Source organism: Cannabis sativa, chromosome 3 (genome assembly GCF_029168945.1).
Source record: "Cannabis sativa cultivar Pink pepper isolate KNU-18-1 chromosome 3, ASM2916894v1, whole genome shotgun sequence".
NCBI classification, from domain to species: domain Eukaryota; kingdom Viridiplantae; phylum Streptophyta; class Magnoliopsida; order Rosales; family Cannabaceae; genus Cannabis; species Cannabis sativa.
Window position 1 is genome coordinate 7,092,559 of NC_083603.1, and position 72,089 is coordinate 7,164,647.

Here is a 72,089-nt window from a genome sequence, read left to right on the forward strand (position 1 = left end):
GTTACATTTTTTTGTATATTAGAAATTGTCTTAAAGTTTATATTAAAAAAATAAAACTATTGAAAATTGAGTCAAGATCTTGTTTTTATCATTTTAAAAAATATAAGGTCTAAAATAATATTTACACTAAAATAAAATCTCTAATTTCAGTGTTTATAGTAATCCATGTAAATAATTTTATTGAAATCGTACCTTTTGTGGTTGATTAGAATTGAAAAAATGAGTCAAGGGAATCCAATCACCCATCATAACTCCCATGTAAGGTTTTCTATTAGCTTTCTCCAAACCCAACTCGACAACATTTTTCATCCACCATACTTTCATCTCATTTCTCCTATCGTGTAATGCCTTTCTCATAAGTGCTTCGATTTCATCCATAACAATAGGATTATCACGTGGATAAATAAATTTGGTCTACAAAATAATATTTATAATGCATCATTTAAAAGATAATTTAATTTTAAGTAATTCAAATTCAATAAATTACTTACCTCTAATCTATCGAGAATGGATGTAATATCAGTTTGAGGAACATCTTTCCAAAGAAGAATGGATGGAGATATAGTAATTCCAACAGACACATAAAGTGTGTAATAAAACATCTTCTTATGTATCCTTACATATTGAGGAGTAGTCTTATCAAAGGTTATAGTTAACCTTTGTACCTTAAATTTTTTTAATTCAGCTTTAATTGCCTTTTCAATGAAGTCTTCTCTAACTGTCCATGTCCCCTGAAAATCGCTACCACTATCTGAATCACTTGATGAACTCGAAGTAGACATACTACACTCATAAAATACCCAAGTTGGTTAATAAATAAACTTCATTAAGGAATAATAACACATTTATCATCACTATTTGTTACAGTGTGTTAGCTCCTAACACATTCAAAAAGTAAAAATAAAAATAGAAAATGTAGAAAGATAGTAACCAGTTACCCTTAACGAGTTACCTTACCATATTTTTCTTATACTTTTTAAACTTTTTTTTGTTTTAAATACCCCATAAATTCACTTTTCACTTTCAGTATACGTTGCTCTGTTAAAGTTTTTTATCTTCAGAAGTTTATCTTCATTAACATAAGGCAAATGTCCAAACAAAACTTATAGAAATCAATACATACATTTTCCAATAGAGAAATGCTAAAAGGAAACTAGTAGTTGTTAGTTGGCATTTTATTTAATGTGTAATATTATCATGGTGCAACTGACATTTTAGAACACAATCTATCATAATTTCAAAAAAAAAAAAAAATGATATAACCAAATAATATTAATGAACTAAAATTTCCACAACAAAAGATATAATATTGTCTCTATTGTTGCAAATCTAAAAAATGAGTCGAAATGACAAACCCTAAAACTATCACAAATGAACAAAAAAACAAAAAACTCACTTACGTTATTGAAAAGGTGGTACGGAGGAGCTGCGGTGGCGATCGTCGGGGGAGTGGCGGCCGGAGTGAAAAGAGAGATAAGAGATTGAAGGAGATGAGTGTCTCTAGTGAGAGAAAGAGAGGAAATTTCGATGAACAATGAAGGAGGGAAAGGGGAAGAGAGAAGGAGGGCCGCCTGCTCTTTATATATCGTGAAACCTTTAACGGCGACCGGCGGAAATGCGCCGGCAAAAGTTATTAAAAACCCTAATCAAAACGACGTCATTTCAATAAAATAAATTAGTTACTTTTTTTTAAGAAAAATAATTTTGATATGGCTATTTGTTACACCTAGCTACTGATTTGATTAATTTGTCTTATCCCAATAAGCTAAACTTTGTGTTTTAAGATTTTTGACAGGTTCAGTTTATTCCATTGTTTTATTAGTTTTCTTCAAGTGATTTTTTTTTTTTTTTTTCTAGACCATCACAGTAATTGGAATGTCCCAAATCTAAAGCCTATCTTTGTTTTTTGGTTGGCTTCACTGGTTTGATTCCATTAATCAAAAGCTTAAAAAATGTATTGTTTTACTTTACTAAAGGTTAATTACTCTGTTAAAGACATTTCGGTCAAATTTAAATATGGTGTCAAAATAATATCAAAGAGTATAATTTTATCATTGAATTTTTTTTCTTTTCCAACCACAACAATAAAATTTACACTAAAAAATATTTTTTAATTATTAATTTATTAAACTATCTCCCATTATAGTATTTATATAAATATAAAAATTTAATCATAAACATATTATTTTAATATTAAAAATTATAAAAAAAAATTTAGTATAATCTACAGAGTCCCAATATTTTTAGTGTGACACTATAAACTCTCACGTGTATAGGATGAGATTTAGAGTTCCATTGGAGTAGTTTTGTGTTTAAACTTCACTATTTTTAAGATTATAGTGTTCCATTATTGGAGAAATCCTTAGAACATTCCATTTACTACTTTTAACTTTCAATTTTCTACATATTTGTAATTGTAAATTAGAAGACCTCAATAATTAGATTGTTATCACAATTTGATTTTTTGAATTAATGGTGTAAAGTTTTTTTTGGCAAGTTAGGTGACAAAATAATTTTTCCTTTTTATGGTAAGATTGCTTTGCATTAATTTTCGAAATCTTACCTCTTTTATTCGGTTATAAGTTGCCATTTTCCTTGTTTGGAAAGTTGCACTTTCAGCTGAACTTTCCTTTGTTGAAATCTTCTCAAAAGAGAAGAAATTCTCTTTTGGAAAGTTGTCATTTTAAGGGAAACTTTGATTATTGCCTTTTCCTTATTAATTTCGATTGTATCTTGATACAATCAGAATATCTAATCTGTTTTTGGCAGGAATCAAGCTTTGAAAGAAGATCGGACCCGATTTTAGTAAGTTTCCGTTTCAGGCGTATCCGTTCGTCAGCAACCGAATCTGATGTAGCAGATCGTGTTTGTTTTTGGAAAGTTTTTGTACAGCTGCTAATTCGAACTTGTGGTTGCCTCTTTGGTTTCTATGATCTATAAATAGAGCCTAGAGAGCAACCATTCGAATTACCTCTTCCAATATTCATTTTTTGCATTTATCTTTTGTGAGAAGAGAGTGTTTCTTTGTTTTGTGAGAGCCTAGTTGTTCACCTAGGTTCTAGTTGTTCTATTTCTGTTCTTACTCTATCCTAGAGGTTGTGAAGAACTACTTGACTGAACAAGAGATTGGTCTTCGGGAGAAGACTTGATAAAGCCTTACTTCGGGAGGAAGTAAGCACTTGGTCTTCGGGAGAAGACTTGCTAAAGCCTTACTTCGGGAGGAAGTAAGCACTCACACTTCAAAGACGAAGGGAGTTCGGGCTTGAAGGTGTTTCAAGAAGTCAGATTCATAAAGTGGATTACAAAGGATTGCGACAATACTTTAGAGGGAGTCTAAACTTGTTTAAGTCAATTGTCTTTGTAATTTTGATACTTTATTAATTGATTTCATTCTCTGGGCGTGGCCCCGTGGACTAGGAGTGTTCGTGAGAACACTGATACCACGTATAAATCTCTTGTGTCAAGTTATTTATTTTTAACGCAAATATTTTATATTCTCGCCCGTTCGGTTTGCAGTAGCGTAATCACTTTCGCCGCCGCAAACGCTTACGCTTTTATATTTTCTTATACATAACTGACATTTGCAAAAACACGGTTTTTCAATTGGTATCAGAGCGGGACACTAAACTCTTAGTGTGGTCCTATAACGTTTTTGTTAGAATGTCATTTTTTGCAGAAGGAAGTTCTATTTCTAGACCACCATTGCTTAATGACTCTAACTATCCTTACTGGAAAGTTAGAATGAGAGCCTTCATCAAATCTCAAGATGAGAAGGCGTGGAGAATGGTTCTATCAGGTTGGTCTCCTCCAGTTGAGACATTCTTCAGGTAATACTATTATAAAATCTGAACTGGAATGGTCTATTGAAGATGATAAACTATCTGCCTACAATAGCAAAGCCTTGCATGCTATCTTTAATGGTGTAGGTGAGGGTTACATTAAACTTATATCATCTTGTGTTTCTGCTAAGGAAGCTTGGGAGATTCTTCAAACTCAGTTTGAAGGAACTTCTGATGTGAAAAGATCTAGATTTATCATGCTTCAAACTAAATTTGATGAACTTAGAATGTCTGATAATGAAACTTTAACTGAATTCTATGAAAAATTATCTGACATTGCTAATGAATATTTTGCTCTTGGAGAAAAGCTTGATGACTCTGTTCTTGTGAGGAAAATTGTTAGAGTTCTTCCTGAAAGGTTTGATACGAAACTTTTGGCAATGGAGGAAGCTAAAGATTTTAGCACTATGAAAGTGGAAGAATTGATGGGTTCCTTACGTACTTTTGAATTAAATCAACAGATTAAACAAAAGGACAAACCCAAATCCATTGTTGATAAAGGTAAAAGTATTGCTTTGAAAGTTGCTGATAATGAAAATTCTGATAGTGAATGTGATGATGAGATTGCTTTGTTAACTAAGAATTTTCAGAAATATATGAAAAAGATGGGAAATAAAAAGAATGTTTCGAAAGGTTCAAAAGGTAATACTTTCATTAAACCTTCTGTCTCTAACAAAAAGGGAATTCAGTGCAGGGAATGTGAAGGTTTTGGGCATATTCAATCTGAGTGTGCAAACACTTTGAAAAAGAATAAGAAAAGTTTCAATGTCACTTGGAGTGATGATGAAACCGAAAGTGATGAAGATATTACTGAAAATGTTGCCCTAACCTCTGTTATGTCTAATGTGTTGTGTGATTCACAGGTGAAAGATAGATTGGTATGTCTGAATAATACCACCAAACAAGAGGAATCAGATTCAGATGAGTCTGAAATCTGTGAAGAATCTCTTGCTGAATCATACAAAGTCATGTATGAAAAATGGATTCGAGTTGCTTCTGAAAATAGAGAGTTGAATAAATTGAATAAAAAATTGTCTCATCAGATTGAAATGTGTGAGTTGAAAATAAAAGAATATGAGACAAGTGTTTGTGATAAAGATGAAAAAATCTCTCTATTGAAGAAGGAACTTGAAAACTTTAAGAAAAATGTTCAAATGCTTAATCCTGGATCTTCTATTTTTGAAAAAGCTCGTAATGCAGTCGAGAGATTTTGCGAGGCCTTGGTTCTAATGGAATGGAAAGTTCTCGAGTCACGAAGTTTGTAAAATCTAGTGTTCCAACGAATCACCATGAGGCTACAAACTCGCCGTAACGGTTTCGGCACTGTGGCGGCAAGAACAAATTTTCTGATGCTGCAAAATCTCCAGGATTTTCGAAAAGGGTAAGATCTCAGGTAAAAAGATTTATTCCCATTTGTCATTTTTGTGGTAGAAAAGGACATATCAGACCTAAATGTTTCACATTGAACAACCTGTTTAAAACAAATTATTTTGATAATTTGAAAAAATCTCAAAAGAAACATAAAGGTTTGAAACAAATATGGGTGAAAAAGAAGTGTCTAGCTGGTTTTTCTGATAAAACTGCTGCATCTCAAATGTGGTATTTTGACGATTGGTTGCTCTAGACATATGACGGGTGACAAGGATTTCTTGACTAACATACGGCCTATGCAATGTGGAGAAGTCACTTTTGGTAATGGCTTATCGGGAAAAGTTGTTGGTATGGGAACTCTAAATTTTGAAGGGTTACCGAGACTGAAAAATGTGAGGTTAGTTGAAGGACCGAGGGCTAATTTACTTAGCATCGGTCAAATGCGTGATCAAGGGTTTCTTGTTTCTTTTGATAGTGATCATTGTTATGTTATGAATGATGACAATGAATGTATCTTGCAAGGATTTCGATCCAATGATAAGCTGTTACACTCTAACCCCCGTGTTTACTTGTCACTCGGCTATCAACAACACCACAGATCTGTGGCATGCCAAGCTTGGGCATATTAATTTTAAAAACCTGAAAAAATTGTCAAATGCAGGTATTGTTCGAGGTCTTCCCAAGCTTGGTAAGGAAAGTGAAGGTAAGTGTGAACCGTGTCAACTTGGGAAGCAATTAAAAATCACTCACAAGCTCGTATTCGATATCAATACCTCAAAGGTATTGGAATTGCTTCACATGGATCTTATGGGTCCAATCCAAGTTGAAAGTTTGAATGGTAAACGATATATCTTTGTGTGTGTTGATGATTTCTCTCGTTTTACTTGGGTAGATTTCTTAAGAGAAAAATCTGACACTTTTGATGCCTTTAAAACTCTTTGTCTGAGATTAAGAGTTGAGAAAGGTTGTAATATTGGGAAAATTGTTCGAATTCGAAGTGATCATGGTAAGGAGTTTGAAAATTCGTGTATGATGATTTTTGCAAGTCTACAGTATAACTCATGAATTTTCGGCTCCCAAAACTCCTCAACAAAATGGAGTTGTTGAGAGGAAGAATCGAACTTTGCAGAAATGGCAAGAGTGATGTTAAATAGCAAGAAATTGACAAAGCGCTTATGGGCTGAAGCTATTATCACTGCTTGCTACATAATAAACGAGTGTTTATTCGTCCGAGTACCTCAAAAACATCTTATGAAATGCTGGAAAGGTAAGCGCCCCAATGTAAGTCATTTTCATGTTTTTGGTTGTGTGTGTTATGTCTATAGAGATCGTGAGCATATTGGTAAATTTGATGCTAAAAGTGATGTTGGTGTGTTTATTGGATATTCCTTAAACAGTAGAGCTTATCGTGTTTATAACATGAGAACTCAAACTGTTTTGGAATCAACTAATGTGGTTGTTGATGATTTTAGAGATTTTTCGAATTTTCCACGAAGCCAAGATAGATAATCTCATGGATACTCCTCCAAAAGTTGTAACAAAGAGATCCCGATGCAAAGAACCCATTGCCGATGCCGCAAATGACGAATCTGTCGCCGCAACCGAAACCGGAGAACCGTAACCGCCTATCTTGACTCATCCAAACATCATCACCGACTCTATTCGAAAGAACCAAGCACCGCAGTCAAACTGAATCATCCAAAAGATCTCATCCTTGGAAATCCTGAAGAAAGCATGGTAACTCGCAGAAGGTATATTAATTTAATCAGCTTTCTTTGCTTTGTTTCTCAATATGAACCGAAAAATGTGAAGGAAGCCATGACCTTTGAGGAATGGCTCAATGCAATGCAAGAGGAACTCAACCAATTTGTTCGCAACAAGGTATGGATTTTGGTCCGAAGACCAAAAGGTATAAATGTTATTGGAACAAAGTGGTTGTTTAAAAATAAAAGTGATGAGTTCGGTACAATTGTAAGAAACAAGGCTCGTTTGGTGGCACAAGGGTACACTCGAAAGTAGAAGGTATTGATTTTGATGAAACTTTTGCTCCCGTTGCAAGATTAGAATCAATACGTTTATTTTTATGTAGTGCTTGTATTCTCAATATTAAATTGTTTCAAATGGATGTGAAATCTGCCTTCCTTAATGGTATTTTGAATGAGGAAGTTTATGTTGAGCAACCAAAAGGATTCGAAGATCCTCAATTTCCAGACCATGTATACAAACTTGAAAAAGCTTTGTATGGTCTGAAACAAGCTCCTCGAGCTTGGTATGAAAGGTTGACTCAATTTTTACTTTCTCATGGCTATCACAGAGGTAGTGTGGATAAAACTCTATTCATCAAACATATAAAATCTGATTTTATCATTGCTCAAATTTATGTTGATGATATAGTTTTTGGGTCTACATCTAACCATGAAGTACAGGTATTTGTTGATCAAATGAAAAGTGAATTTGAAATGAGCATGGTTGGTGAGCTTAATTTCTTTCTTGGTCTTCAAGTGAGACAAATGGAAGGAGGTACATTTGTATCTCAAAGCAAGTATGCTAAGAACCTTGTCAAGAAATTTGGCCTTGAATCGGCTAAGCAGGTAAGTACTCCTATGAGCACCACACTGAAATTAACAAAAGATGAGAATGGAGTAAAGGTAGACACTACACTCTATCGTAGCATGATTGGAAGTCTTTTGTATTTAACTGCTAGTCGCCCTGATATATGTTACGGTGTGGGAGTGTGTGCTAGATATCAAAGTAATCCTATGGAATCTCATGTATCACCGTAAAAAGGATTATTAGATATGTTAATAGCACTCCTGATTATGGAATTTGGTACTCGAAAGATACCAATTCAAATCTTGCTTGTTTTAGTGATGCAGATTGGGCAGGAAATGCTGATGATCGAAAGAGCACAAGTGGAGGGTGTTTCTTCCTTGGGAATAATCTAGTATCTTGGCATAGCAAGAAACAGAATTCCATCTCCTTATCCACTGCCGAAGCTGAGTACATAGCCGTGGCGGTTGTTGCACTCAACTATTGTGGTTGAAACAAATGTTGATTGATTATGGGTTTGATTTGGGTGTTTTGACTATTTTTTGTGACAATACTAGTGCCATAAATATTTCCAAAAATCCTGTTCAACACTCTAGAACAAAGCACATTGATATAAGACACCACTTTATTAGGGAACTTGTTGAAAATAAATCATTGCAATTAGAATATGTTGATACTGAAAAACAATTAGCTGATATTTTCACAAAGGCCCTAGATGCAAGTCGCTTTGACTCCCTCAGAAAGTCTTTGGGAGTTTGCATTGTTTAATTTTATCTGTTCATCATTCGTGTACAATAGTGTTGTGTAATTCTTCTCTAGCTCTAATTCTTCTATCATTGTTTTTGTCAAATCATGTTTATGCTTTTGGAATATAATTAGTTAGGATCTCTGTCTGATCATACTTTGTGATGTTGTGTTAAAAGATTCATGTTACTCTTTATTTGTGTCTGGGATTAAATATTGTTCTTATACAGAGTTGAGCAATTTTTGTTTCATGCTTGTCAGGCCCCTTGCTGGAATAGAGCTACCCATACTGAAGTGTGAAAGCCATCTGATGAGTAAGCTGGAACATTGTAATTAGCAACTATGATGAGGATGCACTACCATAGAAAAGGGCTACCTTCAGTATGGTGTGAAAGCATCCAGTTGCGGGATCAATTTGAAAAAGGCGAAAATGAAAAATCATGCCAAGGACAATGATCCTATTTTCACTGCACACACTTATGTCTGACAAGTGTGTTCAACTCTGTAAGTCTCCTCTATTAAAATTAAATTAATAATCCTGGTTCACAATTCTCAGTAACATGCATATCTTTTTCCTCAACATCAATTAAGTATGATCATCTCATGAGATTCTAATTAGTTATTTTCCTTGAAAGCATAACATGTAATCTACTTTGTCAATTGTCAATGATATTTGATTTCTCTCATTGGATTCGAATCACATATACTCATCGTACACATTATTTTTTTAGTTTCGGTTTTATTTTAAAATAAAAAAAATAAAATAAAAAAAAAAAAAAGGGGGAGGCGTGTGACTTGCTTCATGGGTCAAGGAAAATCTTGTGCATAAATGGTAAGTATCAACATTCATTCTTTCTTTGATTTATTATGATATTTTTCCAAGTAAAGATTAATCTTTATATGGTAATGTGTTTTTATTCTTGAAAGATTGCTTTATTTTTGGAAAAATTTGTTGGCATTTCTAGTTTCCTTTTATTTTTTTAAAAAAAAAAAAAAAAAAAAAAAAAAAGGGAAAGGGGAAAGGAGTTGAGAAGTGGGCGGTTTCCTCTTTTGGTTCATGGGCTGGCGGTTCTCATTTGAATTTTCAAAATTGGTTTCCTTTTTCTTGTTTTGATTCCAAGGTTATATAAACCAAATTTTTGTCACTTATTTCACCACCTACCCGAACCTTCTTCTTGTCTCTTTGTCAGACACTATTCACCTTCTCTTTCAGTTTCAAAATGGTGAGAACCAAGAATCTAGGGCACTCTAAAAAATTAGAAGAAACCGTTCCAACTCCTTCTAGTGCTCCTCCTGCTGCCTCAGTCCCTTCCCCTGCTGTTGCAAAGCCTGGAGATTCATCGCTTCCCCAGCGTGAATCTCAAGCCGTGAAGCCAAAACGTCCACCCAAGCAAGTTGCTCGCAAATCTGTAAGGCCCTATCGCACCTGGACTTCGTCGTCTGAATCCTCGAAGGAATCTCCTCCTCCATTGGCTGTTCCTCCTCCTGCTGCATCAATGGCTGGCACCACCCCAACAGGCCCTTCCACTCGAACTCGAGCCCAGCAAGCCTCGGCTGAGAAAGAACTTCAAGCCTCTCAATCTCGAGAGAAGTCTGCTCCTCCAGCCAAGAAGAAACTCAAGACCAATCCTCCCTCGGCTTCCTCGAGTTCCAGTTCAGAAGAAGAGGATCCAATGGAAGTCTCTTCAGACAAATCAGTTTCTCTCGCATACCGAGAAGGACGGTGAGGACACGTAACTCGAGACGAGCCTCCTCGTTCAAAACCGCTTCGCAAAGAAAGGCCTCTGCTGCTGCCAAAGGCAAGCAGCCCATGGAAGATCCTCCATCTGGTAATATCCCCTCCTCTATCTCTGGCTGTCCAACTTTTTACTATCGAGACAATGAGCGTGACTGGAATCTTTATGCAACTCGTAAGTTTGAAAGTGAGAGGAATTATGATTTGCATGCCCATCGTGTTTATGGTATTGTAAAGTTCATTCAATTTCATCAATGGGAACACACTCTTACTGGTTTTATTGGATTCATTGCTAACATTATTAAAGAGTTTTATGCTAATCTTACTGATGATTTCCTTGATGAGAACTCTAGACTGTATAGAAGAGTGTATGTTAGGGGTCACTGGTTCTCATTTTCTGAAAAGGACATTGCTCAGGCCCTGCAACTGCCTGAGAATGTTTCCAATGCTGTGATGTCTATGGATCGTGACTTGATGCACTCTGAACTCACTGGTGCACGTTCAGAATTGAAACCAGGGGAGAGTCTTCGAATTACTCACCTCACCTTTGCTCATGCTTCCCTTATGCGGTTTGCACTAAGCAATTGGGTTCCAAATTCGAACAAGACCGTGGTGTCTCAAGAAGTGGCTACACTCCTATACCGCATCACCTCTGGAACTTCCATTGATCTAGCCTCTCATATTCTCAACCAGATTGTCTCCTTTCGAAGAGGTAAAAAGCCAACCTTCAAACTTGTGTTTCCAAATTTAATCTATAAGGTTTTATCCTCTCAGAAGAATGTGGCCCAAGCACATGAAACTCTTGAGCCTCCCATCACTGGCCCTACATTCCAACCATCTGAGTATTTTGATGGTGTGTTCCAAAAACGACCAAAGGCTGGTGCTGCTGCTGCTTCTGCTGGTGCAAGTTCAGGCTCGCCGCCGCAGCTCCTGGAAGTCAAGTCAGAACTTCAGAATGTGTACACTCGTCTTGAAGCAATGGCTGATGTCCAGCATGACATGTCCAGGCAACTGTCCACCTTAATTCAACTCTCCAAACATTAAAGTGTTATAGTTTGTTTCTTTTTTCTTACACTTTGGTTTATTTTTGTTCTTTGTTTACTTTGGCACTCCGATAAACAAAAAGGGGGAGAGATATTATATTTTTTGATTTGTTGCCCAACTCTGGTCCCTCTTTTTCAGGGGGAGTTGTGGTTTGTTAGTACTTGTGAACTTAATGTTTCTTATTATTTAAAGTTAGCATGCTCTTTGCTTTTATTGTGATATTCGATTGTGTTACTCAGGGGGAGTAGTATTTTTGTGCTCTTGCTAACTTTGCATTGCAGGTACTTTATGGTGAAAATTATTTTGTTCATCTAAAGTGCCAAAGGGGGAGATTGTAAAGTTTTTTTTGGCAAGTTAGGTGACAAAATAATTTTTCCTTTTTATGGTAAGATTGCTTTGCATTAATTTTCGAAATCTTACCTCTTTTATTCGGTTATAAGTTGCCATTTTCCTTGTTTGGAAAGTTGCACTTTCAGCTGAACTTTCCTTTGTTGAAATCTTCTCAAAAGAGAAGAAATTCTCTTTTGGAAAGTTGTCATTTTAAGGGAAACTTTGATTATTGCCTTTTCCTTATTAATTTCGATTGTATCTTGATACAATCAGAATATCTAATCTGTTTTTGGCAGGAATCAAGCTTTGAAAGAAGATCGGACCCGATTTTAGTAAGTTTCCCGTTTAAGGCGGATCTGCTTCGTCAGCAACCGAATCTGATGTAGCAGATCGTGTTTGTTTTTGGAAAGTTTTTGTACAGCTGCTAATTCGAACTTGTGGTTGCCTCTTTGGTTTCTATGATCTATAAATAGAGCCTAGAGAGCAACCATTCGAATTACCTCTTCCAATATTCATTTTTTGCATTTATCTTTTGTGAGAAGAGAGTGTTTCTTTGTTTTGTGAGAGCCTAGTTGTTCACCTAGGTTCTAGTTGTTCTATTTCTGTTCTTACTCTATCCTAGAGGTTGTGAAGAACTACTTGACTGAACAAGAGATTGGTCTTCGGGAGAAGACTTGATAAAGCCTTACTTCGGGAGGAAGTAAGCACTTGGTCTTCGGGAGAAGACTTGCTAAAGCCTTACTTCGGGAGGAAGTAAGCACTCACACTTCAAAGACGAAGGGAGTTCGGGCTTGAAGGTGTTTCAAGAAGTCAGATTCATAAAGTGGATTACAAAGGATTGCGACAATACTTTAGAGGGAGTCTAAACTTGTTTAAGTCAATTGTCTTTGTAATTTTGATACTTTATTAATTGATTTCATTCTCTGGGCGTGGCCCCGTGGACTAGGAGTGTTCGTGAGAACACTGATACCACGTATAAATCTCTTGTGTCAAGTTATTTATTTTTCTGCAAATATTTTATATTCTGCCTGTTCAGTTTTGCTGTAGCAGAATCACTTTCTGCTGCTGCAAACGCTTACAGTTTTTATATTTTCTTATATATAACTGACATTTGCAAAAACACGGTTTTTCAAATGGGTGTTTCATCCTATGTGCTATCACCTTCATTCAAATTACCTAAGTATAAAACACAAATATCAAATGTGTATTTACTCCTAAATCTTTTATTTTCTTAGTCTCAAAACAGAAGAAAGATGCATTATACTTTACTTCCATTATGCATCTAATTTACCTTTCAACTTTTTAGTGGATAATTTCTTGCTTGTCATATTTATAAAAGTATACAATTCCAAGTTCAAAAATTGCTCATGAATCAAGCCAAACATATCATATAAGTATTTATATAAGTTCTCTAAAAATTTCCTAAACAAAAATTTTCATTGCTGCCATGAAACTACCAATTCCAAACAAAGTATTGAAACTATGGGATGCATGGCATCTCAGGGGTTGTATCATCTTAAGCCTTTTCACACAAGCTTTCTTAGTGTCATTTTCATCCCACCGAAGACATTCAAAATCCACATTTTTGCTCTTCTTAATTTGGTCAGCATACTTACTTGCAGATTGGATTGCAGCCGTAGCCATTGGTGCAATCATCAAAAGCCAAGGTGACCTATGTGATCCACTCAAAGAAGATAACAAAGACGATCTCTTGTCCTTCTGGGCTTCCTTTCTTTTGCTTCATCTCGGCGGTCCTGACACCATTACCTCGTTTGCCCTCGAGGACAACGAGTTCTGGCTCAGACACATTTTCGGCCTTGCTTTACAAGGCCTTGCAGCTGCTTACAGCATCTTTTTAACTCTCCCAACAACCAAGCTTTGGCTCCCAGCAACCTTAGTCTTGGTTGTTGGGATTGTCAAGTATTGCGAGAGAGTTTACGCTCTTTATCTCGCAAGCTTAGACCGTGTTGCGAGCATTAAAGACAAAATTAGTACACAAAACACAAGAACAACACTAACTACCACCTCTTCAAGCCACATTGAAATGCTAGAGCTAGCTTACAAAACCTACCAAATCTTCAAAGGACCACTCCTTGGTAGATTCTACATTCGAAATCCTCCCCCGTCTTTGGGATCAGTAAACCACATTACGGCTTTTAAGTTTATAGAGTACGAGCTGAGCATCATGTATGAGGTTCTTCACACAAAGTTAGTTGTTGTTAGTCGAAAAATCGGGTACATCTTTCGATTCATTGGCTTCTGCTTCATTCTCACCGCTTTCATTTTGTTCATTCTTGTTGAGAACAAAGGATTGGAGTTGCCCAAGTTCGATATAGTTCTTACTTATGCTTTGCTTACTGGAGCCATTGTTCTTGATTCGATCTCAGCCTTACAGCTCGTGTGTTCGGATTGGAGTCTCGGCGGTTTGGAAGGGAAGTGGAAGAGTTACATCCCTTTGGTAATTGTAAAAAGACAGAGGTGGTCCAATTCTGTTTCACAATATAATTTGATAAGTTACTGCCTTGATGGGAATACAATGTGTCCACTCAACAAGTTTGATCATAATATTTTTGACAAGATCAAAATCATGAGGTTTTCCTCATCGCATAAGGTCCATCAAGATACATTGGCTTATATTTTTAATCATGCAAAATCCAAATCTGACAGTGCATACAATTCAGACACTGCAATTTTTGGTGCACTTTTGTTTAGAGGTCACCAAACAACTTGGGATTATCCCAAGCTCGAATGGAGCATTAAGAATTTTGAATTTGCTGAAAGTCTTCTTTTGTGGCATTTAGCCACTGAGCTAATATGTTGCTCTTCAAGAGAAAGTGTCAAAATTGGCAAGATTATTTCAGATTACATGTTTTATCTTATGATAATGCAACCTTTGATGTTGTCTTCAGTTTTGGGGAGCAATTGGAAAGTGGGGTTTCAGGATACTGTGGCAGCCACCAAGAGATTTTTGGCCAAGAACAAGATGATTTCAGTGGAAACTAAATTGATAAGGAGAAGTGATGTTGATGATGAGAGTAAATCTGTGTTGTTTGATGCATATAAGTTGGCTACAGAGTTGAGAGAAATGGATGACCATATGTGGGAAGCAATGGATCAAATGTGGGTGGAAATTATGTGTTACACAGCTGCTAAGTGTAAGCCAATTGTACATGCACAACAACTTGGCAAGGGTGGTGAGCTTTTGACTCTCACTTGGTTACTTCTCAATCATTTTGGCTTGGGATTTCAGTTTTTCTTGTAAGAGGAGGGCATGTTATTGTTGTTTCAATGTCACTGTAACTTTGAAATTATTTCTAGTTTTATTTAAGAAGTATTCAAAATAATAAAGAAAGAATTTCATGGTGTTTAGGCTTATCAAATAAATAAAAGTAATGTAGTCAATATCAAGGATTTTTTGTTCCACAATGTAAGCCCTGCAGTAGACATGAAATGGTCTTTCAAGCTCTTGACAAAATATGGGTTGTGTGTTTCCTTTAGTCCCATATCATTTATGTATGTGGATTTTCGTGGTGTTTAGAAAATAAAAACAACTCTCATCAAATAAATAAAACTAATGTAGTGAATATTAAATATTTTATACATAAAAGTAAATTTAATTTTGATAATTATCAGAACTATGATTTTTATAAAAATAAATTACAATTCAGTTCTACTTCACATAGTATCCTATAAAAGACATTTTTTCTACTTTATTATTCAAAATACATTGTTAAATTTATTTTTTTATTTTATTTCAAATGTTTACATTGCACCTAATTCATGTTTTTAAATATTCAGTATAAGAGCAAGTATAAGTCAATCTTACGAAAATTATGTTTACTTTATTATTCAATGTTAAACAATAATTGAAATAGGGGATTATTTTCAAAGAACAAAATTAAATAACTCAACTGAAGAAAGTGAATAAAGTATGATACTACGATTTTAAATGATAGTTAAAAGATAATCTCCACTCTCAATAATCATCCTCAATTACTAATAACAAATGATATTTTAATTTTTTAATCAAATTATTAACCCCACAGATAACGTTAAACCAGACAATTATTCCAATCCTCCTATTGCAAGTTGTAATCCGCGTTTCTGGGACTGGACACATGGCCTCCAGGTTGACATTTAAGACTTATCAGTAGGACTCTCATCATGGATATAGTGGGCCAAGCCCACCTGTATAGCACCTTCCAGGTGTTGTCTTAGTTTCGTCCTCACAGTACCTTCCGCCCTCGGCAGATCCAACTTGGAAGATAGCTCTGGTATCATGAGCCTGGAGGGAAAAAGAGTTACGTTCTCAGAAGACTCTTCTGGTTTCCCTATTTATTTTCCCCTATAAATAAGGAAATTCTAGCTGTCAGATTGGGCTAGAATATTATATCGCGATTAAAGGAGAAACTTCCCATAACAAGCGTAGGGTAGTTATTTCAGAATATTCTCCCATTAAAATGGGATGGTGTTTTGACCTGATCAACTCAAGCCCGATTAGCCTAGTCAACAATTGTATTCTTCATGGGTTGGACTTCATGAGTAAACTCAAAGACATTATTCAATTGTAAGCTCTTTAGTAGAGGGAAAATGAGAACTCCTAATGTAATTCTCTAACTACTATAAATACCCAACTAATCTCATGGATTAAGGGTTGAATTCTCTCATGTACTTTTGCTCAGGCAAACATACAAAGATACATCATGTATACTTTTGAGAATATTTACAAGTAAACATATTACTGAATAAAACTGACATGTGGACTAAGGCTAGTTAACGCGTCAACTACGCAAAAAATTGTTTGTCTCTTATTATACTTTCTCTTTCAATTATTGTTTCTTCAGTTCTTATTATTTTATTCCATTTTTTAAAATCTCGGGAAATATTTTAGTGCTTTCATTAAAAGTTGAAGGAAACAGTGAGGACCACCATTTAATTACGTTCACGAAATCATGACCCTCACCACGAATATTTCTAGTTTGATTCTCAATCATTATCTTCTAGTGTTTAAACTTCTCAAGTACTTCCGTCTAACTCTTCAAGATAAACACCTGTAATTTTCTTGAAAAATTATCAACTATCGAAAGAAAATACCGGCTCCCGGCGTGTGATGCTGTTCTTGAGGATCCCCACAGATCACTATAAACGTAGTCCAGTGTTCCCTTAGTATTCCTTTTTCTAGTCCCAAACTTGACTCTACAAGACTTATTAAGAACACAATATTCGTAGAAATCTAACTGTTAAAGATTTACTTTTCCAAGTAATCCCTGCTTATTAAATTTCAGTCTCATTTCTGTGCTTGCTTAAAACACACGCCTTCATATTTTGTTATTGTGATGCCTTCTAGAGGATAAATCCTATATGATTTTCTACATTTTATCACCACCATAGAACCTCTACAAATTTTCATGATTTCATTATCAAATTTGATAATAAATCCTTGATCATCTAGCATTCCAACAGAGATTAATTTTTTTTTTTTTTTGTGAGATTTGGTACCAATTTGACGTCCTTTAGTACCCTTTCCATGCCATCATGAACTTTCAATCTTACAGTTCAGTTCCTACCATCTTACAAGACTTATTATCACCAAGATACACAATCGCATAGTTTCCAGGTTTGAATTCCTCAAACCAAAATTTATTTAGTGTCATATGGAATGAACAACTAGAATCCATGATCCATTCGGAATCTAAAATCTCAAAGGTAACAAGCAAAATACTAGCTGAGTCATAACTGTCACTTATCACTGCTGCATCTCCTTCGGATCTTGAATCATCTTACTTCAGCCTCTCTAAACACATCTTTCATACATGACCCACTTTCTTGCAAATTTAGCATCTAACATTCTTCATGCTATCAGACTGTGATTTAGATCTTGATTTTCCTTTTGAACTTTTATGACTTTCCATTTTCTCACTTTTGCCTCTTGTATACAATCCAACACCACTTCCCGAGTTCTTTAGCTCACTCTTTTGATTCAGCTCTTTTAAATTTAAGGTTGATTGAACATCATCGAGTGTAATCGACTCTCTTCCATATAGCATTGTATCTTTAATTTTTTCAAATAACTTCTAAAGAACTGAGTAACAATAAGGCTTGATCCTCGTGTTCAATGGTGACACTAATATTTTCAAGATCTAGAATCAACTTGTTAAACTCATCAATCTGTTCTCCAATAGATTTTTCATCCAACATCTTGAACGAATATAGGGCATGTTTCAGATATAATCTATTCACCAATAATTTAGTCATATATAGACTTTCAAGCTTTAGCCAAATAGTTGCGGTCGGGGCTTCTTTTGCAACCTTCCTCAGAATCTTATCACTAAGATTCAATATGATCGCAATATGAGCCTTTGCAAGAATTTCTTTCTTGTTCTTTTTAGACATAGAATCGAGAAGAGATTTTTCTCCAAGCAGAGCCTCATACAATCCTTGGAGAACCAATAAAGTCTTCATCTTCATTCTCCGTAATCCAAAGTCAGCCGTACCAGTAAATTTTTTAACATCGTATTTTGCTGTAACCATGATTACGAACCAAGCTCTGATACCAGTTTAATGTGAAATAACAATCAACGACTTACGATGTAATTATACTGGACTAATAAATACACAATCAAGAACAATAATCAAAAGAATCACAAAGAACCAGGTAATGAATTAAAGTAGTAAAACATATAAGAAATATAACACCAGGTTTAACGAGTTTGAGCCTTATGCAATGCTTTACGTCTTGGTCGGAATAATAACAGTCATATCTTTATTGATATCAGTATCTTCAAGGTTACAAGAATCCTTTAAACTATTACAGAGATTACAAGATGAACTTTCTCACTAATTTAAACTCTCTCTCTCTCTCTCTAACCTTACACTTTCACCATTTTCTCTCACACTTTCAATGGGCTAATTCACATTGAATTACAAAGGTGATAGCTATATATATATTTTCACAGTTGTTAAAATTAGCTCTGATTTTATCGTGACTAATTATTAATTACTGTCTTAAATTCTCCAAGTCATTTCCATCAGCTTCAAAAACGCACTTTTTGTACGGACAATCTAAAAAAACAATCACATGCTCTATTCAAAGTTGACATAAGCTATCTGGAAGGACGTCTTCAAATATATGACAAGCTATCCTGAAGATTCTACTTACGAAAGACAATCTATTTGGAAGAATCATCCAGACTAGCCATAATTTTACGAACAAAGATTTTTGGATGAACACCAAGCTTTCCATAACTTCTTTCTGGAGTAACAACTAACTTCCTAGAAGACGAAACTTGTAACCATTATTAATACTATGAATATATTGAATTCTTGTTGGATGTACAACTAATTAAGGTGTTGCATTGTTCTATTATCATCTTAGAATTACTATTCACCTAATAGTTTAGGATTCTAAGCATGATAATTTGCAATTAATAGTAATGTTGATGAAGGTATTATTTGATTGTGATGAAAAATAAAACCTAGTTTAAATGAATTATATTTTTCATTGATTTGTATCTAAATTATCTTATCTCCTTAAAAAATAATGATTTTTTATTATAGAGATTATATGTTTAATGGATTTATTTTTTGATAAAAATATTTAATTATTAAGTGTTTTGTCTTGATTAATTGTTATAGTTTAATTAAGAAATTAGAATAATTTTTTTATTATTATTGATCTTGAATGATTATTGAGGATGGAGATTAATTCTTAACTCTTTTATCATAGTATACAATTTTTCTTACTTTTTTTATGTTATCTAATCGTAAACTTAAAAAACTTCTTCCATTCGTGTTTAACATTGAATAATAAATTGAACATAGTTTTTCATGAGTTTGACTTATATTTATTGTTATGCTTAAGTATAATTGGTAATATTAAAAAATAATATTATTAATTTGTTGTGGTTAACAACAACCATCATTTAGGACCACAAAGAAAATAGGGGCGAACATTAGATAAAATTATCTCAAAAAATATAGACAATATAGCTATAAACAGAATTATTAATTTTAACAGGAGATAATCTATTTTTTTTTTCTTATATTCTTTTTCTTTTAGAAAAAAAAAAAAAAAAAAACTCCATACTTATCTCCCTTTATAAGTTATTCCCTATTCTTTCTCGATATATCAATGCACATGAAAAATCATCACATTATTATTCAATCTTTTCCTTCAAATGATACATATATACATCAATACACTTCATTAAATATTCTTTTTTAGAGTCGCTCACAAGATTATTTGTATGTACAACTTTTCCAATTTCATCATATAAGTTTTCACCATAACCCCAATAGTTTTATGTGACAAGCATATATATATATTTCTCTAAATCATATAAAGATTACTAACAATAGCTCAAGTGATAATATATATTTATATGTAACATGGCCGAACTACCCATACCCAACGAGGTGAAGAAACTATGGGATATATGGCAACTACGTGGTTGTATAATTCTAAGTCTATTCCTACAAGCCTTATTGGTTTCGTTTGCATCAATGAGAAGAAGATCCAAAAACTCATTTCTAGTCTTCTTCATCTGGTCAGCTTATTTGCTAGCCGACTGGGCAGCTGCCATTGCCATTGGTTTGATCACCCAAAGCCAAACCGATCTTTGCGAATCCAACAACGGCGAGCTCTTCGCCTTTTGGGCTTCCTTTCTTCTGCTTCATCTCGGCGGCCCAGATGGCATCACCTCATTTGCTCTTGAAGACAATGAATTTTGGCTTAGACACCTTTTTGGGCTAGTTTTGCAAGTCTTGGGGGCTTTATATAGCATATACCTAACTCTCCCAAACAACAAACTTTGGCTTCCTACATTTTTGGTTTTTGTTGTTGGAGTTGTCAAGTATATGGAGAGAACTCTAGCTCTTTACCTTGCTAGTTCTGACCATTTTGGTGCTGCCTCATTACCCAAACCGAATCCAGGATGGGTCATTGAGGCAGCACCAGCTAGTACTGCTGCTGAGGCAGCCAAACCGCCAGCAGCAGCAGTAACTGACTCTTCTGTCATCCAAGTATCGAACGATCATCAAGAAATTGGTGAATCTGATGACGAAATCAAACTCATGCAAGTTGCTTATAAGTTTCACGACAATTTTAAGGGATTGATTGTTGGATTTGGCTTGAGTTCGAAATGTCAAGAATCTAGCCGCAAGGCTTTCATGAAAGCCAATCACATTAGTGCTTTCAAAGTTGTAGAGATCGAATTGAGTATATTTTATGAGGTTCTTTACACCAAGGCCATTGTCATTCGAAATAGAATGGGCTACATCTTCCGCTTCATTGGCTTCTCTTTCGTCGTTGTTGCTTTAATCTTCTTCACCTTGTTCGCCGATAAAGATGGTTTCGAAGAAATCGACATTGGCCTCACCTACGCTTTGTTGATTGGAGCCATTGCTATCGATTTGATTTCCATTGTTCATGATCAGCTCATTTCTTCAGATTGGACTCTTGGCGCCCTTTGTGAAAGATGGGGTAAGTATACTGTTGGAACTTTTATATAAAATTAGTGAATTTTGCAAAAATAGAGAAGTGACTTATCACAAGTCTATACTATAAATCTAAAAACATTATATGTGGAATAATAAACAACTATAAGTGTGGTGGAAAGAGTCCCACATAGAGTAAAACATATTTTATTATAAATGTATATTCACACTTAAGTTTGGGTTGCAATTATTATTATTATTATTAGAATAATTTGTTTAATACATTTATGAATTAATTTTTACATCACTTTTTTTCGTTTTATAACTTGTGCCTGAAAATCAATATTATGAATAAATATAGCGACGTGTCTGATGTTAAAATATCTGAAACGAAAATGAGTTGTTCTTGAAAAATAAAAGTTGTTCAACAGTTTAGTTTTTATACATTATCAGGAACAACAGAAATGAAATTGTCGTTCCTGAAGTCATTTCAGAATAATTAAATTTATTTAAATTAAATTAAATATTAATTTTTTTAATATCACATTTTTTTATTAAATAATTTCTTTCAAAACTAAATATTTTTATATTTAATACTAAAAATTCATACATTGTTTTCATATTTAATTCTAAACATTATTTTTATATTTTAAAAGAATTTATACTAAAAGAGTTCGTAAATGCTCACACTAACAAAAATAATAAACTAAACATCAAAACTTTCCAACAAATTAACCTAATTATTATTACATTGACTTAAAACGTTTATTATCTAATCTGCAACTTAACTCAAATTTATTATTATTTTTTTTATATTAATTTGAGTTGAACATGTTCATTGCACTGTTGATTAATACTCAGATTTAATTGGGTAATTTTATTTCATGCAGCTACATATATTCCCTCATCAATATTAAAAAGAAAAAGATCAAGGTGGTCTGGAACTGTGTTACAATACAATATGATTAGTTATTGTCTTGATCAACATCGTATCTACACATGGTTACACAACTTTCTTAACACATGGGATGTTCTTGACACACTTCAAATCTTTCTCTTTTCAAATTCAGAGAATGTCACTGATGATATGAAGGCTTCAATTTTCAATGAAATGGTGAAAATGGTCGAATCATCTTCTTCAAATCAAGCCGAAAGGTATCAAGGTCTTCGTCGTTACTCTCGGAACAGAGTTATTGAGACAGAGTTCATGGCCAGAATTGAATATGTGAATAGCTTAATTGGGGAAAAAGCTTATTTACCAGAGCTACTTACATACCACTTAGCTATTGAAATCTATTCTACATGTACTAAAGTACTCAAAGGATCAGTTTTATTGATTATTTCGCGTTATTTGTTTTATCTAATGGTAACACAACCAACCATGTTGTCTCCAAATTTGGGTAATTGGGAGGAAACATATCAAGAGACAGTGAATGATATCAAGAAATTTTTGGAGAAGAATAACAATCATTTAGAAGCATGTGAGAAGATTAAGGGGAGTTTTAGTGCTATTATAGGTAGTAGTGATGATAGATGTTTTGAAGAAATGGGAGAGAATAAGGGTTTGTTTTTAAAAGCTTGTGTGCTTGCAAGGAAGTTGTTATTGGGTGATGATGAAGAAAAGGATGAGTTGGAAAGTAAATTGTTGGGATTGCTTGTAAAGGGTGCTATGAATTGTGAACCAGTGATACATGGTCAGAGATTGAGTAAAGGTGGAGAACTATTGAGTTTCGTGTGGCTATTGAGCAATCATTTTGGGTTGCAAGTTCTAGATAGTAAAGAAAACTAATAATAGGGATTTTAATTTTACATGCATGAATAAGGTGGCCAAAGTTTCGATATCTCTAGAGATTGTGTTTGTGGTTAAGAGTAATGGAATGCAATGAAAATTAATCAAATTTTATTTTATTCAATAAAAGAGAATTATCCCTTATATTATTTTTTATTATTATTTTTTAGCTAATTAGTAATTTTTCTCCCCGAACTTAAACATGTACTAAATCGTGCTCCTGAACTTTTTTAGCCGTTAGAAATCCCCCCAAACTATGGAGAATTTAAGGACTTTTGTCTAATTTCATTCAATTTTTCTGTTTCAATGATTATTTATGTACTAAATCATGCTCTCCAGACTTTGATATCTACCAAATCATGCCCCTCAAACTTTGACATGTATTAAATCATGCCCCTTGAACATTCAACCTTGTTAGAATTTTTTACTAAAATTAGACAAAAGTCCTTAAATTTAACAATCTCAATAGTTGGGGGGAATTTTTAACGGCCAAAAAAGTTCAAGGGGCACGATTTAGTACATGTCAAAGTTCGGGGGGAAAAATTGCTAATTAGCCTTAGTTTTTTTTTTTTTTTGCTCCGATAATTTTTTAGTTATGTTGATTGTTATATGAGTTTCTATGTAGATTTCTGTAAAAATACAAAAAAAAAAAAAAATAATATATATTTTAAAGTATAAAAATTAAAAAAATTCTCAAAATAAATGACTATTCTATTTCAAGATAATTAAAAAAAACTATTCTATTTCAAGATAATTAAAAAAAAAAATTCTAAAACGATCATTCTAAGATCAAAAAAATTTAATATGTTGTTTATTTTTTCTTTTTTATGCCTATTAAATTTTATTTAACATAGTCACTATGTGTGAGCATTGTATATTACTCTATTTGAACTAATCATGTTCCATAAAGTATTTAATTATATTCTAATCATTACTTAAAATGTAAGTTAGAATGTTGAGTCACGTTCTAATCATGTTTTATGATATTATTCGTTTTGAGTTTAGACTCTCACGATTTTGTTTTTCGACACCTTCTCGAAAAGACTCATATCCTAATGGAGTAAGTGAAACACTTATATCCAAGACAACTCTTCTCTATACTTTCAATCTGAGACTTGAGTTGATACCCCAACAATCCTCCCCTCAAACCAAAGACCACATACTCGTGGCTTCTTCTCCAGCAAAACCACCTTATGACGCCGCTATCACCAACAGAACTCGCAGCCTAACCATCACTTTTGACAGGAGGACTTTCGACACAGGTCCTAACATTAATCTCCATCTTGTACCACAGTAATCATCAACGGGACACACCACCTGACTACCTCAATATTAAGTAGATTTTCGATATAGGGCATCATATAGATCTTCAATCGCGAGGTCATCACATTGAAGAATTCTCACACACATCGTAAATACAGTTCTCTATCTCAGTACTCCTTAACCTTTGGCTTTGATACTACTTTATGGGCCCCATTTTTCCACCTTAGTTAGATCACTACCTTACTTTTACTCCCACATTAATATGATATTGTTTTGGACTTCCTCACTGTTTTGTTTTTAAGTACCCTCCCAAAAAATCTCAGAACTTTTATATTTAAGAGAACTCTTACCTATATTAAGATGATATCTCATAACTACAATTTTTTTACAAAAGGAATAATAATAACACAAAAAAAAAAAAAAAAGAGAGAGAAAATAATTTATACAAAAAGGAAGGAACACACAGCCTACTTCTCATTATCTTATTGGAGTCCATTAAATTCACATTGTTAATCACTAATAAGTTTTGGAAGGGAAGCAATAAGAGAAATTTGATACAAGACTACATATTTATAAGCAAACAAAGACTAATCAAGTTCTCTCCTCCTTTACCTCCCTCCTTATAAACAACAAATTTTTAAGCCTAAAAGCCAAGAATGATTTGCCTGGAAAAACTTTTTACAACCAGAATACACCAACTTGAAAATCCACAACCTCAAATGGATTCCAGCAAAGCAAAGAATGTCATTTTTCTCCTGAGCCATTGGTGATTCTGAAGTGAGCCCTTTTCCCTTGGGGAACTTTACTTGATGGTAAGAGCCCTATGAGCCGTCCCATTTGTCATAATTCGTTCACGATGCTGCCCCGAGATTAAGTCTCCTTCCTCGATCCTATGATCACCACCCGAGAGCGAATGGTATGTAGATAACTGAAACCCCTGATGGGGTTGGTAGCAGCTGTTGCTATTGACATTGGGATGATATGTCTTGGTTTGGTGCATTTTCTGCATACTAAGCTCGGTTGACTCATAATGATCTGAAGACGAATCAGATGACACGGGTTTGGTCCTCAACGAGATGATTGGATCTGTTGAAATTGCAGCATCAGCAGCAGCACTAGAAGTGGTTGTGTTCATTTCGGGTGCAGTGTTATGAGCCGTTTTATTATTAGTCTTTTTTGTGTTCAGAAAACGGCCTCCCGTCCCTCTTGCCCTCCTCATAGCATGTAGATGGCGCGATTCGTGGAGATAGGGCTGTATAATATGAAATTATGATCCAAACACTAGGAAATTTTATAATACCAAAAGCATTGTTTAATTAGTCTAATTCTACCTTGCGAACTTTTATAAGCTTCTTTTCGAGCTCAGCCTTAGCACGCGACTGCCTACGCCTCAAAATTCCATGGTATTGCTTGGCATTAACATACACAGGTTCCTCTGTTATGTCAAGGGGCAAAGCCATTCTCGACGCAGCCATTACAAGCCCGTGAGACTGTACCTACACAAATTGTTACAACATGTTTTATGTCTTAACAACTTTGCCACACTCTGAAAACAATGCAGATTTTAAGACATAGATTGGCGAAGCATGCTCTCGGGCTATTCCAAATTTATGGTAATATAGTCACTCATTACCAAATCCAAGACTTTCTTTGAACACTTCATTCAAATGATAGATAAGTCACATTCAATGTTGCTCTACATTTTTCTCAATACTTTTCATCTAGCCAAATCGTACAATCAAACTCCTTGATCAAACCATGTGCCTAAACATTTACTGATTTTTATGTCTTTAAGCCTAATTTGAACTAATACATACTAAAAGGTTATCACAGTTCCAAAGAAGAAAACTATAATTAAAAGACATTTGTAACATACCAAAGCATGAGCTCCAAATGGCATAACTCCCCCAAAATAAGGCTCAGAATATGCATATGATCCACAACCCTGTTTACACCAAATCATATTTTCACAAATTCAGACTTTTAATTTCTTGTGTGTATGAACATGCATAAATAGGGGATAAAAACATACAATTGAGTGGCTGGAAAGCTCCAGCTGGGTATGCGGCACAAGATACTCATTCCCCGGTGGCGGCGTAGCAGAAGAAACTTGCTGCTCCTCTCCATATTTTCCATCTAGCCAAGTCAGTAGACATGTTTAATTAGAGCATAGATATAGTATATATATTTATACTAAATTCACACTTAAAATAACAATTATTAATCACAAACATGCACTCATTTTGGAAAATACATAAAGGACTACAAAAGAGAAAAATCTCAAGTAAGAAAAAAAAAACTTCAAAGTAGTAATTCTATACCTGATTGTAGCAAGTCTTTATGATCTGCCTCATTTTTAGACCCAGACCCAGTAACCTGATTAGCTTGAGAAGAAGAATTGGTGGTTTGGTTGGGCAAATCACCATTTAAAGTAGTGTTTGGTGGAGACAAAGTCATCATAGTGATAGTGGTTGTTGTTCCTCCAAACAAGGCTTTAGAAATGGTTTGGTGATGACCTATACCATTACCCCACCAAGGTTGAGAATTATTACCAATATTTGTACTGATCCCTAAATTTTGAGTACTAGAAATATTTGCATCAGATTCCAGGTGATTTGAGGAGCCATTTATTAGTTTCTGGTGCATGCTTCAAAAACTTCAACACACACAATTCGATCTCTTCTCTCCCAAAAAAACACCAAATCACAACTCAACTGATCCAAATAAGTAAAAAACAAAAAATCACTACTTTCCAAGAACAATACATGCATGCATGTGTGTAATATAATAGAATTGTATATTCTTACAACTCAATTTAGAACATGACAACAAAAACCCATGTGTCAAAACACCATCAAAGTGTGAAACTGAACTCAGACTGTTCGATCAGACAAAATATATATAATTATGAAAACCCAGAAATGGAATTATATATAGTTTTTAAAAAAGAAAAAAAAAAACAAGAAAAGTTACCGTTGGTTTAGAATTGAGTAGAATTTTATTAGCTGAATGAAGCAGCGGTGGAACTGGGATTTGTCTGTGAATTTAGTAACTATTGTATTTGTAACAAGTGTATCAACTATTACTACATAGAATTTGTCAATTGAGTTTATGAAAATTAATAATTTGATTCAAATAGAAAAAAAAAATTAAAATTATGAACATTTATTTATTATTATAAGAATATGGTAGGGGAGAAGTCGTTTTCCTTGTCACACTTTTATTTTTTCTTTAATTCTTTTTTATTCAAATTCTTTTTTTAAGAGTAGAGAAAGAGATAATTCTGTGATTTGATGGATAGTCTGAGGATTTTCGTGGAGATGACCTTCTTAATCGAAAATATGACGTCAATGTCCTCACTTCACTAAGGTTCTTTTACCTTTTTATTTTTGTCAGAAAACAAAAAATCTTTAATAACTAAAAATAATCTGTAATTAATTTTTATGTTTAAAATTTACAATATTAAAAATAAAATTTTTTAATATTTTTATTTGCTGCGCCTATTTAAAAATTTTTAATGTTATTTTTGGCATAAAAGCTATTTAAATTTTTTAAAAAACTTATATAAATAATGTTGTAATTATACTGCACCGTTTTAAAAAATATATATATTTTTTTTTTTTGAGTCAAAAATATATATATTTTAATATATATTTTCATGTTCGAAAATTAATTAAAAATTATAATAAAATATAATATATTATATATAAAAGAACTGAAGAAGAATGTCAAACTGATATGTAACAAATCTATATCACAATTCACACACCTAATAATGATAATCCCAAATGAATTAATTTCATAATTGAATTTTCTTAATCCAAGTGTTTAAAACATGTATATTGAAAATAATCATTTGTTGTTAATATATATTCCATGAATTTTCCAATTAAAAAGAAAGTGCTAAAAAATGAAAATGAAATTCTTCAACTTCCAAAAAAAAGAAAAACCTTGAAAGACCAATATTTTCAAATGATGGCTTTAATTATCATGGATTTTTACTAGCTAATTTAGTTATGCAAATAATAATAAATTAAAATATATTATCATATTTTCGTAAATTTGTAAGTGGCAAATTCAGAAGTTGAGTTGAAAAAGATAAATTTAAATAAAAATATGATATTAAAATATGTAAAATATTAGAATGAGAATCATTATTAAATATATATATTTATGAATTCACTCAGCTATTTTTTTTTTATTGTTTTACTTATAAATATATATTACAATTAATAAAACACATATGATAACTATATTAAAAAAATTAAAATTTTTCGTTTCTAAATTTATAGGTAATAGAAGTTGTCTTTTATCTTTGGTTAGGCCTATCAACCTCTTTTTTGTATAGGTACGACTTGACTGAGATTGTGTTTTACTATTACGATTCGATTTTTGCTACTGTGAGTAGTCTTGTTTCTGTGATATAGTTTTGAGTATTTTATAGTCTTGTCTCTGTGATATAATTTTAAGTATTTTAGTCTTATCTACGTGATATAATTTTATTTTATTTAGTTGTTGGTTTTTTTTTTGTTTTTCGATGGTTCGCTATCAAATTGATGTTGATAGTTAGAAATAACAATTTCTCCGGGACTAAAGGTGTTGTAATTAGTAGTGCAGTTTTGTACCTTATACAATAATTGACTGCTCAAGCTACGAGATTAAATAAACTTGCTACAATAGTATATTGTGTCTTCTGATCAATAGATAAAATTGAATATAAGTGTTTTAAAGGTTAAATGATACAATTTTTTTATTTAATTTTATTTTTTAGTTTTTTTATCAAACGTACTCCAAATTAGGCAGCTCATTGTTTTAATTTTAATCTTGATTATGTTCCAATTAAATTGTAAGTTATTATTTTAATTAATTTCTATTAATAAAATTAATGATTTCTTGATTTCTATTAATGATTTATTTTAATTGTAGCAATATTAGGTTAAACCATTTTAGTAGACACATAGGGATAAAACCGTCAAAGCAGAAGTCTACGCCGACGACTTATGTTTAACATTTTTTATTATAATTTTCATTAAAAAATAAAATAGTATTTTTATTAATTGAAAAATATATATATTTATTGATTAGATAGAGTTTGCATGTGCTGACACCCGATTTGACGCCACCAACGTGTCCACCCAACGCAGAGCTCGAAGCAAAAACGACAATAGCAAAGTGGGCCCCACTCACCACCATCTAACGCCACGTGTTAATCCAAGCCACGCCCCCCAAAAACTGTTTGGTGAGATTTAACGGCACAACGTGTTCCGTATTTATTCTTACTTCACTTCACGTTACGACGCCGTTAAAACCCCTGTCGTGGCGTTAGGTAGCAACCAAGTGTGGGGGCCGAAGACGACTCCAACGGATCTGCTGACGGCGACCGTTAACTCCCCTCTCGTCCACGTGTACCGTTGCATATGAAGAGGAAACTAACACAGCCGTCTCGGAAGCCATTGAGATTGTTCCACGTGGACGACTTTAGAAGCTTTGAGAAACTAATAAGGGACACCTCATTACCTTTGCGCTGTCTTGTGGGACCACTTGGGTCTTGGTTGTTTCGTGGGAAAGTACAAAAATGTGGGACCAGGCCTCGACTGTGTGGACTTTGATGAACTCCAGATGTGAATTTAATTTGTACACGTCATCTTCATATGTGAGAAAGAGGCCCAAATTGGGAATATTTTGCTTTGGGCTTGTATATATTGGGCCCTACTGGATGGGCTCTTAGAAAAATATCATATGATTTTCGATGATCCATTTCAAAGCTTTTTTTTAATAGATTTAATCACTAAACATAATATTTATTTATTTACCAAAATTTATTTTATGGTATTAAGACTTGGTAACCTGGAAGTATAAATTTGTTGTACTTATAAATCTCTTTTAATTTTAACGACATAAATAGTTAATTTTTGTTGCAATTATTAATTTTAATATATTGACAGTAGATAGCTAGTTAATCTAATTATTGTATTTAAATACTTATTTTTTGGTCAAGAAATACATATTTTTTTAAACAAAAATTAAGTGAAAAATCAAAGATTAGATATTCATAATATCAAAATTAAATCAAATATTTAAGTGGCATACATACATAAGCCAATATAATATTATATTATATTACAGTCTCATATACTAAGTGATGACTTGTATAAGTGAAGCAACTCTATTTTATAAAATTTAAAGAGAGAAGCAAAAACAATGTTTATAAAATGAGTAGTGATTTGTATACATATAAATTACATAAAACTTGAGAAATATATACAAATTAAATTTTAATGTATACCCATCTTAAATAAATATGTTTATTTCTCTAAGGCAACTCATGTACATTCAACGAAAAAAGATAAGTCGATGAAAAATAAAAAGTTAATATTCTTCATTGAAATATATGTATTAAATTTATGTATGCATATATTATTACTTATAAAATATAATCATACTGTAATTTTTGGTACTAATAAAGTCAGGTGAGCCCAACTTAATTTAAACAAACTTTAATTTTGTTTATTTTTAAACAAGAGGCTGAAGATATATTAACGTATAGTTATAAGATTTGTAAAATAAATGATTAGTAACTAATTATAGTATTCATTTAAATGGGTGCATTTAATTTATTGAGGAAATACTAACAATATTTATTGACCTTACCAAAAAAAAATTAAAAAACAATTGTTAGGTACATTAATTTTATAGTGGATATAAATTAATGCTTAGTTTTTGCAAAAAAATAGGGAAAGGTAAGTTTAGATAAAATCAATCATAATTGATTCACCTACTCTTAGATAAGATTTTTATTTATTTTATTGACTTAAGATAATATTTATTAATAAGATCATAGCAAGAACCTTACAAAAAAAAAAAAAAAAAAAATCATAGAACATTCCTTCCTCTAATCCTAACCTTGTGTTAGGATATATACCACTATCAAAATTATAATAAATAATTTCAATAATTATCATATACCTACTAAAAGTACTGGTGCAATTAATAAATTTAATGAAAACCATATGAAGAAAATAAATATTTATATTTGTTCAAAATGGTATGAATATGATATGAGTCTGTTTAGTACAGTTTTTGAAAAATTTAAAAATTATTTTTTTAAAAAATTATAATGAAGAAGTATTTGGTAAACAGTTTAAAATAATTTATTGAAAATTTTATAGAAAATAAGCTATACGATTAAAAATAAAGTTTGTACAATCTAACTTTTAAAAAAAATATATTTAATTAAAACTCAATAATATATTTATTTGTAATAAAAATACATTTTTTTGAGATAAAAATACCTTTTTTATTTGTAATAAAAATACATTTACTTATTTATTATATATTAAAAATATATATATATTTAAAATAAATAATATTTAAATCTTTTTGTTTATTATTTTTTCTTAAAAAATATTTTATATTATATATTTTTAATAGTAATATTTCACGTCAACTTAGAGTTTTTTATATATTTGAATTTTGATTTTTTTTTACATGTGATAAAAATATATATAATTTAAAAATACTATAATTTATTTTTATCAAATGCATATAAATTTATACTTTTGGTAGAAAATAATTAAAAATATATAAAAAATAAAAATTTAATATAACATAAATTTTATTTGTGATTGTAATGAACTAGATTATAATATTATCATTATTATTATCATTATAATAGAATCTTAACAACTCGCAATATTATAGAAGAGTAATTTGCGGCATAACCCTCATAAGTGTTGTTATACCCAAAATTCGGCTAGCACGTCAGAGGAGGACACGTGTCAAACTGGAAGAATACGAATCAACAAATGTAATGATAATTATATTTGAAAACAGAGTATATTTACAACTCGCTGACTGTACAGTCTTACGCGAGATAAAAATATACAAACTGTTGCCTCGTGTATTAACGAGGTTGATGCGTAGCGAGGCATCAACCTCGCTACACATAAAGAGACGTAGACAAGATCTGATGGCTAAAGCACATTATACAAACTAAGTATAACAGTCGAATAAATCCAAACAACTAATGGTGAGACACCCATCTCGCTATAGAAAAGCGTGCTCATGGTACCTTCACTAATCAGCTCCAAACATCTTTCAATGAGATTCATAGCTCCGTTGAGTGAGCTCTCTCAGATAGAAGCTGACATTCAAATGATGTTGACTGCTGAAGTTCATCTTGTCACCAAGAACCGCGATTGTCAAATGGAGAGTTATGTTTTTAAGCGAAAAAACGACGAGGTTTACATTATCAACCTCGGAGAGATATGGGAAAAATTTTAGCTCGCTACCAGGGTTATTGTTGCTATGTTCCCAGCAAGATGTCCCAGATGAATATGTGTTACAACGTATTTAATACATGTTCACATTGACCCGGTAAAAGCGGACCAATCACAGCTGTGATTTTTAAATAGTAACTGCATTTATTTTACGTGGGATGTAATCAGATCCCATGGTTTCAAGGGATTATTGTTGTAAAATATTAGTCAAATCTGTAATTAGCTGCCCTCATATGCAATTATAAATAGGAGCAAGTTATACTGAAAAAGGGACAAAAAATTCATCTAGGAAAAGGTCCTAGAACTGTATCAGAAATCTAATAAAATTGACTCGTGGACTATGAAGAATTTTAACTGCAAAACTACGTAAAAACTCTGTGTTCTTACTTCTTTCCTTTCTGCTATTATTTTCTGTGCAAAAATATCACGGTTTAGGTTTTAATATAGTTAACAAAAATATGCGTTAACAGGTGTTTAGTTTATTGCAACTAACCCCCAAATCCCAAATTTTGGTGGTAAAATCCCCTAAACTCATGTTTTATTAGCACTTAGTCTTTTCCATCCATTTTTAAGTGTTAACTGTTAAGTGCCTCGTTGTACTATCCATGTGTACAAACTATATTGTCTATGCTGACAATGTGTACACATGAAACAATTTTATTGGTCTACCTAAATAAATATTTAAAAAAATAAAAAAATTAATTATTTTAAAAATAAAAAAAAAAAAAAAATTCTCGGTCTTCTTCTTCTTTCCTCTAGAGATTCTCTCTCTAACTCTAATATTCAACCCACTGTACCCCATTGCAAAATGGATAGAAAGGGCTAAGTACTGACAGAACATGAGTTTAGGAGGTTTTACCACCAAAATTTTAAAATTGGGGGTTAGTTGCAATAAACTAAACACTTATGAGGGTTATGCCGCAAATTACTCTATTTTAAAATTGATAATTTACCAAATACTCTACTTAGCTTTTTTTATAGTTCTGCTCTTTTTTCACAATTTTGTTGTAGCTACATTTTCTCATAATACAGCTACAGTTATTTTTTCTCACAGTACATCCAAATTGACCATATCTCTTTTGTTGAAAAAAAATTAAATAAAATAAAAATTCTTCGATACAAACACTACTGCAAAAATAATTTTTCTCGACGTTTCTAAACATTCGTTTAAAGTATTCCCATCAGTTTCTATAACCGTCGCCTATACGACTGTCACAAAACAATAAGATTATATTATCTTTACCAGGATCAATATCGGTCCCAGTCCAATGTATACTCCATACATCCGATACTAGCATACTTTGTCAATGTCCTGAAAAGAACATAACACTTATCTAAGGTGTAAGTAAGATTTAACGCTGACTATCACATTTGTGTAAATCCAGTGCACTGATGAATCATGTGATATTATCTTTTGAAGCATATAATTACAATTACCTTCCACTATGCTGACATCACTGCAATTGTGAATAACTATATGTTCTGGATTTAACAAAAATTGTATATTAAACCATAAACATGAAAACTACATGTAAACATAAATGAATTCTAATCTTTTATTGATAACAAATAAGATTATATTGAAATGAGTTTTATTTAGGGCATAAAATCCCAACAAACTCCCACTTGCACTAACATAAAAAAAAAACAAACAATCCTGAATAATTTCTAAGGTTTTCAAGAAGCTGATGCAATGCTTCGTATTGGGCGAGAGTCAAAGATATCATTCATTGAATAGAGCACTCAACTCAACTAAAATAGACACCATTCTAGTAACCTTTTATTCGATCGAAAAGAGAATCTGACATTGCTTTATTTTAGTCAAAAGTCAAGGTCATTCTTATTTCATGAGCTTCTACCATTATTTCATACTTTGTGAGTCCTATTCTTAGCAGCCACTATTCGGATGGACGTTACCAAGAATAAAAGACTTACAATAATACTTATCTTTCGAGATTTTACGGCGTTAAATTGCTAATGAACGTCCATTGATTGGGAATGAATCTCACTAAAACAAGAACTATGTACAACAAACAATGGAGATCGAATATCCTTATAATAAAGCTCATTATCTAAAGTGTATTTTTATCTAATATTTATTTTAATCTATTTATTTTAATTATATTTATTCAAATAAAATTACTAATTTAGATAACTCTAAATATAAATTTTATTTTAATATTTATAAAACTATACTTGGATAGATTTGAAAATAAATAAAATTATTTTCATCTTAGTAATAATTCTCAATAAATAAATATTACGAAAATTACTTAATTTATGTTGGTCCAAAATTAATTAAAATAAATTTTCAACTCAAATTTAATTTTCTATAAATATATATGGCTAAATTTGAAATCTGATGTATTTAAAGATAAACACATTTTCGAAATTATATAAAATAAAATAAACTAAATTCTGAAAAATTATTCTAATTTATGTTGATCTAAAATTTATTAATAAATTAATATTCAACACAAATTTAATTTTTCTATTTAATTAAATTTCTAAGAAAAATATCAAATATTTAAGTATCTTGAATAAAATCAACTTAAAGATTAATTTTCTATTTAATTAAATATAACTAGAAAATACCACAGCTATACAAAAACTAACTATCTAGATTTTTCATTAACTAATTACTTATTTTCTAATTAAAATATAATATATTTTAGTCTACCTATTTTAGTAAATCATTAATAAAAAATTTACTTCATCTAAGTTGGTCTAAAATTAATTTTTAACTTTAAACTATTTTTCAAAATTTTAAAATATTTGCATTTAAAAAATTAAATGCAATTTGAAATTAATAAAAAAAAAGTGATTCATAAAAAAAAAAAAATACATTTTGAAAATTATTCTAATTTAAGTTGTTCTGGAATTAGAATTTCCAACTTAGATATATTTTTTCTTGAAAATAACTAATATTAAGTGTCTAGATTGAAATCAACTTAAATATTTAATTTTTAATTTAATTAAATGTGTTGCCTTTGGTTTTTCCTAAAATACGTGGACACGGATAAGGGTGACACGTGGATCTTAAAGAACATCCACTCACGAAAATCAACTAAGTCTTGAACAAAAGAAAGAACACCACAGGGAGTGGGCCTCCCGGAGGAAAGCATAAAACACATTTTTACTCTCCAGGACGCTATAGCCATGCTAAGGTATTTTCGGGAGGTAAAGAGATTACTTGAACAATCACTTCGAATTTAATGCTGCATGGGGGAAGACGTATTGAAACCTCCATAAAAGATGTGATAGATGGCGTAAGCCCTTTTTACGGCGATTTGACTGCGAAGAATTCACCAACTTCTGCAACCAACACGGAGTCGTTAAAAGCTTCTCCACGGTAGCAAGACCACAAATAAATGGACAAGCAGAAGCCGTCAATAAAATCCTAAAGGTCACTCTAAAGAAGAAGTTGTTAGCCTGCAAAAACAACTGGCCTGAAGAATTGCCAAAAGTGTTATGGGCATACCGGACTACTCCAAGAACCACAACCGGGCACTCGCCATTCTCAATGGCATACGGTTGTGAGGCCATGGTCCCGGTGGAAACCTTGTTCCCATCCCACAAGAGAACGACATATGATTCGGTAATAAACAAAGCTTTATTACAAGAAGCACTGGATCAAATCGACGAACTCCTAGATGAGTCTCAAGTACGGATGGCAGCTTATCAAAAGAAGGTGGCTAAACACTTCAACTCCAAAGATAAAGACAAGAAATTTACTATTGGTGATCTAGTTTTAAGAAGAGTCTTCCCAGCCACTCAGGAACCTAGAGTGGGGTACTTGGGCCAAATTGGGAAGGACCATATGAAGTTGAGGATGAGATCGGCTCTGGAACCTACAAGCTAAAAAGAATGGACGGAACCACGGTGCCTAGGGCCTGGAATGCTGATCACCTCCGAAAGTATTACCAATAATCAAAAAAGCAAGGTTTATGTTCTGTAAGGGAATTTGTACCGAACAAATATATGCAACCTCTAATTTAATTTTGTAAGACTAAGTGACTTAAAAACTGATTTTCATGTCACTTAGGGGGGTACTAAGGCATATCACACGGACAAATATAAATAGATCAAGTATAAGGAAATTAAAAACTAAATATATTCGAACATAATGTAGATTGTTTGAACAAGAAAACCTTAAAAAGAAAAGGCCTAGGGACGGGCCATAAAAGTCTCCCCTTAAGAAAAAGAAAAAATTGTCTTAGAAGTAAGGGGAAGGACAGGATATATAAAAACAAAAAAAAAATGATAATAATAATAACAAAGGAGATGAGCAAATGATTTAATCAGCCCGAGGAGGAAGACGAGGACCCCTGCGCTCCTCCAGCACTGCATCCAACCTCTTCTTCTTCTCCCAAAAGTGAGCAAGAACTTCTTCAAGCTTGGGATAAAAGCTGAGATTAAGATTCTGACCGTTGGATTGCCAGGCCATGAAGACTCCATCATCGAAGCGCTTCTGCAGTGTTGACAAGTGACTGGGGCCAAGAGAGCATCTCTCTTCGCCTTGGTTGCCTCCTTTTGAGCATGCTCCTTAAACTCACGAAGCCCCTTCACTTCAACAGTTAGGTTGGTTGTCGTTTACAAATTCGCTTGGTGCAGCTCCTCTAGAGACTTCAGCTTGGCGGTCAATTCCTACACTGCCTCTTTAGAATCCCGAAGGTCCCGCCTCGCTGTGGCCACAGTCGCATCCTTGGCCTTCAACGCCTTGTCCTTAACCTTCAGCGCCTCCTGGTGGCTCTACTCCATAAGGGCCTCTTTCTGCTGGGCTTCCTCCCGGATAGCCCTCTTTTGCGCCTCTGACTCCCGAAGACTCTTCATAGCCTCCTCCATGCCCCCAAACTCGGACATTGTATACCCATGGTTAATTAAAGTCTTCAAAAGATGACAAGTCTCTGCAGCAATCTGACAACAAAAAATATATATGAATACATGATATCAGGTGTCAAAAAAAGCTTAATAATATCTCTAAATAGATAGGAACTTACCGCGGTAAGGGCTGCGCTCACGTCCTGGATTTGATAGACGGAATTGGTAGAAGCACAGGCCGCGTATCTCTTCATCAGGAGCTGAACCAGGCCTACAGCAAAGTGGCTCATCAATTCTAAGGCAAAAGGAGCCAGGGTAGGTCCAATGAAGCGATTGAACCAGTTAGTCAAGGAATCCAGATTTAAATCCCAGACATTCCTGACGTACTCACTGCGAGTAAAACTATCCTGGGCCTCCCTCAGAATCTTTTTCAGGGTCTCCACCTCGGCGTTCCCCTTTGTGTACTCTGTCGTGGCATAGTTGTGCTTGGCGATCCGGAGTTGGGTTCTTTCCTCATCAGTAGGAATGGGGGTTAAGACGATACGAGGAGGAACAGTATACTCGTCCACCTCAGACGGAATCCCTAAGTCAAAGCTGGGAGCCGGAGTGTCTACTCGCCCTGGCTTTTTAGCAACCTCAGTCTCTACCATCTTTCCTTTGCGCTTCCGGTCCAAGGGAGGGAGAATCTCGCCTTCTTCTTCTACTTCCTCTTCCTCGTCGATTAAAATGACTCGGTCCAGGGGTATGCTGGAAGAAGACCTCCCGGGAGTCACCACCGGGTCTTGGGTTTGAGGCAGAACTGGTTTGAGACTGTAGGTCTGGGCAAGAGCGTCCGGGAGCTCATCCATTGACTTTGTTGCTTAGAGAAATAGATAAATAAAGGTGTTAGAGCATTATCAAAAAGCCATGCATGCAGGAATAATGTAATGAAACTAATCCTACCCTGGTGATCTAATTCTGCCCTAGAAAAAGTATGTATTAAAAGGCTGGTGTCGTCGTCCCTTAGGAAGCTATCCGAGGGGAGGAACCAACTGGAAGATAAATAGGTAGAATGATCCAAAGGGATAGGTGTGGGAGGACCGGACCCCATCCGGGACCAGCCTAAAAAATGACTAAAGTGTGAAAAATAAAAACTCTTAGCATGATCGCCCCATCGAAAATGGGACATCCTAAACCTATGAAGTCGGTCATCAAATTCCACCGCCCTACAAGTAGAGTAATCCTGAACAGAAGGAACATGGTGAACAATCATCGGAGACTTACCAGCTCCGGAGGTACTGGCATCAAGAGCCCCAGTATTAGGGATCGGGAAAGGAAGCTTGGGTCGGGAGGTCACCTGCTCTTTTCCAGCCTCAATCCAAAGGACCCTCCCTGCGGCGGCTTGGGCCTTGATGTAGGCCAATTCTTGTTCCCTCCTGAAGAGGTACTTCTTATATCGGTCCTCTGCGGAGGCAATAATATCCGTCCGGAGCACCTTCTCGGATTCAGGATTGCGAACGTTGGGGCAAAGAACCTTGGATAAATTAAAGTCATCCACCGACTGGCTCTCTGAAATCAACTTGGCCCTCCTGCAGTTTGCAGTCGTGACCAAGTCCCCAACATTCAACCCGTCCTTGTCGTATGTAGAGAAGACCTTGGCGTGTTGAAGGAAAAGTTGAGTGGGAGCGATGCGATGAATCGGGGGGACCCTGACCCATTCGGTAAGCAGCTCCGAGTGCTCAATAGCTTGGAAGTCGGAGGAGAAGAAAAATCGATGATGGTATTCCTTAACATTTTTTTGGAAATTAAAAGGAACCTGACCCTCATTAGCAGGATGGGCCTGGAGTTTAAAAAAACCATCTTTGAATTTGTCTCTCTTCTTAGGGACAGATAATAGTTCATAAAAATAAAGAATTTCAGCTGGGCTGGGCAGAGCCTAGCCTCTGGCAACATAAAAAATAAACAAGCCTGAGAGCAGGGGATAAGCTTGGGGGATAAGTTGGCAAGGTGCGAGGCCAACAAAAACTAAGAAATTTATGAAATAGTCCTAGAGCGGTAGCATTGCCCCGGACATGCGGTGCGTCTGACTCTACACTCCAAAACCACCGTAGTTACAGTTGGGCATCTTTTTATCTCAGGAAAGACGGTGAAAGACTCCAGAAGCAGAAGGCTTGATCCCAGCTACTGTGACAATCTTCTCCAGTTGATGGGCGCAAGTTAGAGTTGAGTCCAACTCGTCCGCCTCCCAGCCGGTGGATCAGCAAGTGTACTTCTCCTGGACCACAGGTCCCTTCATCACCTCCTCCAGGGTGGCCATAGTGTTAGATCATTTGCCTGAGGATTTCACTCCGGTCGTAGGGACAGACATGCCTTGAGATTAGTAAGATTCTGAAAAAGAGAAATCCAGCAGTTAACCCCCAAACCAAACCCTAACATAAAAGGAGGGAATGGGGGTCCCCTAACCGCTGGAAAGAGGCCCTCTCCGAATGTCTGTTAGAAATGAAGAATCTAGGGATTCTCCAAGGCAAACATCGGGTGCAAATATCCCAAAGGCAGCGAAAGCAGAATAGAAAGAAAAAGAAAAATGAGAGAGGGACATAAGTATGAAAATCGTGTCATGCTCTCAACAGTACCTACGCAAAAAAGTTGTTTGCAAAATAAAAAATAAAGGGAGCAGCAGAACACAGATGAAAAGCTACACCATACGATGGTCATCACCAAAATCGTTTTATCGTAGAAATCAAATACGACTAAAAGCTCTACCAAAACCTCTGCCCTAACATGCAAATAAATGGCAAAAGTGAATTATACCCAGAAAACTTACATAAAGGTAATGGACTGGAAGTTGATGATGGCTGACGGTAGAATGTGGACTGGCAACGACGGAGAAACAGCAACAAGAAATCTATAGTTTCTGAAATTTTCTCAAAGGAGTTTCTTGGGTCGAAATGGCAAAATAGCGAAAGTGACCCAATAAAGAAAAAATGTTGGCTTTTATAGACTAGAAAGGGGGCAAGGCAACTGTGATCAGACACCATCGTACGTGTTGGGTTTTGTGCCCTAAATAAAACCCATTACAATCTGATTAGTTATCAATATAGAATTTTGAAGTGATTTATGTTTACATGTATGTTACATGTTTATGGTTTAATATATATATTTAATATATGCACAAAATCAGTTAAATCCAGAACATATATTCATTCACAATTATAGTATTATCAATACAGTGGAATGTGATTATGATTATATGATTCAAAAGACTTAGTCCCTGTTCATCAGTGTTTTGGATTTACACTAATGTGATAATCAGCGATAAAGTATACTTACACTTGGAGTAAGTGTTATGTTCTTTCCAAAACATTGGTAAAGTATACTAGTTTCGAATGTATGGAGTATACATTGGACTGGACCGATATTGAACTTAGATAAGATATTATAAACTTACCGTTGTATCTTTCCAAGTCAATATCAGAAGTTGATCTTAGATTAAGAGAATCAAAATCCTGATATGCTTAGGCTCAATCTCAGGAGTGTTATTCATGTTCTTTGATTTATTAGTTAAGCCTACTTTTGGGTCAGGGTGATACGTATATTTTAGGAACATGATAGCATGATTGAGTGGGAGTGCTGAATATAAACATGGAATCTATAACTTCTACTGGTGTATAGAAGTCAAGTGATGATTCCCTTCGAGCTTAGTTAAATAGAAGTAAATGGATGAGCTCTTGTTTCAGTGACTATATATTAGATCACTAAAACATCATTTACAGGTAACTAAGTGTTTTAAGGGGCAAAATACATTGAGGGGTGTAAACGGTAAATTTGTCCCATCTCGATGTAAATCATCTATATAGAGGATCTTTTAATCACATTAAGATTATAACAATGGTTAAATGAGATAGCATATGTATATCGTGAAACATATAGTATGCTCTATATAAGTCTGAGAGTGCAATTCCAAGTTCTAAGAGTGGATTCAACAAGGAATTAATAAGTTAGGGATTTACTTGGTAAATCGGTTCAACTTATTGGAAGCTCAGCAATATAGATCCATGGTCCCCATTCTAGTTGAGACTATACTGTTTGTAAGACTCTATAATTGATTCATGATTAATCAATTATAATTCTAAAAGTTAGACTATGTCTAATTTGTGAATTCTCACAGTTTAAGGGTGAAATTGTAAATGAAAGGGTTTCTAGGTTTAATTATTAATTGAGAGACTTTGTATGTCTAATTAATAATTACATTAAATGACAATATTATTTAATAATCTATTTTAGTTATTAAATAATTAGTTTTGGCATTTAAATGGTTAGAATTGGAAAAGTGGCATTTTTGGAGAAATAGAAATAAAATTGAGGAAACTGCAAAACCCTAGTGAGGCCCATATCACACTTATGGCCGGCCACCTCTTTGCATGTTTCCCAATTATTATTTTCAATTTTAATTGCTATGTAATTGCTAATCAAAGCCTAGCAATAATAGGAAAGTGGTGGATCACACTAAATAAGGCAGTTAATCAATTACACAGTAAAAGAGGAAATTGTTTTATTTGGAAAGTTGAGCTCTTCCATTTTCCTATTTAATGCCGCCCCCTCTCTCTTCTCTTCACAAGATTTTGAATGCTTTGATATTCATGCATTGTATCACACGAAATCAAGAGAGAAAAAGAGAGTGAATTTCTAATTCCTTGTGAGAGAGAAGTGCCCACACACAGCATACAGTACCTCAATCATAGTTTGGAAGACTATGAAGGATCACATCCAACTGAAGGACATTCGGGCTCAGATCTTGATTATACTCTGCTACAGACAGGAATCAAGGGTTAGAGATCTGAGTGGAAGGAGACATTTAATTCCGCTGCCATCACTGTAAGGTTTCTTAACTTTTATATAATTTTGTTTATCATTTTATATTTAGGTTGTTAAATCAACATACTTGTGAGTAGATCTAAGATCCTGGTAAATTTAATTCCAACAATACAGTGGGAATCGTAATCGATTCGCATTCTACGAATCCAACGGGTGAGATAAATGGGTGCCAGGGCGGTTGAAAACGTTTGAGTACTTTTCTGACACTCGGATTAAATGCGTAGGTTTCTCAATGGATGGGAAGCGAATCGTTGCCTGGAAAAAAAAATAAATATTAATGATGACCATCATAAATGCAGCCCACGCGCTTAAGGCACGTGCCATTATATCAATAAGCTAACCGGAGGCATCAAACAAGCCTCATTTACCCTTCACTAAATGAGGCTTGGGGGGTAAATATTGCCTTTGGTTTTTCCTAAAATAAGTGGACACGGATAAGGGTGACACATGGATCTTAAAGAATATTGACTCACGAAAATTAACTAAGTCTTGGACAAAAGAAAGAACACCACAGGGAGTGGGCCTCCCGGAGGAAAGCATAAGACACATCTTTACTTTCCGGGAGGCTTTAGCCATGCTAAGGCATTTCCAGGAGGTAATGAGATTACTTGAACAATCACTTTGCATTTAATGCCGCATGGGGGAAGACGTATTGAAACCTCCATAAAAGATGCGACAGATGGCGTAAGCCCTTTTTACGGCGATTACACAACAATCGATGAGTCTAGTGGTGGCTGCATTATGAGGAATCACATCAGTCAAGAGAGGATAAAAGATTATATACACCTAACCCCTAAGATACCTACGGTATAGGTCATGTATTTCCTATTTTGTATTTGCTAGGAATATGTGCCCCTAAGAAGCTAACACAAAAAGACAAGTGATCCCCCCAGAAAAACATTATAAATACCCCACAAACAGACTAAAAAGGGGTCGATCGATTTTAGTTAAGGAATCGAAGAGAGAAAAGAGGAGAGAGATCCACCAAGAACATTCTCTGTAATAAACACTCTCATAAAAACATTATAAATACCCCACAAAAAGACAAAAAGACAAGTGATCCCCCTAGAAAAACATTATAAATACCCCACAAACAGACTAAAAAGGGGTCGATCGATTTTAGTTAAGGAATCGAAGAGAGAAAAGAGGAGAGAGATCCACCAAGAACATTCTCTGTAATAAACACTCTCATAAATACAAAAGACTCGTGGACTAAGGCTCATTAATGCCCCAACCACGTAAAAATCCGTTGCATTAAACTTTCTACAGCTCTTCTCATTATATTATTTGATTGGTTGCCGAAAATCTCGGTCAACAAAATGTATTAAATAAAAGAAACAAATAATTAAGTATCTTGAATAAAATCAATTCAATTATTAGTTCTAATTTAATATCTAAGAAAAATATTCTAATTTAAGTTGGTCTAGAATTAATTAAATAATTAATTTTCAACTTAAATATATTTTTTACTTAATTAAATATTAGAAAATATAAATAGTTACTAGAATTAACTAACTAGAATATATCTCATTAAACTAAGTATTTTTCTAAAATCAATTTTAAAATAATCTAATGAAAATAAATTTCATATATTTTAAAACTAATTATGTTGCTAATTCAATTTTAATTAGGTTAAACTAATATAATTAGCCTAATACAATAATTTAAATAAGGTAAATGGGTCTTCACAATTGGAGTGGTTTGTGTGAGGGAGGGGTGAGTTCAGTATGTCATACCTACTACTATGGCCCCCTAACTCTCACACAAGGCCTAAAGGAGAGAAATTTAACCATTAATTAAATAATTGTTATTCATTGAATAAGCCCAATACTAATTGGGCCTAAATAAAACTATCTTATGTGATATTTTATTTTAGCTACCAAGTTCATTTAATTAACTAAACTTAAATGGACTTCCTATATGCATCTAAGCCCGAAAGCAAACATATAGGCTCACACAGGTCAAATGAATTGGATGGGCCCTATCATATTTCTAAGTTTATCATAGAAGAAAGAAATTACAAAAATTTACCTGTTACAAATTATTTATAAGATCTATTGATGATTGGACGATAATTAAAATCAAATCATTAGATTTGTTAACAAGTTAATTATAGCAATTTAGATATAATAAATATAGGTTTGTTTAAAAAATTGAATAAATAAATAAACAAACATAACAAACATGTAACAGATATCTAGAAAGTAGGTTACGATATTTCTATTTAAAATATATCTTAACTAGAAATTAAAATTTAAGTTGCTAGAGAATATTTAAAAATATTTAAAATCTAACAAATCTCTTAAATATTTAAAATTCTAACTGAAGATCAAATATCCAACTAATTTTTAAATTTTCAGTTTATTTAAATAATTTAAATTAATTAAATATTCAATAATATAATATAATATAATATCTGAATTTGAAAATTGAAATATTTCTAATATTACATTTCTAATCTTATAATTTAATAAAATAAATTTAACAAAAATAAACAAAATTGAAAATAAGATATTTTTTTTATCAAGGAACAACTTCATTAATCAACAAGCAACTACAAACAAAGCCAAGTTGAAAAAAAAAAACAAGCTACTAACGAAACAACTAATTACAAAATAAAGGCTCTATAAATTTCCTCTCATGCCTATTAAAGCTCTCTCTTTTAGCTATTGTTAATCTATAAAACATGATTCTTTTTAATATCCTGTACAATGCTAGTGGTTGTGCTCGAGTAACCATTGAAAATACAATCATTTCTGTTTAACCACAATCTATAAATCATGGCAGCCATGACAGCAATAAAAATTCTGCATATTCTGTTTTTGCTGATAAACACCAACCAGATTTTCCAAGCTTGATACTCTTTCGGCCAAGCCCCAACTCCCAGCCAAGTCTACACCAGATCTGCCACCTTTTCAGAGAGTCTACAATCAAAGAAAAGATGTTGATTTGATTCAGCAACTTCAGCACAAACAGGACACTCTGTGTTGTCCAATAAGACCTGAAACTGAAGCATTTTATCCATTGTTAACAGCTGAGCATTTACAGCTTGCCACAAGATGAATCGATGCTTCGGGACATTAATCGAACTCCAAACACTCTTCCTATAAATGAAAGGAACTTGGGGTAGTTTACTATTATATAATAGGTGCGGTTTAAACTTACCCGAGGCCCCTGCATTTTGTATCTCCAAGCTGTCAAATTTGTCTCTCACATGGCAAAGCTTCCGCCAATACCAGCTTGAGTCAGGCTTTAGAACATAGGTCCATATTGAAGTGTTCTTTAGATATATGTTATTGATCCATTTCACCCAAAGAGAATCACTTTTTTTTGAAATGGCCTAAATATATTTAGCAAGAACAGCTTGATTCCATTTGGCACCATCTTTGAACCCCAACCCATCATAGTTCTTCAGAAGACAAACTTTTTCCCAACTAGCCACATGAAGTTTACTCCTATTTCCACTCCAACCCCAAAGAAAACCTCGACAGATTTTTTCAATCTCCTTCGTTATACTTTGAGGGAGAATAAAGATGCTCATCCAGTAGTTACAGAGACCAAGTAATACAGAATGAATAAGTTGCGATCTTCCTGCAAAGGAGAGATGTCTACTAGCCCAACTATGGAGTCTTTGCTTGATTTTCTTTAGGATCACATCACAATCTTTCGCTCTCCATTTTGTTGGTCTCAACGGGACTCCCAAGTATTTCAGCGAGAACTTGCCTTCAGAGAGGTTTATTTCTCTCAGGATATCATGTTTAGCCTTGTTATCAACCCCTCCCAAATAAATTTGGGATTTGTTGGTGTTGATAGCTAGGCCCGAAGTAGCATAGAATTCATTCATGATATCCTTCGAAAATAAGATATTAATTGATGGTTAAGATATTATCAATTTTATCTACATCGGTGCTCTTCTGCTAATATAGTCATACATCTCGTCACGGTAACTCTTCTAAGACCATGTCATGTGTTAGTTGGTCTAAACCACCATCTAAGGTGGTGAAATTCAACTGTGATGAAAGGTGAATTCTGAGTTGGGTAAGCCCGAGGTTGGGTTGTTGTTTCGTGAATAGTTTCGTCCTATAGCTTCTGGTACTTGGACTTAAAATGATTGTTTCTCTCATGACGTTGCTTTGGGTATCTATTTCGGGGTCATGCTTGCTTGTCGTCTTGCCTACAAGAGAGTGGTGTTGGAATCTAACTGTCTAATTGTTATCAATGCTATTCTTCACACTAAAATTGATCAATCTTATCAACGTTGTATTGTTAGAGATATCCTTTTTTATTGTAATCATTTTATTAATATTTCTTTCTTATATTGTCCTACAACTGTTAATACTGTGGCTCACTCTTTAGCTAAGCTAGTATTTTCTTTGAATGATCATTATGTTTAGTGGTCTGCTTATTATCACTTTTTTTTTTCTTCGAGATTTTTCTGATTGGGTTTACTCTTGAGGTTTTAAGGAGATTATTTTTTTTTTTAAATAAAATAAATAAATAAATAAATTAAATGCAAACTCATCATAAATATAACATAAATTTGTACCAAATAATGTACCCACCTTATAAGTAGCCGTAAGGGAAATCTGGTGATCTGAACAGAATTGGAGATTGGAGTAGTGTGTTTGTCTAACTTAAACCATGCAATCTCATCAGAAATGGGGTAGCTCTACCTCATCAATATTATTATTAATTCTATATATACCACCCTTACCAACATATCAACACAAACATTACTTGCCCTAGTCCTAATTTTCTCGAGAAAATCAAATTTTCACGAGAAAATGATGGAAAAAATTTAAGATTCCTCTTTCTCATACATACCACACGTGTGCTTTATATCAAATCCATTTCTCTACACACCCGCACGAGCTGACATTTCATTGGATTCTCTTAATATTATTATTATTATTATTACATGCAATAATAATAATATTCACAACTAGCTACTTCTGACAAACACATATACACATATACATGTAATTATATATATATCTATAATATAATAAGTACCTGAATTCAACATCTTAGTGGTTAGCTTTTTCCTAGAGGATATAATACTAATCTAAAGAAATTTTCAGTGAAAATTCTTTTTCTATGTGTATATATATCAATAATAATAATAATAATAATAATAATAATAATAATAAAAAGAAGAAGAAGAAAATGAAAAGTGGTAAAGAATCCAAAGTTTTCTCTTTGATAGTAAGACAAAACAATCTTTGAAATATTTTATGAGATCATTAATATTGTAGTAATTACTATAGCAAATATATATATGGGCATAATATTATTATTATTATACTTTGTTTGGATTGACAGAATTGGAATACTATGAATTTAAGTGTACTTTTAAAAAAGTTGTCGGTGTTTAAATATATTTCAAGGATAATATATAAGAGAGATCTAGATTCTAGATAGAACACATGACTATATAATATTATATATATAGCTTAATTGAAAGTCAAATTAATATTATTTATAAAGTGAAAAAATTCTTGAAATATTATTGCAAAGCTACCATTTTTGTGGAAAGAGACATTAATGATACTTTTCAAACCTATATGAAAATGAAAATTTTAGAGTAAAATGATAATAAATTAAATTGATTTTATTCAATATTTATCCAAGTGATAAGATTATTAACTAACAAAACTTATGAAAATTATCTAAAATACATAATTAATTAATAGATTTTACTTTATATGATACCTTGAGAAAGACTTGAGTAGAGAAGTCAATATTAATTTTATGAAAGGGAAATTTAATTAAGTTTAATATTAATGATCCATCAATAAATACCTATCTCAACGTTCAAAACTCAAAAGTATACCTAAAAGGCATGCAAAACCTTTTACACCTAATTAAAAAAAAAAATCAAAAGAAAGAAAGTTGTTCATTTAAAAAAAAAAAAAAAAAACATTTTTTCACTTTTCTCTATTCTATTATGGTTGACCCTAGGATTCTTTAACATTAAAATTATATCAAAGAAAATTTGAACTAAAAAGATATGCCATTTGCAACTGATGAGCTATAGTTCATACAAATTCAAAATAAAATCAATATTGATCTTACTGCATGGATTTTAATTTTAACACATTCTATAAATATTTATCTATAAATAAATTCAGATGTTATAGTAATGGAGAAGAGAAAAAAAAACATAGAAAAACATAGAAACATGGCTTTCATCATAATCAGAAACCCTTGATAATATTACAATAATTTCTAGAACAAACTTGCTAATTATAAGTACTAAAAGTTAACAAAGTAATTAAACTATAGTATGAGATTAACTAATAATCTACTATATATATATTAATATGAGTATAGTACAAAAACCTCTTCAGCTCAAATCTCAAACACTCTCTAGCAACTACTACTACTACTATTCCTAAAAGCAAAAAAGAAGAAGTGGTCAAGATCAGGGGAAGAAAAAAAAGCCATGGGAGATGATCTTTTCTTGAATATACAACTTGATGAAGTTGAATTATTATTAGGTAGTACTAGCCTTCTCTTCTTATTTGGAGGTGGTGGACAAGATAACAACTCAGGTATCCTATGTCTCTTACCCTTTGGAGTACAATATCCTTTGTTATCATCATCATCATCAACACCAACATCTTCTTTCTCCTTTATAGAGCTTGAAACTTTCGCTATCTCCATGGTCGCCGAGGCCGCCTTTTCGAGTTGTTGCAGCCTTTGGTCTTGAACACTTGGTTCCATGTTTGAGTGAAAGATGAAACTTTTGTACAAAAATGATTTTAAAGTGGACACTTTTGATGAGAAAGAGAAAAATAAAAATGTTCCCTTTTTTTTAAAAAAAAAAAATGGTATTTGAGTGTTAATAGTGGTAAAGTTGATTATTTGTAGGGAATAGGGGGTTGGTTTTGGCTTGTAGTAATAGTACAATTTCAATAAGTGACATTCCAAAACATATCATGATATGATTTTTGAGTAAATATGTATTTGGTGTGTGAAAAGGTTTTTTATATATGGGAATTGGGGGGCTCGGAATGTTTATTTCTGCATAAATCCAAGATAGCATTACAACATGAAACAACCACTACCACTTATAAGATAAACATATACACAATTATATAATAATAAAAAAGAAATTAATTATTGTGAAAAGTGTATATAGTTATTATTTTTAATTAATGTATATATACTTGTATAAATATCCTACCAAATCCTGATAAGGCTGATTGAAACCTTATGGAAAAGAAAAAATTATAGCAATTAATAATTAGTATGTGTGTAACAGTGTACACAATTTAAAATACACTTAATTTTCGAAACCCTAATGTCATTGTAATCCATTTTCTCACTTACCTATCATACAAATAATTGAAGTTTTTCATGATAAAAAAAAGATAAAATTAAACTTTTAAACTTGGTTGTGTTTGGTAGGATGGAGGGAGAGTATGATGTATATGGAGAGCTTAGAAATCAAAAGATTAGCAATTAGTATTATTTGGTATTAAAAGTGTAAAGTTGGAAGGATGGAGATAATTTTTTTTTTTCATAATTTATCATAAAGGGGAAAAAAAAAAGTTATAAAAATACAGTTGTGTGTGGAACTTTAAATATTTTTACAGATTAAAAGTTTTTTTTTATGAATATATAGAATATTGATTCACATTATTGTGTTTTCACGTTGATTTTGTTTTAATGTTGTTTTTATAAAATTTTATAAAATTGTAATTAAAATAATAAAAAAGGTCAAATTAAAAGGAAAAATTGTAAACATGCAAAAAAAAAAAAAATTATTATTTTCATACCATATAAATGTTAAAATTTTGTCAAAATTGATATTGCTAAAATTCCTATATATATATACTAGGTGAATGTACGTGCCGAGCCACGTATTGCTAGTTTTATTTAAGATTTTGGTCTTTTTAAGATTTCGAATGTATTTTATTTTTAAAGATTACAAATTTTTTGTTTGAAAAAATTAAATATTTATATTTGAAATATTATTTAATAATGTATTAAAAATAATATTAGTGTAATTACAAAATTGTAAATAAATTTATTATTGGAGTAGTAGATTATTCTATTTAGTTTTTTTTTTTAACATAGCATTGTAATGTAAGTTTATATCTATAAATATTCTGTAAAGTGTTAATATTATATGAACATCTCCATTTATAAAGCTAAAAAGTGGGTCAATGACAGAAGTGGTATATCTGCAATCACACAAAGATAGATATATTAATATTCTCCCAAGATAGGTTTGTTAGAGAGATATGTGGCTAAGATGATTTTTTTAATTTAAAAAGAGATTATTAATATTTAAAAGATTGTTTAATTTTTTGGTTTAATTATTGGGTTTATTTGTTAACGGAGATAAAACTAATTGTTAAATTTAACAGAATATTCTTTTATTTTTAAGTATATTCTGTTAAACCAAGAATTACCGTTAGATAGACACTTTTAATATATAAAGATATATATATATATATATATATATGAATACTACATTCTTTAAGGAATTTTTACCGCATACATTGAAATTTTTAATTTTTTATTCTTTTTCACTGTGAGGCAAAATTTATTTTCAAAAATATTGTGTAAGTTTTATACTGTATATTGTATATTGTGTTAAATTTTTACGTCTAGGGTTATTTTTTAGTTATTCTATTGTTGTTTTTAATTGTTCGGTTATGTTGTTTTACGGCTGTTTTAAGTTATTTTATAAAAAGATAGTATTTTTGTAAAAAAATTCGTGTAGTAGTAAAATTGTAAACTTTTGTTCAAAAATCAATATTTTTGCAAAACTCCCTTTTTTAATGTAATTTTAAATTATTTTTCAAAAGGGCATATAAGACATTTAATATGCAATCTTTTATCTTTTTTTTTTTTTCTTTAGATTCTCTTATTTTAGGAAGGATTGAAATTATATGTTTGGAGGAAGAGAGTCTTCCAGGGCCAGCCTTGAGGTGAGGCGTGCAACTTGGGCCACTAAAGGCTTAGGACTCCAAAATTGTAAAAAAATAATATATTATTAAATAGATAAAATATTCAATAATAAAAAAATACATCAAAATAATATTTTAGTGTGGCCATAAAGAGTGTTATTTTAAGTAAGAGGTTAATGGATCAATTTCCAGCCTCTACTTTTTTTATTTTCTTTAGAAATATTTAAGGAATTTTTTATTTGTATACTAGAAATTATACAATATTACTATAATAATACTATAATTAATATTACATATCTGTTAATATCTGTTAATAGTAAGAACTCGTCAAATATGTTAAAGCTGAAAAAATAAATTTAGAATAGAGATTACATATGGTTAATTAAAAAAGTTTTAGAAAAATAAGCAACAATGGTGAAAAGTGTCTCTTGTATTAGTTTTAAGAGCATGAGATTATAAAACTTAATTTTCCAACCTCTTTTCAAATAAAATAAATGGGTATTTATAAGGAGCTTTAATGGCTTCAAAATACAAGTGGTCCTAAAACTAAGGGAAAATATTCTAGTGGTACGTTGTGGGTCAGCGTGTCAGGGGAGTAGTGGAAGTGTGTTGGTGAGTTGTTAACCCGTACTGACCATGACGCAAATGATGCCTCCACTACTTGTTCCCATCGAATAATTTTCTACATTCACCTCATCTCCGTAGGCTTTGGCAAAGGCATACTTCATCTCTGTAGGCTTTGTTAGGGGTGATTGTGACAGTCAGTAGTCCTGTGATGCGTAAGGGGAAATACCGGATAAGCTGTACAATCCCACATCGCCTGGAGAAGGTCAAGTGGGATGATTCTAAGACTGTGTAGGTACAAGACTACACAATTAAAAAGGGCTTAAATAGACTAATTGATACTACCTATATCAACAAGGTGCGTCTTATTTTTCGGTAGCCCATCACGAAAGAACTCCACAGTTAAGCGTGCTTGGCTTGGGATAATTTTAGGATGGGTAATTTCTTGGGAAGTTTTTCCAAAAAGTGTGCGAGTGAGGACAAAGCTGTTGGGTTTTATGCTCTAAATAAAACTCAATTTCAATGTAATCCATTTTATTCAATATCAATAAAGAAACAGAAGTATTTTTTCATTCATTTGTATGTTTTGGTTCATCTTATCAATTGCTTATCTATTTGATTTATAAATTCATCCAAACCCTTTTCACATACTTGGTTCTGTTTATTGTATTGTCAACACAGTGAAAAGTAAACATGACTATGTGATTAAAGATTCGTAAATTTATCAGAACACGGGGTGTTACTGATATGACAATCTACAACAGAGTTTACTTGCATTTGGAAAAATGATATGTTCTTTCCAGAGCATTGGTTAAAGTAAAGCTTGGGTTGGGTGCATGGAGTATGCATCGGAAGGGACCGATATTGAACTTTGACATAGATTAATTAAACTTACCGTAATATCTATTCAAGTCAATATCACCTAGTTGATCCTAGATCAAATGATCTTAATCCTGATATGATTAAGTTCAATCTCAAGAGTGTTATTCGTGTTCTTTGATTTGTTAGTTAAGCCTACTTTTGGGTCAGGGTGATACGTACATTTTGGGAACACGGTAGTGCAATTGAGTGGGAGCGCTAACATAAATATGGAATCTATAGCTTCTATCTGGCAAATAGAAAATAAAGGATGATTTCCTTCGAGCTTGACCAAACGAAAATAAATGGTGGAGTACTCATTTCACTTAGCCGAAATATCATTTATACGGGATTAAGTGTTTTAAGGATAAAATACATTGTAGGGTGTTACGGTAATCTAATCCCTTTAAAGTGTAGATCATCTATATAGAGGATCATTGATTAAATTAGGATTATAACAATGGATAACAAATGACGTATCTATATGGTGGAACATATAGAGCGTTCTATATACTGAGAGTGCAATTCTAAGTTCTATGCGTGGATTCAATGAAGAATTAATAAGTCAGTGAATTTAGGATGTAAATTCTTGATCTGCTTATTGGAAGCTCGGATATATAGACCCATGGTCCTCACACTAGTTGAGACAATACTACTTGTAAGACTCGTTTAATTGGTTTTGATTAATCAATTATAATTCTCAAATTAGACTATGTCTATTTGTGAATTTTTTTCACTAAGCAAGGGCGAAATTTTAAAGAAAGAGTTTTTAGGGTATATTTGTTAATTAAGATACTTTGTTTGGTCTAATTAATAAATATGATAAATGACAATATTATTTAATAATTATTTATAGTTATTAAATAGTTGAAATTGACATTTAAATGGTTGAATTTGAAAATTGACGTTTTTGAGAAAATGAGGCCCAAGTCCACTAAGCCATGGTCGGCCACCTTTGTAGGTTTTATCACTTAATATTTTCATTATTTTAATGCCAAATAATTCAAACCTAACCCTATGTGGCATGCTATAAATAGATAGTGATGGCTTCAGGAAAAAATGACTTTTGCATCTTGTTTCCTCCAGAGAAAAACCTCAGCCATATCCCTAACCTAGCCGCCACTCTCCTTTCTTCTTCTTCATTGAATAATTCAAACCCTCTTAGTGATAGAGTAGTTCCCACACACAGCAAGTAGTACCTCAATCATAGTGAGGAAGATCGTGAAGAAAGACATTCAACAAGAAGGACATTCGGGCTCAGATCTTGATAATACTCTGCGACAGAAAGGATACAAGAGTTAGAGATCTGAGTGGAAGGAGACATATTATTGCGCTGCACCCAAGGTAAGGTTTCTCATACTTTATATGTGTTTATTTATAATCTTTTTAGAAGTTCATATTTAGGGTGTTAATCAACATACTTGTGAGTAGATCTAAGATCCTGGTAAAATAATTTCCAACAAAAGCACGCTGGAAACACTCATATTAGTTTGTAGGGTCAGTCATCAATCCATGAAACAGCTAGTGTGACGTACTCGTGTATAAGAGCTATTATTCTATGGGTGTAAGGGCCCAATAGAGGCTTGAAGTGGGGACGTTACAAATAGTATTAGAGCCTTGACCCAGACGGAAGTGTGGTCGATCATGACGTCAAACCCCGTAAGGGGGTGATTGTGACGGTCAGTAGTCCCGTGATCCGTAAAGGGAAATACCGAGTAAGGTGCAATCCCACATCGCTTGGGGAAGGTTAAGTGGGATGATTCTAAGACTGTATAGGTATGGGACTACACAGTACTTAAAGAGGGCTTAAATAGATTGATTGTTACTACCTATATCAATAAAGTGCATCTTATTTTTTGGTAGCTCATCACGAAAGAACTTCACGGTTAAGTGTGCTTGACCTGGGGTAATTTTAGGATGGGTGACCTTTGGAGAAAAAGTTTACCCAGGAAGTGTGCGAGTGAGGATAAATTACGTTGGAAATACTCGTGTTGGTTTGTAGGGTCAGTCATCAGTCCATGAAGCAGCCATAGTGATGTACTCTTGTATAAGAGCCATTATTATATGGGTGTAAGGGCCCAATGGAGGCTTGAAGTGGGGACATTACAAAAAAAATACTTGTACCTTCTTTTGATATTCTCCTCTTGTTCACCAAGCTAATTTGACATTTTGAGAATTTTACTAAGTGCTGAGCCTATTTTTCATAGGTCTTTTAGACTAAGTCTGATCATTCTTCACCCCTTTATCTTTGTACTAAGGTGATGGTGTGCTTGCGAATGAGATGTACACAAGACCATCTGATGCATAGCTAGCTCGAAAAGCCAGCTAACACACAACCAACTGACGGACAGTCAGCTGACGGACGACCACCTAAGGGATAGTTAGCTAACAAATGGCCAGTTGACGAATGGCCAGCTGAGGCACGACCAACTGACAGATATTCATCTGAGGGATGACCAGCTGATGAACGTCCAACTGAGGCATGATGATTGACAAACGGCCAGGTGACGAATGACCAGCTGACGAACGACCAGCTCACGAACGACCAACTGAGGCATGGCCAGCTAACAAATTGACACCTGACATACGAATAGCTGACAAAGAGATGGCCAACTGAGGCATAGAAAATTGACGGATGGCTAGCTTACAAATGGCCAGGTGACGAATGGCTAGTTGATGGGTGGTCAGCTGACAAATGACCTATTGATGCACAGTCAGTTGACACATGACAAGCTAACGAATGACTAGTTGATGCACACGGGCAGGCTGGCACGTGGGCAAGCTAGTGTAGGAAGGTTGATGCACGGGCAGCTGTTGGTATCCAGGTAGGCTAGTGCGGGGAGCGCGCTTGGCACGAGGAGTGTGCGAGCAAGCTAGTGTGCGGGAAGGCCAATGCTGGGAGTGCGTGAGCATAACCATGGGGAGTTCCCGTACAAGGAGCTCAACCCGCAGCTAGATTCTTCCTTGCATCGAGTTTTTTTCTCATTTGGCTTTCCGTTGTATGTGGTGAGCCCCTTTTTTTCCCTTTAACACACCTTTCAAGTGTGTTTTAGGATTTTCTCCATTTAAGCTAGAGATCCCTAAATTAACACTTAAAAATTTTTGGAGTCAACACTTGCTCCTAAATCTATAAAAATTCTTTTCAAGTGTTATTGTAGACTGAGTTTAGTGAGCTTTGTCCCCATCGCCTGATTCTGTGATTTCCCCTTTATGCGCTTATGTTAAGATTTTATGCCCTAAATAAAACTCATCCCAATACAATCTTATTAACTTATCAATGAAGGATATAGAAGTTAATTTTATATTACCTGGTTTACATGATATTTTCGTAATTATAGTTTTAATATATAAATTCTATTAAATCGTATATTATGGATAATCATGATTATTGTATTGTCTGAGCGAGAAATTTTTTTTCTCTGAGTGAATAATGATGTGACTAACCTTTTTAAGTTTATTAAATTATACGTATATATAGATTTAAGATTATACTGATATATTAATTTAAACTAATAAAATAATAATAAATATTTATATTTTAAATATTAAAATAATAATATTTAAATATTTGAATAAATATCTGTAAGCGATTTTATATAGATATTTATTTAGAATTTAACTAAATAAATATCGGAGACAAGGACTAGGCTTCTGTTTCCATGACAGGTGCAAAGATCTCAAACTCAACCATCTAGCTTTTGGCTGATGATGTATTACTCTTCTGCAAATGAGATTTCAAGAGTGTATACTACATGTTACAAGGTCTAAAGCTCTTTTTTATGACTTCTGGCCTCCATCCTAATGCTGCCAAATCTGCAATTTATTGCAATACATGTCAAATACAGAGGTAACTCGAATCCTACAAGCTTCTGGTTTTACTAAACAGGACATGCCTTTCACATATTTAGGAATTCCTATATGTGCAAAGAAGATTTCAGGTTAAGATTGTCCTATCTTAGTTGAGAAAATGATTGCAAGAATCAAGACATAAAGTTCAAGGAATTTGTTTTTTGCAGGAAGAATAGTGTTGATAAACTTGGTCTTAATAGCCATTCATGCCTACTGGAGTCAAATTATAATTTTACCAAGGAAAGTGATCAAGAATATAGAAGCTATAAGCAGCTCTTTCCTTTGGAAGGGTCAGGCTATGTTTCAAGGTCCTGGATCCATTACTTGGGATACCATTTGTCAAGAAAAGGCTGCTGGAGGCATTGAAATTAAAAAGCTGGCAGAATGGAACAAGGCAACAATATATAAATACATATGGGCAATAGAAAATAAATAAGTAAGTCTATGGATGAGATGGGTGCATAGTGTATACATAAAAGAAGAGAACTGGTGGATGTACAAAGCTCCACCACATGGCAGCTGGTATTAGAAAAGACTGATTTCTGTAAAAGATCAGTTCAAGTCCTTGTCAGATGAGTCTGATCATCCATTGTTGTCATACACAGTGGCTGCAGGATATAAATTGTTCTGTCCCCCACAAAGTAGAAACCAGTGGAGCCAGGAGGTGTGGGAGAGATTCAACACCCCCAAACACAGCTTTGTCCTGTGGATGACTATGCAGCTCAGATTAAAAACCAGAGATAGACTTCTCAAATTTGGTTTTCAAGTGGAAGAATCTTTTCCTTTATGTAATAAACAAAAAGAAACATCACAGAACCTATTCTGTGATTGCCAATTTTCTATGAATTGTCTGCAGGAGATAAAGAATTGGCTTTAGTGGAGAGCAAGTTCTACTTCTTTGCCTAATCTTATTCGATGGATAGGCAGGTCTAAGGCTAATAAATTCAAGAAATAAGTCTTAGCATCCGCTTTGGCTAGCCTAGTTTACAACATTTGAAGAGCCTGAAATGCTAAAATTTGGAGAGGAGAGTTGAAGGATCCTATCAAGCTTATAAGGGATATTAAAGAAAGTATGATTCAAACAATTGTTATGATTTGGCCTAAGAAAGTTGGAGAAGTAGACATAGCATGGTTTCATGGTTTGTAAAATAAAAAAAATAAACAAAAAAAAAAAGGAAGAAGAAAAAGTAATCAATAGAAGAAAATTTGAATTGAAGAGATGTATAGATGGCATAGTTGATTATTTTAGGCCCTAATTTGGCTGCTATTAGTTTGTAAAAATGGTTAGAGCAATACAACTTCTTAGTTTATCAAAAAAAAATATCTAAATAACCGATTGAGGGAATCTCTCTCCACTTGAGAGAATATATCAACCACCTGGAAAGAATCTCTCAACTACTTTGGAAGAATATCTCAACCACCATAAATATTTGTAACCACTTTTTCTATTAAAATTTAAATAAATATTTATCGTTTGAATTATTTAATTAATCTAAAAATAAATTTAGTGCGACTCATCTTATCTCATAGATACCTATCACTGTATCATTACACAATAACTGGCACCACCATTATCTTAACCAGACAATGGTGGTGTCTTTGCCTATACAACACTTTTTTTTTCTCCAATTTATTTAAATAATAAATTTAAAACAAATAATTTATTAAAAAATAAATACTTACTATTTTCCAATTGAAAATAAATTTTTTCGAACATCATTATATAACTTTATTCATCCCCTTGACAGTGTTGCAAGGTGCCAATAGAAGACCGTGAACCTATAGTACTAAACTCTAATAAATTAGATTATTTATTGAATCTCATCAACTAAATAATTTTATTTATTAATTTCATGATTACTCCACTATAAATATGGAATTAAAATCTTAGTAATTATAGAATTATATTTACTACGTTTATTGCAATGTCTATCAATAGAATCTATTCCAGTGGTTAGCGCTCCTTATTTTGGTTTGTAATTAGTTTTGGTCAAATTATCATTTTGTCCTTCTAATTACTTCTTTACTCATTAATACTGTTAATTCACTAGTGAAAGTATAATTTAGAGCCAATCTAAATTTGTGTACAACTTTTCAATTCTAGAATAAACTCTTAAAGAGAACGAACATTCGATCTATTAGTAAAGTCATGATTCCATAATTGTAAATCAAGTTCCCAGTCATCCACATTATGATTTCCAAAATAAAAATATTGTAGGAACCATCTTCTCTAAAATACTTTAACGAGTGAATCAAAAAAACTAATAACATGAACAGGAATTCATGATTACTCAGGATTCAGGCCGATCTACTATTGATCATCCTTATGATATGAATGAGGTCTTTATAGTAAACAACATGTTTGATAAAGAAAACATAATTACATATCGGCCCATGTCATATATAATCTCTATTATATATACAATATCTTCACTTAGATGTCAAACTACATCAGTAATCTGAATCGAGATTGCTTGCTCCGAATAATGGACATCAGTAAACCACACTAACAACCATTGATTAAAGATTTTATAACTTTAATATGTTGATGAATATTTATTCATGGCTAAGTGATATTAATTCTCTGTACAATAAAAAATACGACCTCATATATGAATAAGAAATTTTTTATATTTATATATAAATTATTCAATATAAAATATTAATAATATAACAATCAAGCATATATAAAAAAAAAAATGTTTAACTTTTATTTATATACAGAAATGTCTTTACATGATTTTCACAGCATAAATTCTAACAAATAAACCACATTATGTGTGACTAGTTTTCTTAGTTGTTAGGATTTAGATGAATCTCTAATTATGATTTTAATTTTATGATTTAATGGAAAATTTAGTTTCATCCAATATTTTTCATGTGATTCCACCTTGTTTAATTGTTGTCATGATTATGATTTATGTATTGTTTTGGTTTATGTGATTATAATTAGGGTAGATTGTATAATTTATTACTCACTTACACATTCTTTATTCGGCACTCGGGAGGGTATAGAGATACAATATTGTTCTAGGCTCTTAAAAATATTAGAATAAATTAGACATACTAATGATTAAAATCATAATTATATTAGGATGAAATCAAAATATTGACAATTATTTTTATCTAATTATTCTCAACTTGATTTTGTTATTGTCGTCTTTGTTATTTTATTTTAATTTCCTGAATGTTGAAAAACAAAGAAAAAAAATTATGTTATTATGATTTTTTATGGTTAATAGATGTAAGCTAGATAATTATGTGAGTAGTGGTTTGATTATTTTTTATTCTCTAGAAGATAGTGGAATGTAGTGCATATTTATATGTTAGATAATTAGTGGTCTTATTTCTTAGTGTAAGTTGGGAGTTAGAAGCTCTATATAAAGGACTTTGGGCTGTACAAATTGAAGTGTGCAAGCAATAAAAGTGTATTAGTTTTACTTTTATTCTCCATATATACATAGTAATATTGGTATGAAAAGCTTGGTAAGTTTAAAAAAAAAAAAACGAGTGACATTTAAAAAAAAAGAGTGGGAGTGTAGAATAAGTACATATTATTCAATAGTTACTTTTTTATTATAACTATATGGTTAGATTTTCTTTTTACTTGTAATAGCAGGTTACAAATAGGAAAAAATTCTAATTTTAGAATTAATTAATTATATAAGTAACTATTTTTTAAGTAATTAAATAAATATTTAACAAGACTTTTTTTAGTAATTAAAATTTATAAATAATTTTTTTTTATTTATATATAAATTCATATTATAATTATTTTAACAGTTAAACCATTTAATTATAATATTTATAATTTTTTTACAAAAATTAAACTTATTTTTATATAAATTAAAATTCTGTCCTTATAATAAATTTTTAAATAATTAATTTTTTTTTTTCAATTAGATGATGAGGCCTCAAGCTTATAATAAATTTTTAAATAATTATTTTTTTTTACAATAAAATGGCTCTTGAGCTATTTTCTAAAAAGATATTGAGACATGACTTTAATGGTTGTTGCCCTGAAGAGTTAGTGAAATTTTCTTATGAGATTCTCAAAAAATGTCGAGGCTTGCCACTTGCAATAGGGGCCATAGCTGGTTTACTATCTAGAAAAAAAAGAAAGTCCAATCTGAATGGAAAAAAGTTCTTAATGATATTGATTTTGAGTTAAAAATAAATCCTCAACTCGTAGGAATTTTTGAAATTCTCTCTCTCTCTCTCTCTCTCTCTCTCTCTCTCTCTCTCTCTCTCTCTCTCTCTCTCTCTCTCTCTCTCTCTCTTATGCATGATTTGCCTTTCCACCTCAAATCTTGCTTATTATATTTTGGAACTTTTCCAGAAAATTATTCACTTCCGAAAAGAAGACTGTGTCAGCTATAGATTTCTGAGGGTTTTGTTCAAGTAAGGGAAGGAAAATCATTAAAGGAAGAAGCTAAAGGAAAATGAACGTAATCTTTCACATTTGTGAAATCCAATATTTTCTCTCTTCTTTCTCACCATAATCTATCACAGTTTCAAACCATCTGCCATTAAGTCCCTCTCCTCTTTCTCACTGTAATATATTTTACTTTTTACTTTTTAAATATTTAAATAAAAAAAATAAATAATTAAGTGTAATAATTTTAAATTAAAATTATAAGTATAATAAAATTTTAATTATGAAATTATATGTGTATAATTCTAAACTTTAAAGAGTTTTGTTCTAAAAATTTAAATAATTTAAGTGTAAAAAAAATAAATTGCTAAAAACCTTATTTAATAATAAATTAAAAAATTAATTAATAATTATACTTAATTTAATTTTAAAATATAATTAATTATAATTAAAGTTTTAAAAGGAAATAAATTAACAAGTTAATATCAGGTTACAAGTCATTTTTTATTTATTTTTATTTAATTTTCAAATTAATCACAACCATTTAATAGTGATCCAATAACTAAAAAAAATATAATCATAATGGTTACAATAAAAATGTAACTATTGAAACCTCCTCCATATACATATATATAATAAGAGCTATATTTTCAATTTCACTTCTACTTTAATTTTGCTGCAGCAATTTGGCTGACAACTTTGTTCAACCGACAATTCCCTGCTTTGACGGCCACTATGATCATTGGAGTATGTTGATGGAGAATTTTATGAGATCTAAGGACTCTACAACATCCTATAGCATTAGCGGCGGACCACTCCGCCGCTAATACCCTCTCTGTTGGCCGCTATAGGATATTAGCGGTGGAATTCGGCCGCTATTGGTCCCCGCTAATGCTTGGCCGCTATTAATAGTATTAGCGGCCAAAAAAGGGGTCTGCCGCTATTAATAGTATTAGCGGCTGAGCATTAGCGGCGGGACCCCGCCGCTAATGCTCTTTGTCAATTTCGTGTTTCGAGACTGACAAAGAGCATTAGCGGCGGGGTCCCGCTGCTAATGCTCTGTCGCTACTACCTATAAAATTAAAAAAAAATGTATATTTAATTATTTATATATAAATATATAATAAATAAATCTCCAATTAATATAATTATAATAATTCAATAAAATTTATTAATAATTTAAAAATATCTCAAAGGTAAATAACTTTAACATATTAATCCTAATACAATATTGTCTCAAAATTAAACTAAATTATTAAAAAACATAAATAAATTATTTATTAACATCTTCATTAAGGTCTCCAATTATAAAGTCTTGATCCGGATTATTATCGTTACAAGTCCTCGAAGCCCGTGGCAGAGAAGGCACATATGCTTGGTCTGATGATAAACCCAGTGTTAAATTACTGAGCTCAGCTTGGTTAAAAATGGGAGTTGAATAAAATTAATTCTCCTGCGATGAACTCCCAAATAATCCAAAATCAGCAAAATTTGAGCCGAGCGGAGGAGACTCTGATGGTGTTCGGTATAAAAACAGATTTCCCAATGGCGAACCAGACTGTTGTTGCTGCTGAGGAAAATATTGGGGTTGCTGCTGCAAAAAATGTTCAAATTGCTACTGTGACAAATTTTGGAATTGTTGTTGCGAAGACGACTATTGTGATTGAGGAGGTTGTTGTTGCTGTTGTGGAGGAGCGGCATAACTCTGAGAAGACGAACCACCAGGCGACTGCGACTGACTATACGTTTGAATAAAGTTCTCAAATCGTGGGTTAAATAAATGAGCACGTTGTTCAGGCATCAAATTACCCCCTCAAGTGGCCCGCATAGTTGAGAATATTTTTTGCCACAGTGCTCATCATTTCAGTAGTTGGTGGAGGAGGCACCGTCGACTGACTTTGAGTGAAAGACTTCTTTCCTTTGCCCTTGAGCATTTTGCCCACACCTCTTTGATACTCAGATATTTCGCCTAGAACTGTTTCCAGGACGTCAAACTGATAACCAGTATCAGATTCAGTACCAAATGTATCGCTCTGGGATTATCGTTCAAGTCTTTTCCTATCAAGCTCCTTCAATAGTTCCTCCTATTTAAATAAAAATTATTAGAATATATAATTAATATAAAATATAAATTTCAATAATAAATCATTTTATTCACTTACATAATCTTTTGCAGCAACTTCATTAACGAAAGTGCCAGACGGCTTTTTCTGATGAACATCCCTCCATGCATCAACTACATGCTCTCCGGGAGGACCCTCTATACGAACATAAACAATTAAGTTAGTTGAATATTTAACAATAAAGAAAAAACATATTTAACAATTAAAGAATTAATATATACCATTATGTGGCGTATCGAAGCTAACGATTTTGTGCCTTGCATTGTTGGATATTTCATTTGTTGCCGATTCGCTTAATTTTTATTTGAGCGATTCAAAAAAATTTCGCTAACGAAAAATTCACAAATCGGCTTCCAACTCTCCGTATTCAAGTGGTCAGGAGGCAATCCCAGAACTTTCTCCCAATCTTCTAGCAGTGTAATGTTGTTTGAAATACATGTGTCTAATTGTCTTTCGCTCGCTATACCTCTCCGCCATCTCCGAATATAAAGTCCCCATAAGTAGGTCTCGGTGGGGATTCCCATCGATATTAAAATAGTACTATGTAATAAAATAATTTAAAAATTATATTAATTTACAAATAAGGATATAAAATAATTACAACCATGAATAATTAAAAATCACTCACTCTTATTCGATTGAGCAATTGATCCTTATATTGTTGAGGTACATCAGAAAAATGGTAATGATGACTTGGGCAAAATATGGTTACTTGCTGGCCCATAAATCGAACATAAGCGCTCGCTTCAGTCCCAACTACTTTGCCAGTTTCAAGATCCACCTCCACCTTTAAGGGCTTACCAGCATCTCTCCTTCTCTGTTCAAGTTTAGTGTTTGCTGCAAGGCCACGACCCTTTCTGACCGGAGGTTGAACTTTATTTATTCGAGAGAAAAATTATTTTATTAGTACATTGAACATTAACCTTTTATATTAAGAATAATATTAGATTTGGAAAAATATGAAAACCTGATTCCCAGGACGAGGGTACCTTAGAGGGATCAGGGGGATCCCTACCATCACCATCCCCACCGTGGTATGTCGCTAAACTAGCTGACATTGTACTTTACTTTGAAGATGAAAAATAAAAAAAAATGTAAAAATTAACAAAATGTGAAGCACATAATTAAAAGTTGACACAAATATTAAAATGAAAGAAAAATAAAAAGTCATTTAATTATATACAGTTTTTGTAACAAACAATAGTAAAATAGTTGTTACACCGAAGAATCACTATCATTTCCATCATTCACCAAGTTTTTATTTTCATCCTCCACATTTTCAACTAGTAAATCATCTACTTCTTCAGCAACATAATTTTCATCAAGTTCATTATTCTCTATCTCAGAATCCACCAACTGATCGGACGATTCAACAATTACTGGAGGTTCATTCGATTGCAAAATCAACTCTCCAAGATCAACCGTCAACACAAAATTTGAAGAGTTAGAATCATTAACAACATCAACATCTGTCTCAACTTCATTGTCATTAATGTCTCAAATTTGTCGATGGCTAATATCTTCAACAACCTTCCAATCGTGATCTCTAAGTGGATCTTCAAGATAGAAAACTTGCTTGGCCTGGTTAGCAAGGATGTATGGTTCATCTTGATACCAAAATCCACGTGTATTTATACTGGTTATATTATTTTTAGTGATTATCTTCTTTCTTAATGGATTAGTGTTATACCATTTACATTCAAACAATGTCACTGTATATGCACCAGTATAAGATATAGTGATTACATCTTCAAGTGTGTCGTAGTAATTAAACCCTTCAGTTCCAGCAACAGTAACACCACTATTTTGTGTCTTTCGCTTTTGGTCTCTCTTAGACGCAATAAACCAAACACCATTCACCACACAACCTTCGTAAAATGTTGCTAAGTAATCGGAGCCAGAAGCTAGAGCGAGTAACTCATCACCATTTTGTAAAGTTCCAAGCTTGTGCAACTCATATATCTAAATACATAAAATATATTAATATGAGAGGAATATAAATGGTTGAATTCAAACTTTACAATTTTGTCATCATACCATCTTATGAAACCACGGACAGAAAGTTTGCCTATGCAAAACATCGTGGTTACCATTAGGATATACATGCCTGATCTTCTCCAAATGTTCACTGTGAAGTATGATAATGTCAAGGTACGATAGAGAAGAATAGAGAATAAAAACTAAAAATTTAATAAAATAATTTATGGGAATGTAACAAACTTACTCTAAGTAAGCTTGAATTTCAAGAGAATTTTGAAGAATGTACCACTCAACTTTTTCACGACCGATAAGATCAAGAGGCTTGATAATTTCGCTAGTCAGAGGACGAGATTGAGAATTAAAAACTGAGAGATAGCGAGACACAGAAGCGGCATCTTCATTTCGATCAAGACGATTAAATCTTGTTTCACACCCTTTAAAGTACATTGAACAAAAGGTTACTGCCTCATCAGCAACATAACCTTCTGCAATTGATGTTGGAAATTATTTTACCAGGATCTTAGATCTACTCACAAGTATGTTTATTAACATCCTAAATAAGAACTTTCTAAAACGATAAATTAAACACATATAAAGTTTAAGAAACCTTACATTGGGTGCAGCGGAATTAAATGACTCCTTCCGTTCAGATCTCTAACCCTTGAATCCTTTCTGTAGCAGAGTATTATCAAGATCTGAACCTGGATCTCTTTCTCTGAATCCTTGATGCTGAATCTCCTTTGCTGATGATCTTTCTTCACGATCTTCCTCACTATGATTGAGGTATTGCTTGATGTGTGTGGGCACTACTCTAATCACTAAGGTAATTTCGAAATTCAAAGGAAGAAGCAAGAGAGAGAGTGGCAGCTAGAGAAGAGAGAGTGGAGGCTTAGGTTTTTCTGATTCAGAAAGTGTGATTTTCCGGAAGCCTTCACTATCTATTTATAGCATTCCACTAGGGTTAGATTTGAATTATATGGCATTAAAATAATGAAAAAATCAACTTAAAAAGCTACAATAGGTGGCCGGCCATGGCTTTAGTGGATGGGCCTTGTTTTTTGCAATTTTGCAATTTTAACACCTTTTGTATCTGATTTTCTCAAAAATGCCAATTTCCTAATTCAATCATTTAAATGCCAATTCTAACTATTTAATAACTATAAATAATTATTAAATAATATTGTCATTTATCATATTTATTAATTGAACCATACAAAGTATCATAATTAACAAATATGCCCCTATTAACTCTTTCTTTACAATTTCGCCCTTACTTAGTGAAAATTTCACAAATAGACATAGTCTAATTTGTGAATTATAATTGATTAATCAAAATCAATTACATGAGTCTTACAAACAATATTATCTCAACTAGTGGGGGGACCATGGGTCTATATAACCGAGCTTCCAATAAGTAGATCAAGAATTTAGCACTAAAATTCACTAACTTATTAATTCTTCGTTGAATCCACGCATAGAACTTAGAATTGCACTCTCAGTATATAGAATGCTCTATATGTTCCACCATATAGACACATCATTAGTTATCCATTGTTATAATCCTAATGTGATTAATGATCCTCTATATGAATGATCTACATAGTAAAGGGATTAAATTACTGTAACACCCTACTATGTATTTTATCCTTAAAACACTTGATCCCGTATAAATGATATTTCAGCTTATGTGAAATGAGTACTCCACCATTTATGTTCGTTTGGTCAAGCTCGAAGGAGATCATCCTTTGCTTACTATTCGCCAGGTAGAAGCTATAGATTCCATGTTTATGCTAGCGCTCCCACTCAATTGCACTACCGTGTTCCCAAAAAGTATGTATCACCCTGACCTAAAAGTAGGCTTAACTAACAATTCAAAGGAACACGAATAGCCTTTCAAGATTGAGCCTAATCATAATAGATGGTTGTTGGAAATTATTTTACCAGGATCTTAGATCTACTCACAAGTATGTTGATTTAACAACCTAAATATGAACTTCTAAAACGATATGAAATTAAACACATAAGAGTATCAGAAATCTTACAGTGATTGCAGCGGAATATATATATGTCTCCTCCCACTCAGATCTCTAACCCTTGATTCCTTTCTGTAGCAGAGTATAATCAAGATCTGAGCCCGAAAGTCCTTCTTTGTTGTTTCTGAATTCTACACAGCCTTCCTCACTATGATTGAGGTATTACTTGATGTGTGTGGGCACTACTCTAGCACTCATATATTTCGAAACAGTGAAGGTATAGAGAGAGAGAGGGTGGCGGCTCAGAGAGAATTTTCTGAGAGAAAATTCTTTCAGAATAATGCTGAGAAAAGCTTTTTCAGAGATACAGAGATGTTCTTAAAATCTGAAGCCTTTTCCTTCTATTTATAGAAGACCACCAAGGGCTATGATTGACATTTTGAACTGAGAAAATCAAGGGAAAAGGAAGGTAAAGGGGGCCGGCCTAGGCAATGTGGAACAAGGCTTGCCTCTTTTCCAACTTTCCTTTTTCCTACACTTGATAGTTTCCCCTTTTGTTAAATGTTGCCATTTCCATTGTTCAACCATATTAATGATAAATCTAATTACTTAATAATTAAAAAATAATTATCAAATAATATATTATCATTTATTTTATTAATAATGAAACTAATTAAAGTTTCCTAATTAATAAATATGCCCTTCAAAATCTCTATTTACTGTTTTGCCCTTAATAAGTGCCAAATTCTCAAACTGACAAGCTTATCTTGAGAATTCTTAATTGATTAATTAAAATCAATTAAATGAGTCCTACAAGTAATATCATCTCAACTAGTGAGGGGACCATGAGTCTATATATCCGAGCTTCCAATAAGCAGATCTTGAATTTACCACTTAAATTCACTGACTTATTAATTCTTCGTTGAATCCACACATAGAACTCAGAATTGCACTCTCAGTATATAGAATGCTCTATATGTTCCACCATATAGACGCATTATTAGTTATTCATTGTTATAATCCTAATGTGATCAATGATCCTCTATATGGATGATCTACACTGTAAAGGGACTTAGATTACCGTAACACCCTACAATGTATTTTATCCTTAAAACACTTAACCCTGTATAAATGATATTTCAACTAAGTGAAATGAGTACTCAATCATTTATCTCGTTTGGTTAAGCTCGAAGGAGATCACCCTTTGCTTACTATTCGCCAGATAGAAGCTATAGATTCCATATTTATGTTAGCGCTCCCACTCAATCGTACTACCGTGTTCCCAAAATGTATGTATTGCCCAGACTACAGTTTTAGGCTTAACTAACAAATCAAAGAACACGAATAACACTCTTGAAATTAAGCCTAACCATATCAGGATTTAGATCATGTGATCTAGGATCAACTTCTGATATTGAATTGAATAGATGTTTACGGTAAGTTTCAAAATCTAATTCAAAGTTCAATATCGGTCCATTCCAATGCATACTCCATGCATCCAACCTGAGCTTTACTTTAACCTATGTTCTGGAAAGAACATAACATTTCTCCAAATGTAAGTAAACTCTGTTGTAGATTGTCATATCAGTGAAACCCAGTGTTCTGATAAATCTAGGAATACTTTATTCACATAGTCATGTTTATTTTCCACTGTGTTGACAACACAATAAACATGTTCAAGTATGTGAAAGGGGTTTGGATGAATTTATAAATCAAATAGACAAGCAATTGATTGAGTGAACCAAAACATACACAAGTGAATGAAAAATTACTTCTGTTACTTTATTGATATAGAATAATCTGGATTACATTGAAACAGAGTTTTATTTAGGGCATAAAACCCAACAATGGTTTCTTCAAGTACCCCATTAAGGAAGGCAGTCTTGACATCCATTTGCCAGATTTCATAATCGAAAGCAGCAGCTATGGAGAGAAGAATTCGGATGGATTTGAGCATGGCAACAGGACTAAAAGTTTCCTCATAGTCCACGCCTTCTCTTTGGGTATAACCCTTGGCTACAAGTCTAGCTTTAAAAGTTTCGACTTCGCCTCCAGCTCCTCTTTTCTTCTTGTAAACCCACTTGCATCCTATCGGATGATAGTCGTCAGGTGCGTCTACATATTCCCAGACTTTGTTCTTTTTCATGGAATCCATTTCTGAATCCATGCCGGCTGACCATCGTTTCCGTTGCGGACTAGCCATTGCCTGTTTATAGGTTAATGGATCGTCATCAATACCGTCACCTACGACCATATTCATTTCACCATCCAAGCCATAACGAGCAGGTTTTGTCGAAACCCTCCCACTACGACGAGGTACGGTTGTCTTCTGAACAGAAACTTTAGTAGTAGATTTCTCAGTTTGTTCAACTGAGGAAGTGGGATTGTCCTCTTCACGTGTGGAAGAGAACGGAACATTGGAAGGACTTATATCTGAAAGAATTTCCTCCAACACTACTTTACTTTGTGATTTGAAATTCTTAATATAGTCATCTTCAAGGAAAGTGGCATTTGTAGAAAAAAACACTTTATCATCCTTGCGACTATAAAATAGTCCACCCCTAGTCTCTTTAGAATTACCGACAAACATGCAAACTTCAGTACGTGACTCAAGTTTGCCGTCTTTCTTTCTTAAGACATGAGCAGGGCACCCCCAGATTCTGTAATGGCGTAAACTAGGTGTACGACCATTCCAAAGTTCTAAAGGTGTCTTAGGGATTGATTTGGATGGAACAACATTTAAAATGTCGGTTGCCATCTGAATTGCATATCCCCAGAAGGACGTAGGTAGAGTTGAAAATCTAAGCATAGACCTAACCATTTCCAAAAGCGTGCGATTCCTTCTTTCTGCAACTCCATTTTGCTGTGGAGTGCTAGGGGCGGTTAATTGGGATTCAATTCCAAGTTCCATTAAATGATCTTTGAACTGCATATGTAACACCCTAACTAACATAGGCGTATTACGTGATTTTTAAACATACTGTGCAGCTCGTTGCTAATCAACGAGGTTTATGGAAAAACGTGATTAATTAAAATTTTGCTTTTTAATTAAACTTATAAAATAATATTACAAAAGACTCGGGATCCCGATTATAAAATCATTTACAAAAAGATTTAACTGATTAACTGATACATAAAATAAAAGTCGTCTAACGACCAGTTACAAAATCAGCCTCGCTGTCCCGAGGATCGTACGCTCCAGGCCTAACCGCCCCGACATGTACAATCTTCTCAAGCTCGCTCACGGTCCATCAGCTTTAGCCTTGCCTTTACCTACACATAAACGTAGAACTGTGAGTCGACAGACTCAGTAAGAAAAGCATAATAATACTCATACATAATTCTAACTGCCGTGTCCAACACGATACTGAGTCCCGCTACTGCCGTGTCCAACACGCATCGAGCCACTACCGCCATGTCCAACGTGGTACCGAGTTACGAACGTTCATAGGGACGGTACTATTGACACGTAACAACCCGATCGGTCGAGCCGGTCATACTCCGCCGCCGGTCATACTCCGGCTGTACCGACGTGTTACTATATCCTCCTGATCGGTCAAACCGGTCATACTCCGCTTGGTCAAACTCCGGCTGTCACCGACGGGATAGGTCAATAGTACGGAACCACCAACCAAGTGTCGGCTGATCGGTCAAACCGGTCATACTCCGCCGTCGGTCATACTCCAGCCTGTACCGACGTGACAGGGTTGGATGGTTCGAAGCCAACATACATAACTAATGTAATCTAATAGGCTTCCTACATGCACGCTAAACATGTAATCTACATATGCATACTGTTATACTAATCTTACCTGGATTCCGAATTCAGGTGTGCCGGTCAACCTGACTGGAACTTTAGCTGAGCGGTGGATTACAGGCTCCTAAACCATAAAAATCACAACACTATAAGTGACACGCTAAATCACTTCCCGGGGACTTAAACTAGGAACTAAAAGTTTCCCTATCGATAAAAAGCATGGCAATACCCCCTAAAACATAAAAACGAGGAAAAACACGGGTTCTGAAAATTCCCCAACCGGCAGACCGGTTGCCCAACCGGAATTCCGGTTCTGGGAATTTTCGAAGCCCATCCGGAATTCCGGATGCACAACCGAATTCGGTTCCTCGCGACGTAACTTCAAAAATTCATATCTCAACCAATTCGACCCCAAATTGATTCAAACTTTCCAGACCTACTCCATACATCCCAAATAACATATCCAAGGCATCAAACCTACCCAGAAACCACAAATACAAAATTTGCCATTGGAGCTCAAGCTTTGAGTTCTAAACTCAAACTTGAGCAAATCTAAACAACATGCATACCAAGCAGCTTAATTCTACCTAAACATGCTTAAAATAGCTTCTGAAATCAAATAAAAACATTAACAACAACCCAGCAACAGATTCAATCATTTCCCCAAAAATTACATTTTTGAGCTAGAAAATCCAAACTTGAAACAAGGTAGCCTACATGCCTTTCTAACAGCTTAATTCATTTCAATTTAACATGCTTACACCACAGAAATTAACCACAAAATCACAGCAGCAACAATATATCAAAATCATGCATGCATTTCATCAAATTTACTTAAAACTCAAGAAAACACAAAGGGAAGTTCTAAGAGATCAAACCTTGATTAGATTACACAAAGATGAGATGAAAATCACAAGAATTTGAGGAGAAAAATCCCAGCCCTAGCAGCCAAGCCTTGGCCGAAAAGAGAGAGAGAGCTTTGAGTGTGTGATTTTTGGAAATGTTCTTCTAATTTTGACTAAGTGTAAAATTTGAGAGAAAAAAGAGTTTTAAGGCATATATCACATTATTTCAGCCAATAATTAAATAAAATAACTTTTATTTTCAATTTAATCAAATCACTAAAAGACAAAGGTCATTGGGGCAAAAAGACCATTTTGCCCCTCCACACTAAAATCACATAAATCATACTAAAGGGGTATTTTTTGGGAAATTCAAAATTCCCGGCCATTCCCGACATTCCCAATGTCTAAAACCCGTCCCAAACTAATAACATGCTAAGTTGTGATTTCTACTGAGCCAAACGCCGAGTTCCAAAATACCGGGCACCGGAAATGCAAAATATGAAAACTACTGAATAACATAACCATGCATTTCTGAATTCCATAAATAACAGTATAATAAATTATTTAAATAGCTATAAATAATTTCATAAATAATCATGATTAACTGCTAATTTCCAAATTAACTAAGCGGGCTTTACAGCATATCCATATATTCTCCACCCCTATCAGTTCGCAAGATCTTTAATGATTTACCTAATTGGTTTTGGGCCAAAGCATGAAATTCTTGAAACTTTGCAAATGTTTCAGATTTCTTATGCATAAGGTAAATATGTCCATATCTAGAGTA

At 33.3% G+C, this 72,089-nt stretch overlaps 5 protein-coding genes across 8 annotated transcripts in view; 2 read left to right on the plus strand and 3 right to left on the minus strand.

Moving 5' to 3' along the window:
- The window catches only part of LOC115711615 (uncharacterized), a 1,798-nt gene extending 1,016 nt beyond the window's left edge, over nt 1-782 (minus strand). Inside the window, exons 1-2 of the mRNA XM_061112317.1 lie at nt 492-782; nt 193-414 (exon numbers count right to left, since the gene is read on the minus strand). Coding sequence (XP_060968300.1) covers nt 193-414; nt 492-782 — 513 coding nt within the window. The remainder of the gene's footprint in view (nt 1-192; nt 415-491) is intronic.
- Nucleotides 783-12,992: 12,210 nt separating this feature from the next.
- On the plus strand, nt 12,993-14,978 carry LOC115709067 (uncharacterized). The gene has a single exon (XM_030637100.2). It carries the CDS (start codon nt 13,061-13,063, stop codon nt 14,873-14,875), a length of 1,815 nt encoding a protein of 604 aa, XP_030492960.2. The 5' UTR covers nt 12,993-13,060; the 3' UTR covers nt 14,876-14,978.
- A 4,979-nt stretch (nt 14,979-19,957) lies between these two features.
- Nucleotides 19,958-23,079, plus strand: LOC115709078 (uncharacterized). The gene is made up of 2 exons (XM_061111597.1): nt 19,958-21,094; nt 21,939-23,079. Exons 1-2 carry the CDS (start codon nt 20,002-20,004, stop codon nt 22,835-22,837), a joined length of 1,992 nt encoding a protein of 663 aa, XP_060967580.1. The 5' UTR covers nt 19,958-20,001; the 3' UTR covers nt 22,838-23,079.
- Nucleotides 23,080-24,539: 1,460 nt separating this feature from the next.
- Nucleotides 24,540-27,274, minus strand: LOC115711395 (nuclear transcription factor Y subunit A-7). Of its 4 annotated transcripts, none has more exons than XM_030639724.2 (6): nt 27,074-27,274; nt 26,422-26,814; nt 26,133-26,236; nt 25,977-26,045; nt 25,432-25,596; nt 24,540-25,352 (listed from the first exon to the last, which is right to left on the minus strand). In XM_030639724.2, exons 2-6 carry the CDS (start codon nt 26,744-26,746, stop codon nt 24,903-24,905), a joined length of 1,113 nt encoding a protein of 370 aa, XP_030495584.1. In that variant the 5' UTR covers nt 26,747-26,814; nt 27,074-27,274; the 3' UTR covers nt 24,540-24,902. The 4 variants fall into 4 exon arrangements, with proteins under 4 accessions (XP_030495584.1, XP_060967581.1, XP_060967582.1 ...); XM_061111598.1 differs by having other exon boundaries at nt 26,422-26,616; nt 27,074-27,244; XM_061111599.1 differs by having other exon boundaries at nt 25,432-25,590; nt 26,422-26,616; nt 27,074-27,241.
- A 21,149-nt stretch (nt 27,275-48,423) lies between these two features.
- On the minus strand, nt 48,424-48,780 carry LOC115710276 (cyclin-dependent protein kinase inhibitor SMR1-like). Its single transcript, XM_030638638.2, has one exon. The coding sequence runs from the start codon at nt 48,778-48,780 to the stop codon at nt 48,424-48,426; it is 357 nt and encodes a 118-aa protein (XP_030494498.2).
- Nucleotides 48,781-72,089: the final 23,309 nt, after the last annotated feature.

What these genes read in the sequence shown, in the direction of transcription:
- LOC115709067 (XM_030637100.2), top strand. Translation starts at nt 13,061, where the DNA reads ATGAAACTACCAATTCCAAACAAAGTATTGAAACTATGGGATGCATGG.
- LOC115709078 (XM_061111597.1), top strand. Translation starts at nt 20,002, where the DNA reads ATGGCCGAACTACCCATACCCAACGAGGTGAAGAAACTATGGGATATA. An exon ending in CGCCCTTTGTGAAAGATGGG is followed by an intron (nt 21,095 to 21,938) that starts GTAAGTATACTG and finishes TATTTCATGCAG; the next exon opens with CTACATATATTCCCTCATCA.
- LOC115711395 (XM_030639724.2), bottom strand. Translation starts at nt 26,746, where the DNA reads ATGCACCAGAAACTAATAAATGGCTCCTCAAATCACCTGGAATCTGAT. An exon ending in CATTTGGAGCTCATGCTTTG is followed by an intron (nt 25,597 to 25,976) that starts GTATGTTACAAA and finishes CAATTTGTGTAG; the next exon opens with GTACAGTCTCACGGGCTTGT. An exon ending in AGCTTATAAAAGTTCGCAAG is followed by an intron (nt 25,353 to 25,431) that starts GTAGAATTAGAC and finishes CATATTATACAG; the next exon opens with CCCTATCTCCACGAATCGCG.
- LOC115710276 (XM_030638638.2), bottom strand. Translation starts at nt 48,780, where the DNA reads ATGGAACCAAGTGTTCAAGACCAAAGGCTGCAACAACTCGAAAAGGCG.